The 70,802-nt window shown below is 34.1% G+C and overlaps 1 protein-coding gene and 1 non-coding gene across 2 annotated transcripts; one reads left to right on the forward strand and one right to left on the reverse strand.

The window, feature by feature from the left end:
- The first annotated feature begins 17,034 nt into the window (after nucleotides 1–17,034).
- Nucleotides 17,035–20,172, forward strand: LOC145288271 (protein GVQW3-like). The gene is made up of 2 exons (XM_080136308.1): nucleotides 17,035–17,056; nucleotides 19,820–20,172. The coding sequence occupies exons 1-2, from the start codon at nucleotides 17,035–17,037 to the stop codon at nucleotides 20,170–20,172; spliced, it is 375 nt and encodes a 124-aa protein (XP_079992434.1).
- A 30,840-nt stretch (nucleotides 20,173–51,012) lies between these two features.
- Trnar-acg (transfer RNA arginine (anticodon ACG)) lies at nucleotides 51,013–51,085 on the reverse strand. The gene has a single exon. It is a non-coding gene; the product is annotated as a tRNA-Arg (tRNA).
- Between the last annotated feature and the right edge of the window lie 19,717 nt (nucleotides 51,086–70,802).

A 70,802-nucleotide genomic window follows, 5' to 3' on the forward strand; every position in this document is an offset into this window, starting at 1 on the left:
TTTTTGGGATATCGGAATCTTAAAAAGTTATGCCTATTTTCCGATGCCAACAACGATTCTTTTAATTGCGTTTTTTAAAGAAAAGTATTCCATCGCTGATAGGTCCTGGATATGACCTTAAACTATATCCAGTGGTGAGGCCCCAGCTTATGGGCTTTGGGGGAGTGTGGAGCCACCTTTTAATTACCATTGCTCCCAGGTCCACTCTGACCCGGAGTGGTAGTACCTGTTAGGGTCCCAACTATGGGTTGAATAGAAACCGACGTGAAAGCAACAAATATATTCTATTAAAAAAAATTTTCTTCAAAATCTTTGGATTCGGCATTAAATAACTCGAAAAGGGTTGATATGCCGTAAAACAAAAACAACCAACCAACTCTATCGCTGATAGTAATATTAAAATAAGGAATATTTATTGATTTTAAGCTATTTGTAAAACTAAAATCGATAGATCATCCCTCACACATGTATCCTTACGTTTGAGAAAAGATCTGCACATTTAACATGGGTTTTTACGGTAATCATGAAAAATAAGAACTTTATCGTTAAATGTGTAGAGGTTTAGAAAGAATCAGAATCTGAATCGGTAATTGTATCGGAATCGATAATTTGATACGGAATCGGTAACTGTATCGGAATCGGTAAAAATACTGGACTAGTCCCATACACACTCATACATATGCATATATATGTATATAGAGAGTATGCTTATTAATGCACGAATTATTGGTTACACATATGCATACATGCTTCTGAGGCAATTTCTCGTATCACCTTTGTTGCCCTCGACGTAAATATCCGCGACTAACACAAGGAGCAGCAAAATCCCACCTCTTCACTGTAGACGTCCTTAAATGCTGGAAATCCTCCTCTGTTAGCTTTTTTTTTCTCTCTGCGAGTTGTAAGACTTTGGAATTTACTCCTGGTCTACCGCTTCCTGGACACTATTGACGTGCAGAAGGTTAAATGTAATGTGAACTAACATATTGCTGCTAAACCTCCTTACACATGTTGGATAATCCAGATGTCCGGGAATGATATCAACGGAAAAAGCCTGAGTGCGATTGCTCCCGGAAATGACGTCAAAGCAGTGAAAATGAGGGACGGAGAATACCCGAGGATGAGATCAGCAAGATTGAGGGACATCTTCAAGGCAATGCATAGTGGAATGTTGACGTCACCTGTGCCAAGAAAATAGATTTGCAGACAACGGGAGAGAGAGAGAGAGAGAGAGAGAGAGAGAGAGAGAGAGAGAGAGAGAGAGAGAGAGCGAACACGATGGGCGAATTAAGCTACACACACCAACCTCGCCACGTGCGCGGTCGCTAATTTCAAAGCTGTCATTCTGAAACCAAAAAGGTTATTTTGAATAACAAAATATTTTATAATCATTAATAAATGATTAAATTTTAGCTGCCAATTGTATATATCGAGACAATGACAAAGGTTAAATTTTCTTGAATTTACATGGTGTCCCTGTAGATATTTTCATGAATAGTAGCCAGTGACATCTACGTGGCACTGTGCTTTGTTCGATAAAAACAAAATCGGAAGTAGAGTGAAAAAAGTGGAAGAAAAAAGAGGTAAAAACTTGATCGGCAAACTTCTTTGGATAAAATTTTCTATTTTTATTTTAGTTTTTACTAGCATTTCAGCCCGGCGTTGCCCGGGTGTTTGGAGGCGTACGTTGAGCAAAAAAAAAAAAAAAAGAAAAAAAGCGGTCAATTTTTTTAGCTTTGAACCCTATTATGACACCTTACCATTTATTCGTTTGGGCTCAAATCAAGTTATTAAGTTAGATCCATGCACAAGGAACCTATATTTAAAATTCCAAGTGTTTAGACCCAAAATTGTCGGAGGAGTTTGATAGAGTTCTCAAAGGTAAAATCGTTGAACTTTGACCCCTTCACAGCCAAATTTCTGGCCAGAATCCAATCACATCGATTTTCTCAATCTCAGTACCCTGTATATCAAATTTCAAGTCTGTAGACTAAATATTGACAGAGTTATTGCGTAGGGAAATGTACAAAGACAGACACACAGACAGACACACAGACACGTTCACTTTCATAGATATAAAGATAGATTACTTAACCACAGGACGCTTATCTATGTCAGGAGTGTGAATGTTGTAATTAATCAGAATTAAGCCCCAGTGATTTTACTTAAATACAATTTTGACCAATAACCTCTACGCCTTGCCCTTGATTTTCTTGCAGTAAGACAACCCGACATATAATACATACGGCAGTATCCCTTACGTTCAATCTTTCTTTTCTTACAATGTTCATATATATAAATAGATTAGGTTCAGACCTCGGACAATACGGCGACACACACACACACACACATATATATATATATATATATATATATATATATATATATATATATATATATATATATATATACTAGCATGGGTGCCCGGCGTTACCCGGGTGTTTGGATGTGTATGCTGAGAATAAAAATACAAAAACAAAAAAAAAACGGTCAATTTTTTTAAAATTTGACCTCTATTATGACCCCTTAACATTTATTGCTTTGGGATCAAATCAAGTTATTAAGTTTGATCCATGTCCAAGGAAGCTTTTCTGTCGGAGGAGTTTGGTAGAGTTATCAAAGGTCAAATCGTTGAAATTTGACCCCTTAATCGCCAAATTTCTGGCCGACACCGATCACAACGATTTCCCAAATCTCAGTACCATGTATATCAAATTTCGAGTCTGTAGACTAAAAATTGACAGAGTTATTGCGTAGGAAATGCACGCACACACACACACACACACACACACACGTTCACTTTTATAGATATATAGATAGACTAGCATTTCCGCTTGGCGTTGCCCTGTTGTTTGGATGTGTGTGTTGAGCAAAAAAAAAAAAATGTCGTAGTAGGAAGCAAGGCTTGGATCCTTACCCCCGAAGGGGGAATAAACGGGGGAAAAACCTGATGTCTTAGCTGTTACGACCACCGCAAAACCGGAAGTGACGTAGGTTTTAATTAATGCTGGACAATCGAAAGGAGAGGATGACTTTCAAAAATATCGGCCAAAAAATCGACCCCACCCTGAAGAAAAGTGCCCAGTTTACTGTGAAGATATTAATTTTTTTAGCCAATTTTTCGATATTTGTTGTCTGAAAGGTCGAACTTCAAAACGATATGGATCTTGTAAAAATCCGTCGCCTCTGTCGAAAGTTTTAGGCAGACATGCAAAGATACACACATACATACATTTATATATTGGTAACTAAAAATTTATATATTGGTAACTAAAAATGTTCGATCCAAACCTATTAAAACACTTGTCCTCTCTCTGAATACCCTTTATGTAAAATTTCTAATGTTTAGACCAGAAATTGTCTGAGTAATTTGGTAGAGACCTCAGAGGTTAAATTGTTTTAACTTTGAACCCTATCATGACCCCTTAAGATTTATTGTTTTAGGCTAAAATCAAGTAATAATATAGCCAATTTTTTGATATTTGTCGTCTGAAATGTCCAACTTTCAAACGATACTCATATTGCAAAAATCCGTCGTCTCTCTCGAAAGCTTAAGGCAGACATGCAAACATACATACATACATACATACATTTATATATTTGTAACTAAAAATTTTCGACCCAAACCGATTAAAAAGCTTGCCCTATCTCTGAATACCCTTTATGTAAAATTTCAATTTGGTAGAAACCGCAGAGGTCAATTGTTTTTAAGTTTGATCCCTATTATGACCCCTAAACATTTATTGTTTTGGGATCAAAGCAAGTTATTAAGTTAGATCCATGTCCAAGGGACCTATATCTAAAATTTCAAGTGTTTTGACCAGCGAAGGAGCTTGGTAGAGTCTTCAAAGGTCCAATAATTGAAGTTTGACCCCTTAACAGCCAAATTTCTGAAAATTGACAGAGATATTGCGTAGCAAAATGTACACACACAGACACACAGACACGTTAACTTTTATAGATTAAACAAAATATATACGTACTAGCATTTCAGCCCGGCGTTACTCGGGTGTTTGGATGTGTATGTTGAGCAAAACAGCAACAAAATAGGGATAGTAGGAAGGAAGCCTCGAACTCGTATCACAAAGCAGGAAAAGAAATGGAAAAAACCTGACGTCTATGCTGTTACGACCACCGCACAACGGGAAGTGACATTTTAAAAAATTTAGGCTAGACAATCGAAAGGGGAGCATGACTTTAGAAAATATCGGTGAAAAAAGCGACCCCCCTCCCTTTAGAAAAGTGCCCAGTTCATGTTTTTAGCCAATTTTTCGATATCTGTGGTCTGAAAAGTCGAACTTCAAAACGATACTCATCTTGCTAAAATCCGTCCCTTCTATCGAAAGTTTTAGAACATGCAAACAAACATACATACATACATTTATATATTTGTAACTAAAAGTTTTCGACCCAAACCGATTAAAAAGCTTGCCCTATCTCTGAATACCCTTTATGTAAAATTTCAAATGTTTAGAGCAGAAATTGTCTGAGTAATTTGGTATAAACCGCAGAGGTCAATTTTTTAAAAGTTTGACACCTATTATGACCCACATTCATTTAATGTTTTGGGCTCAAACAGGTTAAGTTAGATCTGTGTCCAAGGAACATTAATCTAAAATTTCAATTGTTTATACCCAAATTGTCAGAGGAGTTAGGTAGCGTTCTCAAAGGTCAAACAGTTGAAATTTGACCCCTTATAAAAACTTTCACAATTCTCAGTACTCTGTATATCAAATTTCGAGTCTGTAGATTAAAAATTGACAGAGTTATTGCGTAGGGAAATGTACACACATACACAGACACTTTAACTTTTATAGATATACTAGCATTTCAGCCCGGCATTGGCCGGGTGTTGGGAGGTGTATGTTGAGCAAAAACAAAAAAGGGTGAATTTTTTAAACTTTGACCCCTATTTTGACACCTTAAAAATAATTTATTTTGGATCAAATACTGTTAAGTTAGATCCATGTCCAAGGCACCTATACCTAAAATTTCAAGTGTTTAGACCCAAAATTGTCGGAGGAGTTTGGTAGAGTTCTCAGAGGTCAAATCGTTGAACTTTGACCCTTTAACAGCGAAATTTCTGGCCGAAAACCGATCACATAGATGTTCCCAAATCTAAGTATCCTATATATCAAATTTTGAGTCTGTAGACTTAAAATTGACAGAGTTATTGCGTAGGGAAATGTACACAGACAGACACACAGACACGTTCACTTTTATAGATATATAGATATAGATAGATAGAGATACATAGATAGATTAATAGATTAAACAAAAATATATTCGTATACATAAATATATATGGAAACCATTTTTGTTTACTGTAAAGATTGTACGCAGATATCATGCAAGTATAAATCATGTAGAATATCTGCATGAATATAATTACACGTAATAGTTTACTCTAGATGATCATCCCATAGAAAATCGAAAAAAAACTTATAGAGAATTAATTAAAATGAATGTTTAAAAGAATATGCAAATTAGCTAGATCTTTTCCACAAGCCATATATAAGAAAATTGCATTTTCTTTTTTAAATAAATAGAAAAAGGGGTTTTAATATGAATATCATTACGCACGAAAGAAAAACGAATGTATATATATATATATATATATATATATATATGTATATACATGTATTGATATATATATATATATATATATATATATTCAAGATTAGCAATATTTTTTCATAAGTAGGAACACAATTTTTGTTATATTTATGGTGAAATAAATAAAACTGTTTCTAGATCAATAAAATAGCTTAACAAAGATTAGCAATATAAATTTAACAAAAAACATTATTAGTAATTAAAGAATGGGATTAATTTATACTGTTTTTAGATTAGTAAAACATGAACATTCCTAGCTTATTAAATAATATTCTTGTTCTGACCGACGAAATCCAAAAGAAAACACCAAGGTGGAGCTCCACTTTCATTGGAGTAAAACATACATGGAACTAAATATTATATTAATTAGAATACTTATTTATAGGATATGTATTATTATTATTAGATAAATATTTTAAAACTAAATTTCTTAATTGATATTATTTAAATTAAAGACATATATAACCCCAGAAAATTATGGCTGGATGGCAAACGTAGATAAAATCTTTGGTAATAAAATTAAGATAATCATTATAAACTTATAATTTGAATAGGTTAGCCTAGATTAAATTGGTTTTTGTGTAATTAATAAATAAATCATAGATGCATATTAGGAATTTGCTAAACTTAGAACTCTGCAAAAGATCTACAAAAACATTAAAATATCGAACGTATTGAGTTATCTCCCTTTCAACGTTATGAATACATATTAGAATTTTAGTAACTTATAATTCAACAAAACTTTTACAATTTCGAACGTACAGAGTTAACTCCCTTTCAACGTCTAAAACATCCTGTGATCGTAAATCTTTAGAGGTAGGAACGAAAGTAAATAAAAAAATAACAAATAAATTTAGATCATTAATCTTCTTCTCTTCTCTTCTTCTATCTATCTATATAAATAAAATGAACTCATTTTTTCCCGTCTGATTTTGACATTAATAGGATTAAAAATCAAGATATTTCATGCAAATATAATATGCACAAACGGCAGAACAATATCTGAGGTGTGTTATAGGCTTATTATTTCTCAAATTCCTCGATAATCTTAGATTTCTATACTTTTTCTGCTGAGAAGTCACGGCCAAAATCGGTTAAGATCAATGGAAGTGGTAAAATATTTTCTCTCTAATAAATTCCTCCTCCCCCTGCCACCACTTAACACCGTTTGGGGATCGTTCACAAGGAACAGTTGAGAAGAGAACACCGGTTTGGCTTCGTAGTTCTTTCATGTGAAGTTATTTAAAATCACTAAACTAAGCTGCAGTGCTCTGTGGCGTAGTGGTTAGCGTGCTGGACAATTCACATTATATTTTCACGTTCGCGCCGACCTACCGTAGTCATTTTTTTTTTTTTTCCTAAACAACTGGAATGGACTTTTCTTGGTGGCCGAACTGTTAACGCTGCAGATGTTTTTTTTTTTCACACTTTATTTTCCTACTTTTACTCATGACTCCGGGTTTGATCCTTCCTACTTACCTACCATAACATTTTTAAAACTCCCCCCCGTCCCGGAAACAAACACTCGGGCAACGCCGGGTACCCCCGCTAGTATTAAATAAAGAATGAGACTGAACTGAATATAGAGTAATGTTACATTTTTTTTTCTTATGGAATACGTTCTAAACAAAAACCTTTTTTTGAAATTACACAAATAGGTTAGCCGATATTTTTGTAAATAAGCAAAGCAGATTCCAGGTACGAAATTAACATAGAATCGAAAAAATATAGCTGAAGACTTATTGATCAATCCGGATTAAAAAAATAATTTAAATAAATAAATTTAATTTAATAAATCAATGAATAGTATTAGTAAAACATATTAAGTGAACATAGGTAATTAGTGATAACGTTATATGATAATTCGATTGAAATGTTTTTAAATAGAGATACGAAAATGGGTAAATATATAAATCTTTAAAAAACTTTGGAAGGACGAGATATAGGTAAAATATTTTCTCATGTTTTTCCTTATAAGGGAAATGGATTCCATACTGTTCATTGTTAAATTTATTTTATTAAATACGTCTGACCAAAGGCTGTTCTTGTGAAAATTTTCAAACGACATAATGTTTGGATTTGTCCGAATAGTCTTGAAGCAATTGTAACTAACGATTAATTACACTGTTTGTTGCGATCAATTTATTCCTTGATGTCTTGATTTTGTTAAAACACTATATATAATGTCAAAAATCATTCGTGAACATATCAAGGCTTGGTCTGGGGCGCGTTAAATTCCCTGTGGCAGATGTACCCCCGAATATACTCGTCTGGCGAGTAGGCGACAAGGCGGTACTCGACGGAATCGTGTATCGGTAGTTTGCTGCAAGATGCCTTCCTGAACCTGCATATCAAGCACGACATTTTAAGTGTGTGCGACACGAAGTTGAGGCTCGTGGATCACCTAGAGCAGTTTGTAGCTGGGGCTGACTCAATCATAATAAGCAAATGTATAATCGTATCTAGTGAGTTTTGCCAACGACAACACACACACACACACACACTGATATATATATATATATATATATATATATATATATATATATATATATATGAACAAATGATTAATAAAACATGTTAAAAACATCTTGAAAAAGAGTTAAAAACATATTTAATTTTAAAAAGGAAGCACAAGATAAGTGGATAGTCCTTAATCCGCGGAGTTTCGAAGAAATACTCTCCTTCTCATCAGAGGGCAGGAATTAGCAAAATGCGGGATCGGATTTTGCATGTAAAAGTATTTAGTGAAGCTACAAGTGAGTCACAGATCTTACTTGGTTAAAAAAAGAGTGAGGTAAGGGGAGTAGGAGGTAAAAGAAAAATAATAAAAAGATTTCACATGAATGGATAGTCTTGTGAAGGGTAAAAAAAATCCAAGAATGGTAAAATCCAAACACGGTCGAATTAAAAACTTCCAATCCAACAGGTAAGTTCCAAATGGTCTAAAAAAATCACAAATGGAATGAATTCCAAATCATTAAAAGAAAAGTTCAAATGTGCACAGAAAAAAGCACTGGAGAGAATATTTAAAACACGTCTGCCAAGGCCGGAGGAATCAGTCAATATATACTTTATTTTCTTATAATATATATTAATCCTAACTTAAGAAGCTTTTTTTTTTACATGCAGGTCACCACTTATCAAGGCCCGGAAGCCACTCGTGGATAAGGGTTATTGTGTGTATAGTAATCAATGGGATAGTATCGTAGTAATCGTTAGTATTGGAAATTTGATAAAATGTCTTACTTAAGGGGGCGGTTTATCAGAAATTTGTTTATGTTGGAGTTGAAGACATCCAAGTTGTAGTCAGGTGGAAAACAGAGAGACGGAAGAAAGTTCCACAGGCGTGCGCTTCTAACAAAGAAGCTTTGTTCATGGAATCTACGTTTTGGTTTTGGCACAGGTAAAGAGTGCGGAAAATTTTTGACAGTTGTTTCAGGTAGACGAGTTTTTATAGCGAACACTTGGCGAGGAGTGACCAGAGATACAAGCTCAGACGAGCACTGCTCATGGAAGTAACGATAAAACAAAGACAGGCTCGCAACGGCTCTTCTGTGGGAGAGAGGTTGCAGAGAAGCGAAAAGGGCATCCCCTCAATGTGATTACAGAGAAATATAATTAATAAATGGCAAATATATTCCAATGTTCATGGTGTTGACCATCTTACAATTTATTCTTTTAATTCAGTTGGTATTCACAATTCTTTACGGTGTCTGTTTCGTAGCACAAAATCAAACACTTAATGTTTATATCTATCAATGAATATATTTTGCCTATAACTCATCAGAAGAAATAGCAAAAAGCAATAGCAAATGCCAACTGAATAAAAGGAATAAATTGTAAACATCATGAACTTTGGAATATAGAATTGTGTCATACATTTATTATATGTATGTATATATATATATATGTGTGTGTGTGTGTGTGTGTGTGTGTGTGTGTGTGTGTGTGTGTTTATGCTTTATTACCGTTTTATCTGTTTGGTTACATATGTTTCGGATGTTGGACCGTGTTTACGATCTAAATGCCTCGTCACACCTTACAGAAAACATTTTTCTGTAAGGTCTGACGAGGCTGTTAGATCGTAAACACGGTGCAACATCCGAAACATATGTGACCAAACATATAAAACGGTAATAAAAAAATAAAACACATATTTTCTCTGCAATAGTATCGAGCACTCTCTTCAGGTTTTTATTAATTACCAGTTTTACCATATATATATATATATATATATATATATATATATAGTAATTTATAAAATATATATGGCGATTAAGCTACACTGAATATTCGGCGTTTCATCCACTATAGGATTCGTCAGGCTCTACCTACGTATTGAACACTTTTTAAGTAAATACTTAAAGTTTACGCATAAATCTATACTTTCGTATATTAATTTTTTGTGAGTAAATGAAGTAGTTATATATATATATATATATATATATATATATATATATATATATATATATATATAACTACTTCATTTACTCACATAAATTTAATATACAAAAGTATAGATTTATGCGTATTTACTTCAGAAGTGCTCAATACGTAGGTAGAGCTAGTTAGTAATTTATAAAATATATATGGCGATTAAAAAAAAGAAAAAAAAGGAGAACGTCTACCTTAAACCACTAACCTAGTTCTAAAACAGATCCCTTGTTCGATAAAATTGGCTGATAGGAAGGGGCGCGGTGGATACTAGAAAGCTGATTGGCTAACTAAAAATCCTAAACATATATAAAAACAAGAAGCAACTACAGAATTCGCGCATAAGCCTGACGAATCCTATAGTGGATGAAACGCAGAATATTCAGTGTAGCTTAATCGCCATATATATTTTATAAATTACTATATATATATATATATATATATATATATATATATATATATATACTAGAGAAGATTCAAGCAAGGGCGTAAATCTCACAGTGTTATATATATATATATATATATATATATATATATATATATATATATATGCACGTTGTTTATTTGACAGATTAAACGTGCGGCAGATATATGATGAATTACGCGAATGATTCATACGTAATCGAAAGAAAGTGAAAACTAACGATATATGTTAATATGTCTCTTATATATACCTTAAAGAAAATTATGAAAATAATATATGATTTATTGATGTAGAGAATAATTTGATGACATGGGCGCCACTTCGACGGATAATTCCAAATCATCTATTAATCATTGAATGTATAAAATTTGCCCATTAATGGTTTCAACAGCCTATTCTGCAGTTTCGAAGGTGCTAATTTATGGCGGTATTCGCCTAGCGGCTCTGAAATTAGGATTTGTTTCTATGAAAATAATCACCCGGTAATGGTTTATATTCGATGATTAGTGAGGACTGAGGATTGCAGATAATGGTTGGGGCTAGAATGAAATCGATTATTTTATTTGTTTATATTGGTCTTGAAAATTACCATGGTTTTCTGTCATGAAATCCGAATACTATCAAGTCCATCATATTAAAGTATTTGGTACTAGTGCAGAGAGTGATCCGGACGTAAATAATAACGTCATTATTTAAAAAGCCATTCTTAACATGTGGAGGGGAGGGTGTTTTGTACTTATTCTATACTTCAACCTTACAACTGAATAAAAAACATATCATAAAACTTTAATTAAACTTGGAAATACGATTAAAATAATAGCGCGGATCACTCTCTGCACTAGCACCGATAATTTTTTACTTTTCGCCTTAACAATCACCATTAAAATGACAGCCTTTTAAAAAAACAAAAAAAAAGGTTTTCGGGTATGCTGAAAACGAATATCGCATTTAAAATAACGCGGATCACTCTCTGCACTAGCACCAAGTATTTATATAGATTGTGACTTTATATAAGTTGATACAAGTCTTTTATAAAAGGCTTCCTATTATAATTCAGTAAATTGATATAAATTATATAAAGAAACTAAATGTAAATATTAAATCATGAAAGCATATTTTTAGATATAATACATATATATGGTTTCTTTTAGGCGAACATGTTGACAAAGAATGGAATAAGATATTTAAAGATGCATAGACAATAAAATTGGGTAAAAATTTTAAAAATATAATCAAAGAACTAGATCAATAGATATCATTTTTTTCTCAAATGAATACAGAGTGTCCCAATAAAATTTATACACTCTTTAAATTATCTCAACTTGCTACATGAATACGCTATACCATGTTCCCAAGAGATGTTTAGGAATAAATAATGGCACTTCCAGCAGGATGTAGCACTTGCCCACTATCATCATGACATAAGAGCATATCTTGATAGTCACCTGCGAAACAGATAATTAGGACGAAGAGGAAGTATCGAGTACTGTCATCGCTCACCGGATTTTACCCTTCCCCTGGATTTTTCTCTTTTCTGAGGCGTGGCGGGGACATGTTAAACAGGGTTCACACCACAGAATGAGCTACAATGAATGAGTTAAAAGCAACCATTGAAAGATGTGTCAACATACAAATTGAACTGATTAGGAACATTTTCGATTCAATCAGTGAGCGTTGTCAGCTGTTCATGGACGACAATGGCCAATAATTTGAACACTTTCGATAATTAGCTGGTTTCTATATTTGTTCACAGTACTTTGATTTACCTATTTACTATGCCTCCCCACGGGACAGAGTTAGACACCAGGGTCGTTTTTTTAACGTGGAGAAAAGGTACAAAAATAAAAAAAATTGTATCAGTCGTGAAGGACTTCGCCTCCACCGAAAGAGAACCAGAAATGGAAGTGAAGCATCTGAAGAACAGATGGTATTTATTTGCTCCCCCACTGAGCAAATTAGGCACAAGGCCGTTTTCAATGTGAGGTAAAAACCAGCTCCCCCAAAAGTAGGCAAAAAGGGGGCACTCTGGTTACCAAAAATAATAATTGTCCCAGTATAGAGGGCTTCCCCTCCATTGACTGGTACAAATCATCTTAAGTGCAGCATCTGCCGGAACAGATGGTATTTATTTGCTCCCCCACTGAGCAAATTAGGCACAAGGCCGTTTTTAATGTGAGGTAAAAACCAGCTCCCCTAAAAGGGGTCACTCTGGTTACCAAAAATAATAATTGTCCCAGTATAGAGGGTTTCCCCTCCATTGACTGGTACAAACCATCTTAAGTGCAGCATCTGCCGGAACAGATACTACACTTTGATCTTGGCCAATGTAGGAATCTTTTCTTTCTTATAATAATTGTTGGTTTTATAGTCATTTAAAGAATACATACATTTAATTTAGGGTTTACACACTTGAAATTTTGGATATACATTTCTTGCGCATGGATCTAACTTAATAACTCGATTTGAATCCAAAACAATAAATGTTAAGGGGTCATAATAGGGGTAAAAGTTTAAAAAATTGACCGCTTTTTTTTTTTTACTCAACATACACCTCCAAACACCCGGGCAACGCCTGGCTGAAATGCTAGTATATCTATAAAACTGAATGTGTCTGTGTGTCTGTGTGTCTGTGTACATTTTCCTACGCATTAACTCTGTCAATTTTAAGTCTACAGACTCGAAATTTGATATATAGGGTACTTAGATTTGGGAAAATTTTTGCAATCCGTTTTCGGCCAGAAATTTGGCTGTTAAGAGGTCAAAGTCCAACGATTTGGCCTTTAAGAACTCTACCAAACTCCTCCGACAATTTTGGGTCTAAACACTTGAAATTTTAGATATAGGTTCCTTGGACATGGATCTAACTTAATAACTTCATTTGAGTCCAAAACAATAACTGTTTAGGCGTCATAATTGAGGTCAAAGTTTTAAAAAAATTGGCCGCTTTTTTTTTTTGTTTTTGGTCAGCATACACCTCCAAACACCCGAGCAACGCCTGGCTGAAATGCTATATATATATATATATATATATATATATATATATATATATATAGTATTGTATTGTATTGTGTGTGTGTGTGTGTTTGTGTGTGTGTGATAGAAAGAATGGAGTAGATTTCCAGGAGAAAAAAAAAGGTATAAAGACAGTTGTAGTTGCAGAGAAAAGATGTGAAGAGAATAAATTCTCTGATTTCATATGCAAGTCCACGCAAATATCCCTTTTGGCGTAACGATCAGGGATTTATATATGTAAATAATATACAACGATCAATTCGAAAGATGTACAGCGGGAATAAAAGTGTTGTCTGTTGTGAAATTAAAATAGACACCAGTACATACACGGGAAAACACACACACACACACACACATATTAAATAAAAGATGAGGAATATACGTTTTATAAAACCTGGTTATAGGAAAAGTTATTATAAAAATTAAGAAAAAAAGTATTGAGGTCATTTTCATTTTTAGGTTTTTCCTTGATGGAGTAAGCATCTTTTCGATCCGCCATCTTTATCTTGTAGAAAACGTAAAAATAATTCAAATAATGTGCTCACCTTATTTACCCTGTTGCCTACAATACAGACTCCATAATGCATAAAGATAAAATCAATAGTTTCAGATTTTACCAAGTATATGCATATTACTGACGTTCATTTGCGCACCAATCATTTAATGCTCTAGTTGCCTAATATAATTCAAAATTTCAATGACAAACTATCATTACAATGCAATTTTCAATCCACTATGATTTACTCGGGCGGAAAAATAGGATTTTATTTTTGAAACCCTCTTTCGAATATATCAGGAATATATATAATAGCAATTATAGATAGATAAGACAAAGCCGTATATTGGTATACATAGATTTATTTGTCGACGTAATAAGGAAGACCATAATCAGGGGAGGTGTTCTATGCTCTTTATACCAAGTTATTTCAAAGACTAATGTTTCTCATCAGAAAAGAAGCTAAGATTTAGGTGTCAACCATTTCAATGCGATATCTATCTAGTGGGATAATTAGGGGGATAAAAAGGTATTTGGTTATAGCGGAATGATGGACAAGGGGTGTACGGGGTATGTGCAGATGTTAAACTAATGAGGTGAATTTAAGCTTAAGAGCCACCAGAAATAAGGGGTATAAGAAATAGAGGGATACTATGATATAGGGGAGGATAGTAACGATATAGAGGTAAATCGTAAAGGGAGAGGTTTGTATAACGGGATAAATGGCATATTTAATGAGCAATGGGATTAGATGAATATGGATAGTCTGTCTGTCTGTCTGTCTGTCTGTCTCTCTCTCTTTCTCTCTCTCTCACACATACACTCTCGCTGTTGCAGAATTTCCAACCACACCTCTCCATAGTCGACATTTTTAAACAACAGTGGCAAATGAAGAGTAATATATATATATATATATGGATAATACCACTTCCCCAATAATATATATATATATATATATATATATATATATATATATATATATATATATATATATATATATATGCGGGTTTTTTTTATATTCAAAAGTAATGGACTAATGAATTCAACGAGGTTGTTAGATAGTGCTCAATAAAAAGAGCTGATAATACTTGTTTATTGTTATATAAACATGCTCACATCCCGCTGCTACAAATAGCCACTTGTTTCAATCAAACAACAGATATCATCAGGCAGCGACTTGACTATTCAAAAGGGCTATTTGTAGCAGCGGGATGTGAGCATGTTTATATAACAATAAACAAGTATATATATATATATATATATATATATATATATATATATGTATATTATTGTTTTTAAAATATTATATATATATATATACATATGCATATATATAATTATTATTTTATATATCAGCATAAAATTTGATGTATCTACTTTTAATGTTAAATTCGACAGTGCTCAGTACGTTTGTAGAGCTAGGTAGAGTTCTCTTTCTCTAGATGTATACATATACAGTTCGGTGAATCTATACATTTTTTCTTTACCGTTTTACGCACTTTTATCAACCAGTACTGAGGCATATTTTCTTTGGTTTTATTTGCAACCGTTTAGAGACTGTGAACTATTAATATAACAATAACACACAGTATTTTAAACCAAAAGTGAAAGAGCGAATGCTGATAAATTAAGCTCATAATAACGACGAGTCAAAAGTACGAAAAAATCATTTTAAAAGATGATAATCAGAAAAAATGTTTCCTTCTCCAAAATACAATCTGACACCCCGTTGAATAATTATTAGGCCCTCGTCACTAATCACGTCGAAATATGTAAAGCATTATTATATTACAGCAATTACACTCAGCTTTTATTTGGTTAGGCCTCTTGATTCTTTGGGGAACATAGAGCCACAACGACGCTCCTCCAACGGACCCGGTTCTAGCTGGTCCTCTTAAGTTTAGCCCATGTCATTCCGGCAGTCCTGATCTCAGCCTCAATACTTCTTTTCCATGTCTGCCTTGGGCGACCAATTTTACGCTTACCTTGCGGGTTCCATTAAAGGGCCTGCCTGGTGATGTTGAATGCAGGCTTCCGCAAGGTGTGACCAATCCAGTTCCATTTTCTTTTCTTTTATTTTTTTATCTTTATCTCCATTGGGGTTTGATTGCTTTTGCTTGGAGATAGTCTCGGGCCATCTGATGTTTAATTGTATTTTTTTATGCTTGCTTTATATTAAACTAGCGGGGTACCCGGCATTGCCCGGGTGCGGAGAGGTGGTGTAGTAAGGATAATGAGTGAGGTGAGGCATAAAAAGCATGGGAAAACAAAAGAAGCGATAAAACTGGAAAATAAAGAAGTAAACGAAAAAACATCACACAGATATCCCTGTTTAAATGTTAAAAGTTTAAAAAAAGAAGAAAAATCCGTGATGTGAAACGCAGAGCTAACGACGCGGCCCCGATATCCATTGCTCCACGACGACGTCATCGGAATAATTTTTCCCCTATTTAAACCAATTCAAGAGAGAACACTAGATGCGCATGCGTGGTTGCTGAAATCACTTTACAAGGAACGAATTTTTCGACCTTCTCTTGTTTAAAACGATCATATCTATATGAAATAATTGACCGTTTTTTTTTCTAATTTTTTACATATTAATAGACCAAGGCATCGTTCTTTCAGATGGTATCAGATGTCGCTGTGAAAATGTTTAGAAGACATACAAACATACATACACATAAACAGACGTTTGAGATATATATTCTAGAAGATTTAAATGAATGAAACACTAATTATCGTGATAGTGATAAACATCATCGTGTGATAGTTGGTTAAACTTCTGAGAAGCACAAAACACGTTATTACTTGTTTTACTCTTTTTCTTTTATTCTAAAATAAGCATAATGCAATTTGGAATTTAAAGAGCTACTACCGGGTAATGTGGGTGGGTAGGGGTGGTGTTGGTGAGTTTGTATATAAACTTCTGCGAGATAGTACAACCACGAAAAGGGAGCGTTATCGTTAAAATATATTAACTCAATCGAGACAAAAGACAGTGTTTTGAGTTGGAGGAGAGCTATCATATTATATTAATATATTGCAAAAAATTATGCCCGAAGAGCACAAAAATGGTAAAAAGTATTAAAAGAAATGAGGATACTCACAGTTTACTCGACGTAGATATTTTATTTACAAAAGGGGCACCACATGGAATTGTATAAATTACATCTCTCAGTCCTTTTTTTTCACAGTAATCACCACTTATCAAGGCCTGGAAGCCACTCAGGGATAAGGGTTATTGCAAGTACATTACGTTAGTGTGGAGATTTGATGAAGTGTTTACTTAAGGGGGCGGTTCATTAGGAATTCGTTAACATTGGACTTGAAGACATCCAAGTTGTAGTCCGGTGGGAAGCAGGCAGACGGAACAGAGTTCCACAGGCGTGCAGTTCTAAGAAAGAAGCTCTGTTCATGGAATCCGCGTTTTGATCTAGGCACAGATATAGAGTTTTCCAACATTACTTGAGGATGTGGGTGTCATAATTAGAGTGTTGACAAGAGAATATTCTTATCATTATTTTTACTCTCGAGTATATATATGACACAGTTAAACACAATTAACCAATAGAAAACCACATCACTCTATCACAAAATATATAAGATACTAGACTACCCGTGACACGTTGGGTCAGTATGTTATATTAGCTATGGAATTAATGTATGAGTGTGACACTTGTAACGCAAAGAAAATAGTTTTTGTGACATAACAGAAACATTTCCATGAAAGTATATTAAAATGAAAAAAGAATATAGATAGATTTCTATGAGTCGTTCTGTTTATAATTATATGTGTTTGGGGGAAAAAACTTACAGACATTGAATTAGAAGTGGTTTGCCATACTTATAGATAATTGTGCATTGAACAAATACCATAATACTTGAAGTTAAATTCAAATTTTGATATATCTTTTTATTTAACGCGAAAAAGAACAATTGGGACGCTGAAAACGTAAGCTAAAACAATACGTTTTATTGTCGCGTTGATTATTTCTTTGTAACGCAAATAAAAAAACATATTTTTGATGTTATTTATTTATGTTGGTAGTGTAGAAGAAAATGTATGAATGTTTTTAAGAAATGTGTATTCAAAAATGGAGAATAAATTAAAAAAATGAAGGCAGTGGGTAAATCGCCGTTGTAAAATGCTCTTATGGTTTGAACGGATTATTTGTAAGAAAATTGCGTTAAAATAACTTAAACGCATTGCGGAAATGAACGATGTAAAAAAAGCAGAAAGTATTAACAATTGTTTTTTGGATAATTTAAACGCGAAAACAAAAACAATTGGAACGCTGAAAACGTACACAGTAGAACAATATGTTTTATTATCGCGTTGATTATTATTTATGTACGCATGCGCAACCGGAAGTCGTAAACCGGAGTTTGGGTTACAACACCCGTTACAAGGTTATTTGAGTTTTATAATTATATAGATAAACTAATATATACTCGAGAGTCAAAACAATCAAAAGGTACCTTGTCATTGCCCTAGTTATAACTATCACGGACAAAAGTAATATATCTCCATCTTCATTTATCCTGAACCAAAGCCGCCCCCCTTTTTTTTTTGGCGTCCGTCAGCATCCATCTACTTCTTTCCTCTGTCATAATAGGGGATGATACTAAAAGGGGGGGGGTGATACTCCGCCTGATATAGGAAAGTAGTTAGTTCTCCGTGATTTTATTTCTATCGGCCAAACAGACGAAAAAGACGAAATATCGTATTTGAACAGATACTACACATTGCTCATGAAGAAAAGGCGAACGAACAAATCCATGAAAAATGCATGAATAAAGTACAAGCAATGGCAAAATATTTTATGTGATCCAAAATTGATTCAGCTTGATTCGTGTTATTGCACCCGGACAACGCCATGTTGTTTCCGCTATTTTCCAATAAATGTGAGATCAGATATATGCGGCTGCCAATTTAGACTGTTTTATAAATATAACTCCTTTTTATAGCCATTAGTTTTCATGGAGTTATATTTGACGTATTTCTTGCTGGTTGTTTAGTTTTGTTATTGCGGTATTTTTATTGCGGTATTTGCGACATTACAGCCTTTTAATTTTTTGATAGCTGTCTAATAGCTATTAAAGGAAGATTCGAACTGTTAATACATTTAGAAAGAAAAACAAGGAGAAGAAGAATAAGGAAGGAAAATAGAGAAGCAGAAGAGGAAGAGGAAGATAGAGAAGGACAGATAAAGAAAAAGAGAGATGAATGATAATAATAATAATAATAATAATAATAATAATAATAAGAAGAAGAAGAAAGAGGATGATGATGGTGAAGAAGAAGGAGAAGAAATGAAGAAGATTAAGATAACGAAGTACAAGATGGAGAAAAAAGAAGAGAAAGAATGAAAAATGTGGGTGAGATAGAAAGGAATAAAAAGAAAAGAAGAAAAAGAAACGGAAGAGAGAGGAGGAAGAAGCAGAAGAAAATGATGAAAGAACAAAAAGATATTAAAAAAAAAAGAAAATTGCGAGAGAAAAAGATGGAGAAACATAAAGACAATGAGAAAAACAATGAAAAGAAAAGAAAAAAAGAAGAAAAGAAACAATGAGAAAGACGGTGAAAATATAGAGAAAAAGGAAGACCAAGAAAATAAAGAAAGAAGGCCAACGAAAAGAACAAGGAAAAATGGCGAAAATAAAGATAAACTACAGGGTGGTCAAAAAGTCAGGTAACATGTTAAAGGTAGAAAAAACAATATGATCCATTATAATCTCTATTCGTTTAATATTATTTGTTTAAATATTTGAGTGTAATATATAAACTTTAATTTTAAATCTATGTGTTGTGTCATTTATATTCTTCTTTCTTTCAGGTATAATGGCCACCCAAAAGTTAACAACGCCGCAAAAGGTTGCTATTGTAAGATTGTACACTCAGTACAATAAAAATGATGCTGAAACTGCTCGCCAGTTCTCTACATTGTTTCCTGGCTTTACTGTAACACGAAAGCATGTAATTAAATTAAATAGGAAATTTGATGAAACCGGTTCTGTTGTTGACTTACCTCGGTCAGGAAGACCAAGAACCGGTCGGTCTGATGAGAATATTGCTACTGTCCAGGCAATTGTGGATGAAACCCCCAAAACATCATCACGAAATATGGCACGCCAATCAGGAATAAAAAGGGGAACAATTCTAAACATTTTGAAGAAAGATTTAAGTTAACAAAATAAACATATTTCATGTTTGTTTCATTTTATATTTCAATGTATGGTACTTAAATATACGTGTATTGCTAATATCGTTTTTCTTTAAAATGTTACCTGACTTTTTGACCACCCTGTAGATAGATAAGGAAAAAAGAAGAAAAATAAGGAGAAGAAGAAGATAAAGAAAGGAGAGAAAAACCCAAAGAAGATAAAAAGAGATGAAGAAAAAGAAAAAAAAGATGATAATAAGATAGAAAATGAAATAGAATAACAATAAGAAAGCGAAAGATGAGAATAAAGAAAGAGAAATTAAAAATAAGTAAGAATTTAACGTGGGTACCGTTGCAGGACCGTTTCTGTATACGCCATAATCATGTTGACACACCGGTCCCCGCTGGATCACCGAAGTTAAGCAACGTTGAACCTGGTCATTACTAAATGGGTTGCTATTTAGGACTTCTGGGTACTGTATGTCCTCTCTCGGCATTGTCTCCATTCGCCCTGAATTTCTCCTTGCCACTGGATTCAAACAGTGCCGATTCAGGAGAGGTGTGGTTGCGGATTGCGCAACTTTACCTCACAGTTACACACACAGCTACTCCTACAGGAGGTATCCTTTGTCTATCGAGACTAAACGGAAGCATTTACCATCACAGAACCCAACAAATAAAACAGAAAAGAAATAAAAAATTGCAAATGAAATGCATTCATCCATGGTTCAACGCATTTCATTATATTTCTAAAGTCTTTTCGAAAACACATGTGCTTTTTAAAAGTCTCTATCTCTGCCACCTCTTTCCCGCTCTCGACTTTAAACGTTCACCTTCACCGACGCGCATTTTGATCTTCTCTTCCTGCTCGACCACGTGGTGTTCCTTTTTTTGTTGTTTTTTCTCGTGACGCAACCTCACGCATACTTGTTAATTTTACTCCGCTGCTAATATTTTCGCTAGCCAGCTATCCTTCAACTGCTGCTCATAACTTTCTCACGCGTGTCTATACGCGCTCCATTACAAGAAGAAATTGAATAAGAAATAAAGAGGGTGAATACTAAAGAAAGTCGTGGAGTAAAGAATAAAGAAAGAGGAATAAGAAAATAAAATAACATGAAGAATACAAACAAGAAAGATGAAGATGGGTCCAAAGGAAGAAAATAAAAGAAGAAGAAGAAGAAGAAGAAGAAGAAGTAAACGGCAAAACTGAAAAAGAGAATGGAGGGAGAAAGATGAGAATTAGTTTGGTTTCGTGGGTTAACGGCATATCAACCCTTTTCAGGATGTTTAATGCCGAATCCAAAAATTTTAGAAACAGTTTTTATGGTTCAAGTTTTTATATCTTTACATATTTATTTATATAGAGTTTGGTTCGGTTGTTTTATGGCATATCAACCCTTTTCGGCTTATTTAATGCCGAATCCAGTTATTTTGGAAATAGTATTCATGTTGCATCCAGTTATTTTTCAGAATGTTTTTTATTCTTTAAACTCTTTGTATCTTCAATCGTTAGTTTGTAGTGTTTGGTTTGGTTGTTTTATAGTGGATTTTATCGTTTTTGTTTCCTGTCCTGCAGAACCTGAATGAGTTTTGCAATGGGAGACGGAAAATGGTTACAGAATTAATGTTTGGTACATTTTAAGTTTGGAAACCAGTCAGGAAGTGGGGGGGGGGATAGAAAGAGAAAGGGGAAATGGGGGAAAAAGAAAAAGAGGGAAAGGTGGGGTTTTGTTTTTGTTTCACAGAACATAATTAAGTTTTGCGAAAGAAAAGAGAAAAATAAAAATAAAATAACATCAATGCTAGGTGCGTTTCATCTTAGGAAGCCAATATCTTCAGACAACCTGATCTGGTAGCACCAGATGAGAATTTGAAAATAATCGTAGGAAACAATATGAGGAAAATGGAGAAATAAACTGAGAGAAAGATGAAGACGGAGAAGGTCAAGGAAAACCAACTTTAAATATTAAGATGTAAAAAAAAAAATTAAATATGAAAAGGTAAAAAAACTTTAAATATGAAAAGGTAAAAAAAAAAAAATTAAATATGAAGAGGTAAAACAAACTTTAAATATGAAGAGGTAAAAAAAACTTTAAATATGAAGAGGTAAAAAAAACTTTAAATATGAAGAGGTAAAAAGACTTTAAATATGAAGAGGTAAAAACAAATTTAAATATGAAGAGATAAAAAAATTTTAAATATGAAGAGGTGAAAAAAAAACTTTAAATATGAAGAGGTAAAAAAAACTTTAAATATGAAGAGGTAAAAAAAACTTTAAATATGAAGAGGTAAAAAAAAAAACATTAAATATGAAGAGGTAAAAAAAAACGTTAAATATGAATAGGTGTAAAAAAAAACTTTAAATATGAATAGGTGTAAAAAAAAGTTTAAATATGAATAGGTTAAAAAAATGTTAAATATGAAGTAAAAAAAAGACTTTAAATATGAAGAGGTAAAAAAAACTTTAAATATGAAGAGGTAAAAAAAACTTTAAATATGAAGAGGTAAAAAAAACTTTAAATATGAAGAGGTAAAAAAAACTTTAAATATGAAGAGGTAAAAAAAATGAAAATAAGAAAACAAAGAAATAAGCAAGAACAAAAAAAAAAAAAGAAAAACATACGGGAGAGAAAAAAGCCTTTGTAAAGAACATAACAATTGCTGAATTATATACAGAGCGGAGAAGAAGCCTATACTATTATAATACTTATTGTGTATTGGTATTCGTATTAAAAACACTTTTTTCTATTTATTTTAAAAGAAAATGCAACTTTCTTATATATGAATCGTGGAATTACATTCATCTGCAAAAGATCTAGCTAATTTTCATATTCTTTAGAACATTTATTTTAATTAATTAATTACTGTTTTTTTTCAGTTTTCTTATTTGATGATCATCTTTAGTTAACTATTACATGTAATTATATTCATGCAGATATTCTACATGATTTATACTTGCGTAATATTTGCGTAAAACGGTTACAGAAAACACAAACCTCTTGGCATATATATTTATGTATGTGCATATATATATATTTGTTTTAAAAAATTTTGACCACTGAACTCTTCTGTCAGTTTTTAGTCTACAGACATGAAACTTAATATATAGGGTATTTGAACTCATGCGAAACTTTATATTTGAGGTTTAGCCCGGGGAAATCGGTGCAAAAGTGTGAAAATTAAAGAAAATGGAATTTGCCAGGTGAAAGTCGAAGTTATACGAATATGCATGCGTAACGTAGTAGCTATTGGTTTGTATTTTAATTTTTAGCCTTCGGCAAACATGTTTTCATAACTCAGGCATTAACTTCCAAGAAAAAAGTAAATCCTAAGCTTAACGTTTTGCCTTTGATCCTCGGTGGTAGCGCACGTGTCATTTTTTGTTTTTGTTTTGTATACCGTTTAAATCATTACTAAATGTTGAGTCAAAAATAATAATAAATATGAAGTCTGCATTAATCAAAATATCATATTTAAGCGTATTTAACGACCAGGCGGTCTGCCAGTAGATCCATTCGGTTCTAGGTTCGATCCTCGGCTTGGGATAAGTGTTAGTCTAGCGGCACTGATGAGTTGTGAAACAACGAAACAGGACTGTATGTCGATGACTAAAATATATTTTATAAAAGCCCCCCTCTTGGGTTGAGCACTATCGTAAATAATCTTACTCGCTACTTAATTTAGCTGAAAAAATGCGAAGCTCGCGGTTTGTTTACAAACAAACGTTGGAGCACTTTACGAGTGGCGGACGGATGTTTATTTAAATAGACATTCGGACAGATTAATTGCGGTCACCGCTTCCGTAGTAAAGGAGTAGAACTGCCGACTGTCATCACGACGGTTCTAGGTTCGATCCTCGGCTTGGGATAGGTGTTAGTCTAGCGGCACTGATGAGTTGTGAAACAACGAAACAGGACTGTATGTCGATGACTAAAATATATTTTATATATATATATATATATATATATATATATATATATATATATATATACACAAATCCAGGCTTCAGATGTTCAAAAGTAAGGACTAATGAATAAAACGAGGTTGTTAGATAGTGCTCTATAATAAGAGCAAAATATACTTTTTTATTATTTATTCGAAGGTAAACAGTTACATTTGGTCGCTACAAACAGCGATCTGTTTCAGTCAATGAGACTTTGTCAGGCGACCCTGAGCCATTCAACGCTATAGAAAAAAAGAAAGAACAGACCTATTCAAAGAAAAAAAAGACTTTCTAGAAAAGCATAAAAATGGAGATATATATATATATATATATATATATATATATATATATATATATATATATATATATATATATATATATATATATAGGTAAAAAAGAAGCAAAGGCAGACGAACGTGACTACAGAAATGTTATAAATAAAAGAGAAAGAGAAAGCGAATGAAAAAGAATATGAAAAATAAACAAATAAAAAAAAGAAAAAAGAAAAGGTATAGAATATAAATAAGTAAAGTAAAAAAGAAAGAATTAATAAAAATGTATATAATAAAAAGAAAGACAGCGAAAGAAAGAAACCATAAAATGTAGATACATTAAAAGATATAAAGAAAACGCGAAATAAAAGTAAAAAAGAAAAAAGAAACAAAACAAGATGAAACAAAATAAATATTATAGAAACAAAAAAGAAAAAAGAAAGAGGAAACACTTAAAGCATAAAAGGCAGATAAAAAATAAATTAAATTAAAGCGAATGACAAAAAAAAAGTATAAAAGTGTATGAATAAAAATGGACGACCATCAAAAGCGAAAATACAAAAATATATAAAGTAAAAAAAAAAATGAAATAAAGAAAAGTCGGAAGAAAAAAAATGGAAGAAAGTCAAATTGCTTACGCAGGAATGTCTATATATATAAAAAAATATATAAAAAGCGAGAAAGATTATTGTTTCCCCTTGCTTGTCTCGTACGTCAATCGATACAAAACCTATTAAACTGATTGAATTATCAACAGTGTAAAATAATAGTATCGCATCGATTTGACAATACGAACGTCACAATGGCCAAGAAATATCGAGTCGCTGACTGAGGAACGTTTTAATAATGGCGTCCGTCCAATTAGCAAAGCCGAAACAATACAAAAACAATCATAGCGACATATCCTGAAAGGCTTAGATCTCCCATTTTAATAACATCATCAAAAAAAATAAATTGCTCCTTTATCGGTAAATTAGCTTTTTATGTAATTCCTTTTATCGCCTCGGGGACTTATGAAAAAATATATACGACAACGCATTTGCATAATTAAATGAATTGCGTGCAGTAATTGCGATGGTTACAGCGAAATATGGTTGAAACCGCGGTTCTTGGATTAGAGAAGTTAAACAATTTTATTGACTATTTAGGTATGAATGTTATTAGGAGGGTGTGCCAAACTAATGATTAGGGCTATGGCAACAGCATATTCTTTTCATTGTTTTAACTCTCGAGTGTATATCCGTTGATATCTTATGTGCTTTTATATAGAGTGATGTGGTTCTCGGTTGATTAACTGTGTCTAACTGTGTCGGATATATACTCGAGAGTCAAAACAATGAAAAGAATATTCTGTTGTCATAGCCCTAGTAATGACTCCTTTATATTTCGCCCGAATGGACCAGAGATAGGATTGCAAATAGCATTGTTATGATGACTAAACTTATGCATTCATGGTCTAAAAGTTTCATCTCTCTGTTCCATATATTGACGGTGTGAGACTAAGGAACCAACGTCTGCCATGGACATGCGTAAGAAGCAGAGATGCGTCGTTAAATTACTGACAAAAGTGCATTGAGAATAGTAGTGACTATATCTATAAAATTGAAAGTGTCTGTCTGTGTGGCTGTGTGGCTGTGTACATTTTCCTACCAAATAACTCTATCAATTTTCGGTCTACAGACACGAAATTTGGCATAAGGGGTATTGATATTTGGGAAAATCTTTTTAATCGGTTTTAATCGGCCAGAAATTTAGCTGTTAAGGGGTTAAATTTCAATGATTTGACCTTTGAGAACTCTACCAAACTCCTCCGCCAATGTTGGGTCTAAACACTTGAAATGTTAGATATAGGTTACTTGGACAGAGTTCTAACTTTATAATTCTATTTGAGCCCAAAACAATAAATGCTAAGGGGTCAAAATTTATATAAAAAAATGACGTCTGCGGTCTCTACCAACTTTTCTCTATAGTAGTTAAGGAAGATTATTATATAGAAAGGCATTACTGTACATATTCACACTTTTTAATATATACATAGGCACGTAAAGGTATGAACCGTACATAGGGGCCGAGCAAAGCCGGGCGGAACTGTTAGTGTATATATAAAAATACATTACAGAGCATAAAAAGTTGCTCGTTTTAATGATACAACTCCTGCTTTCATAGTTCTTTTTAAAAATAAGAAGGCAATATGTTTTGAAAGACCCTCATATCGCAAAGCGCGCTCCTGGCGCCTATGCAAAAGCATCATCGATCGCTGGTAAAAGTTTATTAATAATGTTGGTGACTATGTAGAAAAAATAGATTATAATTATGTTGGTGACTATGTAGAAAAAATAGATTATAATTATGTTGGTAACTATGTAGAAAAAATAGATTATAATTATGTGGGTGACTATGTAGAAAAAATAGATTATAATTATGTTGGTGACTATGTAGAAAAAATAGATTATAATTATGTTGGTGACTATGTAGAAAATATAGATTATAATTATGCTGGTGACTATGTAGAAAAAATAGATTATAATTATGTGGGTGACTATGTAGAAAAAATAGATTATAATTATGTTGGTGACTATGTAGAAAAAATAGATTATAATTATGTTGGTGACTATGTAGAAAAAATAGATTATAATTATGTTGGTGACTATGTAGAAAAAATAGATTATAATTATGTGGGTGACTATGTAGAAAAAATAGATTATAATTATGTTGGTGACTATGTAGAAAAAATAGATTATAATTATGTTGGTGACTATGTAGAAAAAATAGATTATAATTATGTTGGTGACTATGTAGAAAAAATAGATTATAATTATGTTGGTGACTATGTAGAAAAATAGATTATAATTATGTTGGTGACTATGTAGAAAAAATAGATTATAATTATGTTGGTGACTATGTAGAAAAAATAGATTATAATTATGTTGGTGACTATGTAGAAAAAATAGATTATAATTATGTTGGTGACTATGTAGAAAAAATAGATTATAATTATGTTGGTGACTATGTAGAAAAATAGATTATAATTATGTTGGTGACTATGTAGAAAAAATAGATTATAATTATGTTGGTGACTATGTAGAAAAAATAGATTATAATTATGTTGGTGACTATGTAGAAAAAATAGATTATAATTATGTTGGTGACTATGTAGAAAAAATAGATTATAATTATGTTGGTGACTATGTAGAAAAAATAGATTATAATTATGTTGGTGACTATGTAGAAAAAATAGATTATAATTATGTTGGTGACTATGTAGAAAAAATAAATTATAATTATGTTGGTTACTATGTAGAAAAAATGGATTATAATTATGTTGGTTACTATGTAGAAAAAATAGATTATAATTATGTTGGTGACTGTGTAGAAAAAATAGATTATAATTATGTTGGTGACTATGTAGAAAAAATAGATTATAATTATGTTGGTGACTATGTAGAAAAAATAGATTATAATTATGTTGGTGACTATGTAGAAAAATAGATTATAATTATGTTGGTGACTATGTAGAAAAAATAGATTATAATTATGTTGGTGACTATGTAGAAAAAATAGATTATAATAATATTGGTGACTATGTAGAAAAAATAGATTATAATTATGTTGGTGACTATGTAGAAAAAATAGATTATAATTATGTTGGTGACTATGTAGAAAAAATAGATTATAATTATGTTGGTGACTATGTAGAAAAAATAGATTATAATTATGTTGGTGACTATGTAGAAAAATAGATTATAATAATGTTGGTGACTATGTAGAAAAAATAGATTATAATTATGTTGGTGACTATGTAGAAAAAATAGATTATAATTATTTTGGTGACTATGTAGAAAAAATAGATTATAATTATGTTGGTGACTATGTAGAAAAAATAGATTATAATTATGTTGGTGACTATGTAGAAAAAATAGATTATAATTATGTTGGTGACTACGTAGAAAAAATAGATTATAATTATGTTGGTGACTATGTAGAAAAAATAGATTATAATTATGTTGGTGACTATGTAGAAAAAATAGATTATAATTATGTTGGTGACTATGTAGAAAAATAGATTATAATTATGTTGGTGACTATGTAGAAAAAATAGATTATAATTATGTTGGTGACTATGTAGAAAAAATAGATTATAATTATGTTGGTGACTATGTAGAAAAAATAGATTATAATTATGTTGGTGACTATGTAGAAAAAATAGATTATAATAATATTGGTGACTATGTAGAAAAAATAGATTATAATTATGTTGGTGACTATGTAGAAAAAATAGATTATAATTATGTTGGTGACTATGTAGAAAAAATAGATTATAATTATGTTGGTGACTATGTAGAAAAAATAGATTATAATTATGTTGGTGACTATGTAGAAAAAATAGATTATAATTATGTTGGTGACTATGTAGAAAAATAGATTATAATTATGTTGGTGACTATGTAGAAAAATAGATTATAATTATGTTGGTGACTATGTAGAAAAATAGATTATAATTATGTTGGTGACTATGTAGAAAAAATAGATTATAATTATGTTGGTGACTATGTAGAAAAATAGATTATAATTATGTTGGTGACTATGTAGAAAACATAGATTATAATTATGTTGGTGACTATGTAGAAAAAATAGATTATAATTATGTTGGTGACTATGTAGAAAAAATAGATTATAATTATGTTGGTGACTATGTAGAAAAAATAGATTATAATTATGTTGGTGACTATGTAGAAAAAATAGATTATAATTATGTTGGTGACTATGTAGAAAAAATAGATTATAATTATGTTGGTGACTATGTAGAAAAAATAGATTATAATAATGTTGGTTACTATGTAGAAAAAATAGATTATAATAATGTTGGTGACTATGTAGAAAAAATAGATTATAATTACGTTGGTGACTATGTAGAAAAAATAGATTATAATTACGTTGGTGACTATGTAGAAAAATAAAATCTAGTGCACAAAAGATCGCTCGTTTTAATGATACCATTCCCGTCTTCATAGTGCTTCAACATTTTGTAGTTAAAAAATAGGCCGTGTTACTTTTGGAACGACCCTTCAAAATTTTGAAGAACTACGAAGACGGGAATGGTATCATAAAAGCGTGCTCCTGACATCAATGCGCAGACATTAATTGAATTTTTTTTTTTATTGCTTTTTAACAGCAAACAAGGCACAATACGACTTTAAGTAGGGGGCTACTATTTAGGACATAACTGCAGGATACTATATAGGCAGTTTTGCTGTAAGATGTCTGTTTACATTACATTTGAACTTCCGCATGTCAGTACAGTTGGGAAGGCAGGAACCCGGATTAAATTTCAAAGTCTAGCAGTTCTGGGGAAGAAAATATTAGAGTAGAAAGCTTTCTGGCATCTGGAGATCTCTATATAGGAGTGGGATGTTCCAACTTGTAGGGGGTATTTACGTCGAGGGTGGTACAAGGGCTTGTAGTTCGTCGGTGCATCTACCATTAAAATACTTGTAAAACAGGCAGAGGGATGCAACGTTTCGTCGATGGAAGAGAGACTGAAGCCTGGCCGACAGTTCGGGGCCTGTTAGGTTGGCGTCTCTTTTTTTTTTTTTAACCCTTTGAGATGCATTTTTATTACTGCTTGACTTTAGCTTTAAGCACAAAGACCTAAAAGGAATCCACTCAGTATGAAAAAATAAAGATTCAACATTTTTCTTTACTTTTTTATAAAGTGATATATTTAAAAAAACAGTTTCATCTCTGCTAATCGTTAACAAATGTCAAGGGGACAAGTATAAAAATAAACGTTACGTTTTATTAATGTTTTATCCCTGCCATTGAGAATAGTAGTAACTATGTGTAAAAAATAAATTCAGGGGCACAAAAAATCGTTCGTTTTAATGGAACTAATCCCATCTTCGCAGCTCTTCAAATTTTTTGTAAAAATAAGAGGATTTACTTTTTGAACGGTTCTAATTCATAGGCTATTTATTAGAGTCTAAAGATGTCCTGCATCTGGAAACATCTAAAGTCAGGAGATGGGATTGTGTTGTTAATCTGGTTGATCAAAGATACTTACGTTGAAGAAACAAATTGCAATAAGTTACTGGGAAACATTTCGTAACACTATCAACACAAACGCAGGTATGCATTATTACAGCAATGGTGACAAGGTCTAGAGCTTGATAGACAGTGCGAATCGTATTATAAGTAACTCGTATGGCACCGTTTTATACCGTGTGTCTCTAACCTCGTCGAACTGCACTCCATATGACAGGTGCTCTTTCGATCGGACGTGTCCCGTCACAATTTGGCCTATAGATCATCTTTACACGTTGTGTTTCCATGGTGGGCACTTCACCTTTCGATCAAATCGTCTCCTATCCCGTATAGTCTCCGGGTTCATTAATCCCTCCGTTGGTCTCTGCAGTTTGCTGAAAAATGAAGAATCCTCACCACAAACAAACAGAACTCCGGTTTATAACAACTATTTATTAAGTGCATTACTTCACAACGGCCGCTGTAAATTGAGGTGACTGACTATAGCAGTGAACGATGTATGACCAGGCAAGTAAAGTCACAAATTTCCCAATAGCACAGACTAGTAACTTTATAACATCAGGGACTGAAGGCCCCCAGGTCAGGAGCGCTTGGCCAGCTCAGCCATTCAGCTTGCTGGCTACGACTCTAATCGTTTTAGAATTCCTTTTTCGGAATGCTACCCTTTTCCCTCGCCTCTCCCTCGGAGAGTAGTTAAAAACATCCTTTCTCCCTTCATCTCAGAGCCTTCCCTTGTTTCATCCACTCAACACCCCTCTCTCCCTTTCCTGGGAGGGGGTGGTTGCTCACATTGATATCTATTGGCAGTTCCCTGGATTTCTTCGCCCAGCACTGTGTGCGACCCTTATCAGCAAATACTCCCCTGACATCTCGGAAATAATTCCAATTCTATCCCCATTTTTTGAAGACAATATACAATCTGGTTTGCCTGCAACAAGCCCATAATGACAGCTCAGCAGTTGATCCTATTTTACTAGCTAATTCTTTGCATTTCTTTCCACTTCCCCACTCTATCTTGTCTGGTCCAACACCCGTCTCACTGCAATATGCACCTCGCTGCTTGCATTATGACACCATAGTGTCACAGTATTAGATTAAACATTTTTTTAGCTTGCGAAAACATAGTATTTGGTGCACCAGCCTGGATAGAGCAGCCACAATCCATGCGAGAATAAATGCAGGTTTTGTAGAGGTATCGAATACCGGCAATGTGTGAAAGCTTTTCTAGTACGATAAAGGGAGCCCACCTTATTTGCAGAAAACTTGCCAATATATTTTATTGTATCATCATCTCATTCGAGGTGTTTTAATGTCGAGCACTCTGTAACAGTGCCCAGGTGCGGATATGCAAATACCGAGCCGTGTGCGAAGGAAACGAACACAAAAAGGCGGACTGGCAAACACGTTCAGCATGTTCGAGACGACAGGCGTCAGAGAAGACGAGCACGCTCGAAAGCACGTTCTAAATGACGCTCGAGAGACAGAATTCAGAGAGGAGCAGAACGATCACGTGAGAGACGTAGATGAATTCACGGGTGTTACGAAAAGTCACGCGGGAGAATGAGGAAATAAATATCGTCGTTCCAAAAAAGGAGTTGAGTTATCACTTGTTCTATGTTCCTTGCGACGTACTTTACTACAACGTGTTGGGTTTACCCGTGTAAACGTGCACAACTGTACAAACTCGAGAACGGTGCCATCAGCCATGGCAAGCAGTAGTTAGTCAGATTCCTCATTACTTTTTAAAGGAAAGACGTTTTGGCTTAGTAGTATTAAGAGTAACTATCAATTCAATTGTAATAATAAAAGAAAAACACTAAAACATTCATTTAATGTCATCGGACATCAATTTTTCAAGAGGAATATGGAGTGTACTGGAATCGTGCGGAGCGTTATTTTCACTCAAATTTCAGAAAAAAACTAACGACGGTTGCCAACGAGATCTTGATAATGGACGACGTATGTTTTAATATATGAAGTATTGTTTAAATAAAGTAACCATCGCGACGATGCAAAAAAAAAAATTGAACAATATAAAGTATTCATTTTAACCCCCCCTTTTATGTATATTAAAAAATGTAAATGACTGAAGAAAAACGAATGTGTCAGCATCCAATGTTAAAAAGAAAAAATTAAAAATGAAATTGGTTGATTAAAACCGAAAATGCCAGGACTACAATTTTCTTATTAAAACTGAGAATTGTCCTGATCCCCCCCACACACACCACCACCACAAAACAAGGCCAAAAATGTTTAGGAAGAAACATTTTAAAATGCTGAAAGCTTTGGGTCTGGAGTCTTTCTTTTTAGGAATAAATTCTTTTAGACTGAGATATTTTTGTTCTGTTTTGTGAAGTGGTCGGTAAGCTAATAAAAGAATCCTCTTAGCAAGTTATTTTTTTTTTACATCTTATAGTATCAAGTACTACTATGTCCAATTTTTCTAGAAATAAAAACAAAAAAAAACTAGCAAATACAATGAAGGTCAAAACGTGTACAGTTTAGAGACATCGACGTAAAACTATTCCTATGTTTTTGTCAAATTACTAATACAGTTCCTACTTACATGGGACAGAGTTAGACACTAGGGTCGTTTTTTTTAATGTAGAGAAAAGGAACAAAAATAAAAATTGTCTCAGTCGTGAAGGATTTCTCCTCCACTAACAGAGAACAAGAAATTGAAGTGCAGCATCTGAAGAACGAGTTGGAGAATAAAAGATTGTGTATGTATACGAAAAAAAAATAATATGTTTATGGAAGGGAATTTTAAATCATTGTTCCTATTTACAATGCCTACCCACGGGACAGAATTAGACACCAAGGTAGTGTTTTAACGTGGAGAAAAGGTAGAAAAAAAATTGTCTCAATCGTTAAGGATTTCTCCTCCACTGAAAGAGAACGAGAAATGGAAGTGCCGCATCTGAAAAACAGAGACTACACTTTGATCTTGGCCAAAATCATTGTAATTTATTTTATGCATATTTTTATTAAACATATTAACATGATTAATTCATAACTTTTTTCAGATTATCAAAGCATCATTTATATTACATAGAAAAATGCGAGCATGAAAAGTAATATGGTTAAGATTTAAAAATAGAAAAGTAAAAAGGACTAGTTGTAAAAACTGCAAAAGAAAAAGACAAGATATTCTAGTAAAACATATAAATTTATAACTTAAAATAGCTAGTAGGAAGTAAACCTACAGAAGCTATTTTAGGTATGAGATATAACTAAAAACTTTTACTGATTTCTTATCAACGTCTTTGCGCTTCGTGTCGATATAGTTATTTAACCAATATAGTTTCATTGAAGCATTGTTTGTAATGCATAGAGAGGAGAATTAAAAAAGCTATCGGAATGCAAAAAAAAAAAAAATACGTCAGTGTTGGATTTAAAAAATCTCTAATAATCAGTCCATACGCCTTTTAGAAGATTTGAAAGACGCTGCATTTGATACAGAAATCTTACCTAGACAATGAGAAATGATGGAAGTAAAGTGGTTAACGACTCGGATTGACAACTTATGTATTTCAAGTTCAAATCGAGTTCGTTCCACAAAAACTACTGTCAGGTGACTGCCCCCCCCCCTGCAGAGGGTAAAAGTCCCTCAATGGGGGTCCTTGATATGACCTTAAACTATATCCAGTGGTGAGGCCCCAGCTTGTGGGCTTTGGGGAGTGTGGAGCCACCTTTTAATTACCATTGCTCCCAGGTCCACTCTGACCTGGAGTGGTAGTACCGGTTAGGGTCCCAACTATGGGTTAAATAGAAACCGACGTGAAAACAACAAATATGTTCTATTAAAAAAAAATTCGTCAAAATCTTGGGATTCGGCATTAAATAACCCGAAAAGGGTTGATATGCCGTAAAACAAAAACAACCAACCTACTTACTTGTTTCGTGAAAACTTTTACACAAGGACCATACGCATTAGTGTATGGTCGCCTTCCTATTGTGGTGAACTACTTGTGTTACCTACGAATGAACTGACCTGTACACATAAAGTACCGGAAGAAAAAGCCGTAAGTTGGAAGTCGATATCCAGTGGACAAACTAAACTTGTTCGACGGCCGAACGAACAACAACGAATACAGGATGTCCAAATAGTCACTGAAGTTTTTTGAACTTAAACATGTTATTTCATATTTTTATGTAATGTTAACACAATTTGACTAAGATATTGGGAATTATAGTAAAAATGCTAAATTTAAACCATCTTTAATTATGAAAAATAATGTCATTTAAATGTTGCCCATTTTCAACTTCGCATATTTGTGCTCTTTCTAAAACATTATTCCTGACAGATTGCAGAATCTCTGGATTGCGATTTGACTCCCTTATTTCGTTTTACATGTTGGCAAGCCTGGAAACGTCAAGCCTCAAACTCTGCAAGTATTAGTCAGATTGTGTTAAAATTACAGAAAAATATAATCAAGAATAAAGAATTTAGTTAAATTCACTTCAGTGACTTTTTGGACACCATTTATATGTATATTCCGAGTACATTTGTTACATGATAAGGGCTGTCCCCTTTTCATGTAAGTATAAAAATAGAGAGATTAGTTAAAATGAAAATGTAATAGCAATAGACGAAATTCGAACCTCGTAATTTAGGTTTAGAAATAGATTACTGTGAGAATTAAAAAGAAGGTATGTAAAACAAACAATTGTTTAGAATAGAGATAAAATATTTCAAGAAAAGAATGTGCACTGTCAAGTTTGTTATGAAATTTTAATTGAAAGAATGCAGCTATAAGATAATGTTTTTAACATATCGGAAAAATAGGTTACTGAGTATAGGTTAAAATTCCTTTTGTAGAAAAAGGAAAAGTTTTGGACACGCATGTCCAGAACACGTGAAAGAAGGCACATGTTTTAACATGTGTATGACGTCACGGAAAATAGAAAGTTCTAGGGACAGAAAAAAACTTTAGAGTAAAAGAAAACAGAAACTGGGAGAAACTCAGAGAGTCGGAACGTCTAGAAGCGAGACGATCACTTTTAAACTTAAAATGTGAAGCTTTGAATTCTTGATGATGGAAATCACGGCCGGTCGTGTGAAGAATAAACTCATCTGTATTTTTGTAGAACGTCGTTTTGTGTTTGTGATTCCTACAAAAAGGTAAATTGAATTGTTATTATATGTCTGTGTTATAAAATTTCGTGACATACACATCTCATGTCTACACAATGTCTGAACAGTGAACGCTATCTCATCATTCAAAGAGCTTCCTCTCCTTCTCTTCCATTCTACACATAAAAAGTATGAACATTTAATATATAGGAATCGTTATAAACGAACAATCTCTCTAAGTCTCTTACAACAACATCTCTCTCTCTCTCTCTGAGTCTTTCAACATTCCTCTTAATAAAACTCTCTTTCTAAGCATCTCTCTCAAAGACTCTCTTTTCCTATAACCCCAATAGTCAACACATTTTGTTACTCTATTCTCGTGCTCTGTTTTCAGAACAAGGTAATAACAGTTCCATAATATATTTTAAAGTGATGAACACCATTTACCATCCAATGATAATAGATACCCTATACAAGAGTGTTTAGACCTGTAATAGTGAGGTCACGGTTGCGCAATAACTAACCATTTTTCTCCTGAATCGGCACTGCTTGATTTCGATGACAAGGACGACTAGAAACAATTCCGAAATAATCAGATTACATAGGCAACAACTGGTATTTCCAAATGTTCAACCATTGTAGTACTAACCAGGTCGCCATTATCATATTGTATGAATCCGAAGACATGGGGTACTTACGTATTCTAATGCCCCACCGACAGGGCCGGAAACAAGTAAGATTTTGTATCCCATAAAAACGTAACAATGTCTTAGTAAAATTATGGTAAAATTACAGAAAGATATGACAAATATGTAAAGAATCTATTTAAGTTCTAAACTGTTCAGTGACTTTTTGGACACCCTGTATGAGGGTTGTTCGCCCGGCCGTTGAACAAGTTTGATTGGTCCACCAGATATTGACTCCCAGCTTACAGATTTGTCTTCTAGCACTTTATGTGTATAGATCAGTTCATTGGTAGGTAACACATGTAATCAGCCGCAATAGAAAGGCGACCATACACGTTAGATGCTTGTGTAGAAATTTTGACCAAACAAGATTTACTGTAATAAAATTTAAACGAAAAAAAAACAACACTTTTTAACATTGATATATCTCCATTTTCTTGCATTTTGATAGCCTCCCAATACTACTCGTAAACATATTTATTTAAACTTTACCCAAGATAGAATCTGAACATTGTCCATAATAAGCGATAGATAAAACCTAGGGTCGATCTAAATAAATCTAGAATACGTTTATCTTCCTTGATTAGAACTTAAAAGATTTCCTTTTAGACACGTTCGACCAATCATCGTGTTAACCCTTGACACGACAACATCAGCTTGCTTTTCATCTTGCTATGGAGATCAATCGATTACAGATATCGTCTGGCTATCGATCTACTTCTTGGCGACATCCGCACGCACGGGCAAATATTTGTCGTACTTTATTCCTTCCATTGTTTGTCCATCCCACCCGAAGGCAACACGGCGGTACGTCTCGTCTATCATGTGATTATTTTTGGCGAGGTTGTTATTTCGGCTCGAGTCGTTGTAAATCATGTGGTATTTTTAGAAAGACCAGACTTCACCGGCAACGGACTTGGAAATATATCATTCCAGAAATGACAGGGAAACCAGACGAACTTGACAACACGGCTTCTTTCTTTGCGTTGCTTTAAACCTATATTCTCACGACATTTCCTCTTCTCCGTTCTTTTCTTTTTCTTTTCATTGTCTACTTCTCTTTTTTTTTGATTTCGTCTACTAATACTACTACTACTACTACTACTACTACTACTACTACTGCTGCTGCTGCTGCTGCTATTGATGCTGCTGTTTGTTTGTTTGTCTGTTTGCTTGTTTGTTAGACATTATTCATGACGATGGAGATTTTTGTTGTCATTCGTTTCCCTAATATAAATCTATTAGTATTTATTTGCTTTCCCGCCAAAGCAAAATGTGACACGAGGTCGTTTTTAATGTGGGATTAAACCAGCTCCCCGAAAAAATGGCAAAAAAATGGGACCAAAAATAATAATTGCCCAGTACAGAGGATTTCCCCTCCATTGACCCGGGCAAATTACCTTAAGTGCATCATCTGTAGAACAGATACAACACTTTGATCCCGGCCGGAAAGGAATTCTTTTTAGAACAATACCGGAATTATAAGAAGGTTCACCATCATCATCATCATCATCATCATCATCATCATCATCTGGTGAACCTGAAGAGTCTAATGTTGACTTTCTTTTCTCCGATACGCGGAAAATTCTGTGGAACTTATTGGTTATATATATACATATATATATATATATATATATATATATATATATATATGTGTGTGTGTGTGTGCGTGCGCGCGTGTGTGTGTGTGTGTGTGTGTGTGTGTGTGTGTGTGTGATTGTGTGTGTTTGGTGCGTTTGTGCATTCACAGACATATTGTTTCCGTGTGTCACAGCTTTTCAGTGTGCCTAATGCAGTGCCTATCTAGAGCCTGTTATAAAAAATATTCAGCAGCTCTAACCAACACACACACACACACGCACACGCACACACACACACACACACACACATATATATATATATATATATATATATATATATATATATATATATATATATATATATATAAGACTGTCTATTTCTTTAATTCTTTATAAGCGATACTGTGGTGAGGTTTGCTTTTCACTCCGTTTCAAGGGAGAAGTTATCTGATCATTGTCTATATTCTAGTCGCCCCCACGTTTTTGGGGCGTACCATTAGTAATTAATTTATTATTTAAATATTTCAATATTTATTTATTTAATTCGGAGAAAAATATTTAAATAAATAAATATTTAAATATTTAAATTATAAATTACAATATATATATATATATATATATATATATTTCTAATCAGCGCACACAAATACACACACATATATATCGAGAGAGAGAGAGAGAGAGAGAGAGAGAGAGAGAGAGAGAGAGAGAGAGAGAGAGAAAGAGAAAGAGAAAGAGAGAGGGAGAGAGATACATAACACAATGATTAGAATATCGAACAAATTAGGCCTAATCAGTTTTAAGGAGGGCTTAAAAATGTTTCCGGCAGCTCAACTAATTTCACTTCAGGGTCCGTTTTACGATATTTTCTTTTTTTTTGTGTGATTGATTTGGGAAGATAAATCCGAAAACAAAAACATCCTACAAAACATTCGTTGCTTTTTCTGTTTTTTTATTCATACGCCACATCATTTTAATACTGGATTTACTTTATTCGTAAAACCTACATAATTATTTACCAGAAATGTTTCAATCAAACTACCTTTCTATTTTTCATCGTTGTAAATGTAAGCCTTGTTGTCTTTTTAGCAACATACTGTATACGCAGTGTTTGGATTCGTTGCTTTTTTGAGCGGATGACATTTTCGCTTCCCAAGTCGTGAAGTAGAGACGTATTTTTATTTATTCTATTATTTTTATTTATTTAATATTTAAATATCATATTCAGATGTTAAAACGATTAATGTTTATATATATATATATATATATATATATATATATATATATATATATATATATATATATATATATATATATGCATATATTTGCACGCCAGGACGGAGATGTATGTGTACATGTGAACGTTTCTTTAAGTGTATATCTGTGTACGTGCGCATGTGTGTGCTCGCGTGCGCGGCCGCTAGCTAACCCTCTCCAAACAATTAACAACAAATAAAAACCAAAATAAATAAACCGAATCATAGCTCCCCACCCCCCGCCTCCGAACCTAAGCGAACACCCAACAGGTTAAGACATACTTATCAAGAAATCATCTCACCAACGAGACGCCAAAAACTTTAACATTAAGACTCGAATTTTAAAGTAACCCCCTCCTCCTACCCCCACATGTCCCCCTTCCCCCTCCAAGTATCCCTATGCCCTCAGTCACACCAGAAATGAACTTCCCAGACTCCCACAAGGTCCTTAAACTCCAAAACTAAATCATTACCGATATACCAAGCCCCACCTCCCACATTTCCGCCTTGTTCCCTTCCTCTTTTTTCCGCTCTTCTCGCACCCCTCCCCTGACATCATTCACTCTTTCACCCCATCACATAACTAACATTTCTGTAAAAGTCTGAGGAAGCTAGAGACGGCAAAAAAAAAAACGGTCGTGTAGCTGAAACAATAATGTAACTTAACAGAAAGATACGGTAATAAAAATAAAACGTATATATATATATATATATATATATATATATATATATATATATGATGTTAGCCCTTTAAGAAACTCGTTGAATTAAGTCGGTCAATTTAGTTTTTATGCATAGATAATCATATAATGATTTGATCACTCTGACTGGTGTAAAAAAAACATTTAAAATACAAAATGTTTAATTTCAACACTATTTTACGGGGTTTATATTAGCCGAATGGATACGGTCTTTACTAATCACGTCAGAGATAGCTTGTGTTGCCGGGTTCGAATCTATCGACTGGTGTTGATCCTGGCACCCTGCACTGAAGATGCCCGAAAGGATAAACTCTAATGTGTGTAGGTATTTAATTATTATAGTAAATAATTATATATATATATTATCATATTAAATAATTACACACACACAAACATATATATATATATATATAGTATACGTATTTATAGAAACATTGTTGGCTACATATGTACATACTAGTGTTGGGGCGATTATTCGGAATCGGGAAAATCAGAACGTTTGTGGCTATCGGAATCGGAAAATTAGTGCCTATTTTCCGATGCCAAATCGATTCTTTTGATTGTCTTTTTTTATTTGATTTTGTTTACAGCAAAATCTTCCATTGCTGGTAATAATGATAAAATAATAAATATTTATTGATTTTAAAATACCGGTGAACTTAAAATTTATAGATCACCCTTTACAAGTGTATTTTTACGTTTAGGAAAATATCTGCATGTTTAACATGTTTTTTTTTTTTTTTTTTTTTTTTTACAGAAATCGGGGAAAATAACAATCTTATAGTTAAATATTTAGAGATTTATAAAGAATCGGAATCGACAATTGTATCGGAATCAGGAGTTTAGCACGGAATTGGTAATTGCATCGGAATCAGGAAAATATTAAAAGAAACCGTGCCATCAGGCATATATATATATATATATATATATATATATATATATATATATATATATATATATATGTGTGTGTGTGTGTATGTGTGTGTGTATGCTCACATACACACACATATATACATATACATATATACATATACATGCACATATATATATTTGTGTGTGTATGTGTGTATGTATGTTCATACACACATATATATATATATATGCATATACACACATACATACATACATACATATGCATATGCATATATACGTATATACCTTGTTTTAATTATTTAAAATGTAGCATATCCTGTTCATTCTATTGTGTACTTCTCGATAATTTGTTTATGTTTGGATTTTCTTTGCATCTCCGGCCTTTCATTAATATATTTTGATAACAATTTCATTAACTGTTTATCGACACAAAGAAACCAATTTCCACGTCTCACCCGTCCTGATTGATCAAGTCATCCCTTGCAATCTTGTATCTCGTTTTTATTATTTGTTTCATCTGCACGCTTGCGCCCTCTAGCGGTTTGAATTGTAACAAGCATTTCACATGTATATTTCACCTACTACTACTGCTACTACTACTACTACTACTACTACTACCGATAATAATAACATTAATAATAATAATAATAATAATAATAATAATAATAATAATAATAATAATAATAATACCAGCAGACCTCCGCAAGACAAGCGCGAAGAGAACTGGGACCTGTGGGAGGCTTAGTGCCACTCAAATGGCAGTACAGACCAATGGCCGCTGCCAGCGAGAAATCAATGGTGAGAAACTGTTGCGATAACGCAATTTTTTTTTTTTGCAAATGCTATCGAAGGAGGCGGAAAGTGCTGGACGTCTTCGGAGACTTGTTGTCACTCAGCTTCCAGGGGACACCACTGGTTTTCAATCAGATCTTTGATGACCTGTGTGGAAGCCTCATGTGAGCCAATAATAATAACTAGCATAATCCGTAGAAATTCCACGTTAGTTGAATATATATATATATATATATATATATATATATATATATATATATATATATATATGAATAAAATAGATAAAAATAAAATAAAACGAGTAACGATGAATTCAAGACAATTGTTTTAGCAACTTCCTCTTAACCTTTTCCAGCTAAAAAGAACTGATTAAAAAAAAAAAGTTTTTCTCTGAAAATTCAACACAAAATCCGCTGCTTTGTCTTTCTTTTCTGAATAATTATTTATATAAATTATAAAGGAACAGATGTCAATTCAGTCACAGATATATTTTTTTTAATTTTATAATAAAAAAGCTTACAGTCTCCTCTCAAAAATGTTTTTTTTTTAAATTATAAAATGAAATAGTAAATTTGAAACCGTAAACAGACAGCCATGTTTTTTTGTTATAATTTTTTGAAAAGAGAATGGGTTTAATGAAATTTAACTGATAAATGGAGACTATAAAGGGAGGCAATTCGTTTATCATTAATTAATGCTTGCGATGACGATTTTTTTGTGACACAGAACGTAAGGAAAGTAAATAAATATTTATACTATAATAAGAATAGATTTTTGTGTTCAAATGTAGAAATGATTTGTTACATACATTAGATTATGTAAGTTAAAACGCGGCGGGTGTATCATTTCCTTAGTCAGAAAAGCTGAAATACAAAGGTAGCGATTGGCTAGGTGCGTCAGAAATTTCGTGAAAAATATTGAATAATTCTACCCCGTCTTTCCAAGCTTATAACTCCTCGAAAAATGTAATTCAAGCCCTAATTTTTTTTCAATTAAAGGAGTAAGGACTAAAGTTTCATACCCCCCCAAACGGTTAAAAAGTTTAAACTTCGAATTTACAGGTAAATTTCTAAAAAAACACTATTATTTTTTTTGTTTTAAGTTTGAATATATTATTTATTGATCATTTATCTTCAATTTGTGATATATAAAACTTTGGTGAGTAAATTAATTATTTACTTTTTAATAGACATTTCAAAATGGGAGGCGTGAATTATTCGACCCCCTGTCTTTCCAAGCTTATAACTAATCGAAAAATGTAATTCAAGCCCTAATTTGTTTTTTCAATTAAAGGAGCAAGGACCAATGTTTCATTAAAAAAAAACAAAAGAAAAAACAAACAACGTGGTTAAAAAAAAGGTTTTAAACTTCGAACTTTACAGGTAAATTTCTAAAAAACACTACTTTTTTGTTTAAAATTTGAATATATTATTTATTGACCTTTTCTCTTCAATTTGTGATATATAAGACTTCGGTGAGTAAATTAATTATTTACTTTTTAATAGACACTTGAAAATTGGAGGGCGTGAATTAAAAAAAAACGTTTGTCTAAAATATTATATTCTATTTATTGGAAAGAGCATAAAATTTCACATTGGCCCTGAAAATATCGTAAAAATAGAATCAATAGAAAAATTTTGATAGATTTTTAAAGTTTCAAAATTGAAAAATATTGAGTTCGTAAAATTCAATTAATTTCACTACTGTTTTTAAAAAATAAAAACAAATATTTCTATTACTTTTAAAACAACTTTTATAGTTTATTTTGGAAGTATAATCCATAAAGAAAATAAACACCCACTTTTAACAGAGAAATTACGAGGTTTTATTTTTTATTCGCAGTTTCGTGTTAGGGGTGTCAAAAATTCCTACAAAAATTCTGATACACCTAGCGATTCGCGCCACTTATCTTTTCACTCGCTTTGATCGCAGTTACATACCCTTCGAGATTCCGCTCTTGCCAATCAATCTGGCAGAAACTAGGTCATTTCGCTGGCCTTTTATCTGGCGGGCTGATGCATTCGTTCTTGGAAGTGCAATGAGGTCTACCCTTCAAGACATTACCTCCTGTCTTTCGAATGGAATATCTTATTACATACTAACAGAGACGTCCTTGGCGGAGGATGCCGATAAGACTGCCCAAACAGTTTTTAAAAGACCAGAATACTCAAGGGCGCTAGTGTCACTTTTCTCACATTCTGACCTTGTGTCACATCTTTATTGCGGTAGAAAGGAATGAAATAACAGCTGGAAGACAAGAAGTTGCTCGGCATAAAATGAGAAACACTTTTTTTTTTCATTATTTATTATGCTTATGACGTCATATTACATATATACTGCCGCTCTCGGTCCGCATCCTAATATTATCTGACGAGTCAAAAGTTTTGGAAAACTCTCTTTGTGCGTATGATTTAACTTTCATTAAAATCGGATAAAGTCATTCAAAGTTTTATCAGTCTTTGTTTCCATAGCTGACTACGAGAAGGCACGTAGATATCCGACGCATTAAGCAACACGTAGTATTCTAGTATCTTTTCCGAGGGAGTTTACAAACATAATAAAATTCCTTTAAAATATGATAGATTTAAAGTTTGAAATGAGGTTCCACATTAGTTTAGAAGGCTGGTTATTGATTATGAATAACTTTCATCTAAATTCCTTACATTTAGAGACCCTTTTAGTTTTTTGTAGAGTTTTTGAGCTTTCTTGTTATACAAAAAAGAACACACACAGATCTGTACATTAATATATATATATATATATATATATATATATATATATATATATACATATATATATATATATATATATATTAATGTACAAATGTGTGTATGTCCTTCTTGTGAGAACTGCCGACTGTCAACACGACGGTTCTAGGTTCAATCCTTGGCTTGGGAGAGATGCTAGTCTAGCAGCACTGATGATTTGTGATACAACAGAAACAGGACTGTATGTCGATGACTACAAATATATATATATATATATATATATATATATATATATATATATATATATATATATATATATATATTAGCAACCGCCAGGCGTTGCGCGCCGATGTCTAATACGCATGAATATTATATTTTAATTAATACAGAAACTGAGAAGTGTGCATTATCATATTATGTTTTTTTTTTCTACAAAGTTTTTGTAAGTAAAAAACAGAAAAAATACTCGAGCTGAGATAGAAACCAAAACCTAAAGATAGTGAGTCATGTACGATTCCCATTAGACAAGCGAGACATGTTCTGTAAAAGATGTTTTCAAACTACTTGTTCTTAACATAAGTAATAAGTATGCGCACTCGTGAAACAGCAAACAAATAAATCCTATGATTCCCACGTACCAATTTTTTTCAATTTTAACCAGTCAGAAAACCTTATTTTTCAGATAAAAACATATTTAAAATGTTTCAACGTATCTAAATACCTGAATATAGTACATACGAAATCTGAAGTCTGTAGATCAAAAATTCGTTGAATATATTCGTTGAGAAATGCCTTCATACACCCTAATTTTCATATATATATATATATATATGTATAATTATTTTTTACTATGATGATTATTAAATACCTACAGACACTAGTGTTTCATCCTTTCGGAAATCTTCAGTGCAGGGTGTAACGATTAATACCAGTCGAACTATTCGAACCCCGCATCACGAGACATCTCTGGCTCGATTTAGCGAAGACCTAATCCATTCGGCTACCATTTACCGCGTGGAATAACGTCGAATTTTAAACATTTTAATTTTAAATGTTCATTTACGTCAGTCAGAGAGTGATCAAATCGTTATACGATGATCTATGCATATATATATATATATATATTCATATATATATATATATTTTGTGTTGCCGGGTGCGAATCTATCGACTGGTGTTAATCGTGACACCCTGCACTGCAGATTCCCGAAAATATGAAACACTAGTGTCTGTATGTATTTAATTTTCATAGTCAATAATCATATATATATATATTAGTGTTGGGACGATTGATCGGAATCGGAATCGGGAATCGATAAAATCGAAACATTTTAGGGTATCGGAATCGGTACTTAAATTAGAAAAAAATTGTGCCTATTTTCTCGATGCGAACAGCGATTTTTTAATTGGCTTTTTTTTAATTTGATTTTCTTTAAAGAAAAATGTTCTACCACTGATAGTGAATATTTACAGATTAAGAAAGAATCGGAATCGGAATTGGTAATTGTATCGGAATCGAGAGTTTAATATGGAACGGAAGCATCGCTATTTATTGACAAACTCTATGTTAAACATTTCAGAGACAGACCATGGTTTCATTGCAGTGGGCGTGCCGATTAAATCTTTAAAAATCAAAACAAATCTCATAATAAAAAAAACAAGAAAAACATAGTAGTATGGAGTTTAAGAGGTTAAGCGGCGTTGAGCCTGGTCAGTACTAAAATGAGTGTGAATTTGCGAACTTTTAGTGTTATGTGTGCTCTCTGCTTATCTCGGCAATGTTTCCATCAGTCTTGGGTTCACTTTATCCCACTTGACACTAGCAGTGCGAATTCAGAGGAAATGGTGTTGGGCATTTCAACATTTAGGAGATATATCATGCTTCCATTGCAGTGGATGTAACGATTGAATGCGTTTAAAAATTCAAACAAATATTAATCGAAATGAAAAAAAATAAATAAGAAAGAATCATCATAGAATGGAGTTCGAACTGTTTTGAGCTCTATTCTTCGATTTGTTCTTTATCTCGTGAGTCATTGATGACCGCTTGTGAATTTCATATTCTCTTCGCTCAGGTCTAACCCTAACACTGTGTCTTATCAGTTCTCTGAAAAGAAATGTAAACTGTGCGGTAGAATTATACTTTTCTATGAAAGAGACCGAAACTAACAAGAATACGTGTGTGAAAGAGATGGCGGAACCAGCTCTCACATTCCCGAAAATTTGCGCGTTTCTTGCGACTAGAACAAAATGGCGGATTTATTTGTCGAAGTCGATTTGTGTTCTACTTTATCCTGAAATGGAAAATGAAAAGAAAACAAGAATTGAATAGATTTTATATTATTTCCCATCGGAAGAAGCGGTAGACCAATAGGCGAGGATTGGATTTTGTACATCGAGTGGAAAACGAGAGGTTTGGTCGAATGCAGAGGGACGGGGTTGAATAAGATAGATGAAAAAAAAGAAAAAAGAAAAGGTGATTAAAAGAATGAGAGACAGAAATAGACTAATGACAAGATGGACGCGAGGACACAGTCGTCACCAGTACGCATGCGCTTAGGCTAAACAAATTGAAAAGACTCAAGACAATAGCAAACACGCACAATGGTAAGATAAACAAGTTTTAAATGAAGAAATAACCGTTCGTGCCGAACAAGAAATAATTGTCTCTTATACAAACGAGAACATCTATATGTATGAAACATCCTTTGTTTTCTTTTCTCGACGGCACATCAACCCGTTGGGCTTATATAAGAGGATCCACTTAAAATAACCCTAATAATCTTCAACCAGAAGGATGTATTGAAGAATGAAGTACTAATAATATATCTTTAATGATGTATTTTTAGCGTCGTTTTGCATACACTTTCGACTAAAGTAAACAATAAACACACAGATAGAGTTCAAAATAGACTTCGTAGCCTCGTGGGAAATGTCCTTTTCTCTTCCTTGCAACCTCTATCTCACAGAAGAGATGTTGCGAGTTTGTCTCTGATGTATCGTTATTTTCATGGAAAGTGTTCGACTGAGCTTCAATCTATGGTCCCCCCTCGCCAAACTTTCACAAGAAACACTCGTCTAGCTGTAAACACTGTCAATAATTCCCCCCCACTATTTATCTGTTCCTAAACCTAACCGTAGATTCCATGAACAAAGTTTCTTTCTTAGAACTGCACGCATGTGGAATTGTCTTCCGTTTTCCTGCTTTCCGGCTGACTACAATATGGTTGTCTTCAAGTCTAACGTAAATAAGTTCTTGATGAGCCGTTCCATATAAGTTATCAAATTTACCAAATTTTCATTACTAATGATTACTATATTGTCCAATTTCTACTGTACACTCTTTAACCCTTATCCTTGAGTGGCCTCTTGGCCTTGATAATGTTGTGATGCCTATGTAAAAAAAAAGCGTAGATGGAAGCAAACATATTAAGTATTATTAGGATTATTCGGACCAATTTTTATTCATTCATCCCCCGACAAAATGAGAGTGGACCTGTAAATTCACCCTTGTCCGTTCGTCCGTTCGTCTGTCTGCACTTTTCTCAATAACTTCGACTTGGAATTTTTTGAGATTTTGCACAAACATTAAACATGATCTGAGTAAAAAGTAATAGAACAAATATTCCGGAAAAAAAAAACTTCGGTTGCCCCCCCCCCCCCTCTTGGGGTGCCTTTGGGGTTAAAATGACTAAAATTAACACTTTTGTGCTTATTAAAAAAAAAAAATTGATGCCTTGGATTTTTATAAAACTTTTTTGAAAAGTTGTAAATAGTTGATTTTTATATAATTTTGTTTGTCTATACTTCGCGATAACTCTTGGGTGTGCCCCAGGGGCTCTTTTAGGGCTAATAAAAACACTCCAATTTTTGTTGAAAATTTTCTCTGTATATCTATTTTAGCAGTTTTGCATGGTGCTGAACTCACATTTAAATATGTTAAGACCTTGGGGACTTTTGGGGCTAAATAGTGAGGGGGGGTGATGGACTTAGTCATTTCTTTTACATGATGCAGAACTAAAATTTACATATAATAAGGCATAAAACTGCACCGTTTGTTCATTTTCACCAGAATTTTACGTTCTTTGGGGACATTTAGGGCTAAATGTAGGGGGGAGCAAATGCTGAACAATCATTTTTTATGCTTCGTTCACTGTGCACTAACGGGGGATCATGCATGCTTCACTTGTTTTGATTAATATTCGTACAAAAGTTTCGGCCAGGTGTATCTTGTCGAACAAGGGCATGTTTCTGACAAACTCGGGAATCTGCACAGGTATTCTATCGAAACCCTTTATGTAGTTTTACATACATATTGGATGAAAAAAAACCAAACAAACAATAATCACGCAGCTTGAATGGAAACAAATATTCTAGTGGTGTCCTGTCTGGTACAGGCATTGACGGCTATCGTTCTTCAGCTGTCCCCCCCCCCAGGAATTCATGAATAGAGTGTTGCTGTTTTTTTTTTTGTTTTTTTTTTTGTTATTTTTTTGCTGGTTGTTGAAGAGTAGTTTGATGACGATTAGGTGACACCTGTCAATCACAGTAATCCCTGCCGAGCGTGGTGGTCTGATCCAGACCCCTATTCACGTTGTTTTTCGAATAAAGTAGTTTGATGTATTGCCATAGCTTTCTTTGCAGTCATGGATACAATAGGTTGAAATTTGGTTCTGTCCTCCGAGCAATGCCCATACTGGGCGATTGTCTTAACCATTATACCCAAATTTATCTTCTGCCCAACACAACGAAATACGAAACCATCGCCTGTATTACATCAGCCACCTGCTTTCCATGGCCGTACATTACCCTTACTGGAGGGAAGGTGCTAAGTGACTTCCATCTTGATTCATATTCGCACATACGTTTCGGTCAGGTGTATTTGGTCGAATTATGGCATGTTTCTGTCGAACTCGGGAATCTGAGCGGAATTTCGATCATAACCCTTTTATTTTATCCACAGAGGTAGAATGCTAGAATATTTTAGACAGCTATGTAATTTTCAGTTGTATTATTTCACAAATCTGGGTGCCCGGCGTGCCCGGGCGTTTTGAGGTGTGTGTTGAGCAAAACAAAAAAAGTGGTAGTAGGCAGGCAGGCTCGAACCCGTACCGCGAAGGAGGAACAGAAAGTGAAAAAAATGACGTCGTTGCTGTTGCGCCCATCGTCAAACCAGAAATGGCGAAGGCTTAAATTAAGGCTAGCCAATCGAAAATAAGTCGATTTTTCGATATTTCTCGTCCGAAGGGTCCAGCTTGAAAACGATACCAATCTGGTGAAAATCCGCCGCCTCTGTCGACAGTTTTAGGCAGATATACATACATTCAAACAGACAGTGATAAGTAGGCATCGGAAATGCAAGCCAATACGGTCAGCGCAGTTGCAGGAATTACTGGAAAAGTGTTGCAGTGTTTCACCATCCGTCTGTTGGGATTCTAAATCTCAGTAAATATTCAAATATATTCTGTGTTTCAAGGATTCAAATCATATGTATAAAATCTTTTGAGACAGTGCCTGAAATTAGTTTCAAATCTCCACGTCTTCCTCTAAATGCCGAATATTTGCATGTTCCCGACTCTAAGTCGCCTTTGGGAAATTGAAAATCTGCACAAAATTTGAATTGACCTGATATATGCAGAGCAATAGTCGTAGAACACCTCAATAAACAATTTTTATATTTTAGAAAATCCTCTTGAATACGCTAACCTTAAATATCGTAATTCACTTCGACTTTACAATTTTTCAACAAACATATTTTGTATTACCGTTTTATCTTGATTGATATTCGTACACACGTTTCGGTCAAGTGTAACTTGTCGAACTAGTGCATGTTTCTGTTAAACTCTGGAATCTCCATCGAATTTCGATCATAACCCTTTTATTTTAATCAAGGAGATGGAATACTATCTTTCAGACAGCTATGACTAAGGGGATGTCTTATATAATTTTTAAATGTATTATTAAAGCTGGTGTTCTCTTCCCAAAAGCAAGCCTGAACGGGTTCATAAGAAGATCCAGGTTTGCCCAGTGACCAGGGTGTCACTTTCGAAAGCTTACAGAATGTATATAAACTTATAAATCAAAGCATTATATGAAATTTACCGGGGAAATAATTGATTTTTTCCCGTAAAAATGATGATGATGATGATGATGACGATGATGATGATGATGGTGTGGCTACACAATCGAAGCTGGAGTTAACTCTCCAAAAGCAAACCTGGCCGGGTGATTAGAAGTCCTAGGTTTAGCAATTATCAGACCCCCCCCTCTCGGCATTGCAGACAATGTACGACGAAAATGAAAATCTATACGGTTGGAGCCAGCGCAGTTGCAGGAATTGCTAGGATAGTGTTGTAGTGTTTAACTATCCGTCTGTTGGGACTCCAAACCTCAGTAAATATTCAAATATATTTTGTGTTTCAAGAATTCAAATCATATGTATAAAATATTTTGGGACAGTACATCAAATTAATTTCAAATCTCCACGTTTTCCTCTAAATGCTGAATATTTGCATGCTCCTTACTCTACGTTTCCTTTGGGAAATTGAAAATCTGCACAAAATTTGAATTGACCTTATATATGCAGAGCAATAGTTGTAGAACACTTCAATAAACAATTTTAATATTTTAGAAAATCCCTTTGAGTACACTGACCTTAAATACCGTAATTCACTTTGACTTTACAATTAAAAAAACACATATTTAGTACTAGCGGCTGCGTCGTGTCGGCACACCCAACGCTGACTAAAACACACAATCGAGTACACTCAACATCAAGTACACTCAACATTGTCTTACCACCAACACTTGCCCTGTGAACTCGGAGTATGGTAAATTCCCATATGCAGAAAACAAAATCACTGAAAAAACAAAAATACCCTAACTAAGGGTAAGGATACTGAGTAAACGTTGGATACAATAATAAAATTATTACGAACTTGCCAGGATTCGAACCTGGAATCTTCTGATCCGTAGTCAGACGCGTTATCCATTGCGCCACAAGTCCTGTCCGTATGCCGAAAGATGTTATCGCGACTGTATACAGATTGCGCTAAATTCCGTCGACATGAGCTTGTAACTCTTTTGACATTGCACGAACCGGCCCAAAAACCTTTATTTCGAGTTTTTTGTGTGACACGGCGTTGTTCGTTACGAACCATATATAGATTAGGACACTCTAGGGACTCACACCTTTCAGGGAAAAAAACGAATTGTTCAATTCGGTGCATCCCTTCGAAAGTTTTATTGGTATATATACACACACATAAATAAATAAGCATTTAGAATATAATTAATAGTATTGATTATTTGTATTTTTTAGATTACTGTTTTCATCTTGATTGATATCGAACTAGTGCATGTTTCTTTCGTACTCGGGAATCTACATTGAATTTCGATCATAACACTTTTATTTTATCTAGAGACATTGGATGCTATTTTACAGACAGCTATGACTATGTGAAAGTCTTATATACTTTTTAATTGTATTATTTAATGTTGCGGTACTGTGCATTGAAACTGTAATACGCCACGGGTCGTTGCGAACCTCGAAGACCCGTTCCGTTGTGGATAACGTAAATTGTAAAATTCAGTTTTAAGTATCCCTCTTCTGGAGGTTAAAATCTTAACGCTCACGACTGACAACACTAAAAATACTATCGTCTAACCAAATCTCCTAGCAGGGACATTTATCCGCCAGAGAAAATAAGTCTTCATTCATAACTGCTAAAACTCGTCATGAATAAATTAGTTTTGTTGCACGTTTTCCGGTTGAAATCATCAAACCTTCTCCACTAGAAACATAGGCGTTTCCCAAAAGGAAAAAAAAATGTCTATATGAATGCAATGTCGTGCTATGCACCTGTTGTGAAGGAACATAACTGGCTATACACCGGTTACAAACTGTATATATATATTGGACTGTTTGGCAGACAGCGGCAGACAAGCAGTCGCAGTAAGACGGATAGTCTTACGTGTTGATTATCAGACTTTCTTCCCCATACTTGTTACTATGTACTTCTATTTACCTTAGGCGAGCAGCCTTACGTTTCTGTATTATAAATAAACCCCATTACACATACCACTCGGTGTAACTCACGTTTGTCTTTATTTCCTAAGTATTTAGGAATATAACAATGGCGACGAAAGGATGTTCTTTCTCTTAACAGAGATAAATTACCGTACCAAGGACTGTGTACAATGCAAGGATTTTTTGTTTTACGAAAAAAACAAACTACACAAGGATTTTTGACCACGTGCGTCAATGAATTTAAAAATTTTTCCTACCTAAAGTAGCGAAAAGTACGGATTTTTCTTCGTAAAGAACTCACAAGAAATTATAGAAACATGTTCAAGGTAAAGTGGAATTTATATTTATTTTGACAAGTAAAAAAAAAAAAAAAAAAAAATGGTCGCAAGTTGAATTCGAAACTACACTAAAGGATTACGAGTTTCGAAAGAAAGAATATAAATACAACGACTATTGTACCATTTTATGCCACGTGGGAACGGCAGCCATATATTTTTTTTTTTTTGGAAAATTAATTGTTTGTTATTGCCTTTATATAAATAATTGGAACTATTTGTCGTGGGAAGTAAGAAATATTTTGTGTATGAACTTACGTTGTTGAAAAAAAAAAAAAAAAAAAAAAAAAAGAATTATTTTACAAAGCCTGTTGAATTACTATGGATGAACTTTGTTGAAACGTGTTGTGTCTGCATATTGCTACTAATTTACGATATATGTAAATTTACGATTTTTCTTTGGAATTATTGTGTAGAATTCGAAAAGACATTTTTGTACTAGAAGCTAACATGGAACAATTAGCAGAGTTAACTAAGGCTCTAGCCCTTAGCATCCAGGAACAGATAAAAATGACTCAACAATTTTTAGCGCAACAACAACAACAACAACAACAACAAATTCAACAACACCAGCTACAGCAACAGCTGCAACAACAACAAGAAAGAACACAAAAAACTTTAGAGGCACAACAAGAACAGACAAACATACTACAACGACAAATGTCGACACAGCAAAAGAATTTAGAAAAGCTAATTCTAACGTCGACCGGGAAGAAGACTAATTTTTCTGCCGAGGGTATTTCGAATTCACTAACGGAATTTCGTTACTCCCCGGATACTGGTGTTACTTTCCCTGCATACTACAGAAGATACGAAACAATTTTTACGAAAAGATGTTTAGACTGGACCGATGAGGAAAAAGTTACCCTGCTACTACAAAAACTGGGTACTGATGAAAACACCAAGTATGCAAATCTAATTCTACCAAAATAACCGGAGGAGGTTTCGTTCGAGGAAACAATTAGTACCTTGTCGAAAATATTTGATAAAAGGGATAGCCTATTTCACTCTAGATACAAATGTTTGAACATTCAGAAGGCAGAAGCTGAAGACTATCTAGAATATGCTTGCACTGTGAACTGTTTATGCGAATCATTTAAATTGAATGAAATTTCCGCAGACCAATTTAAATGTTTAATCTTTGTACAAGGTCTCACAGCACCAAGGGACAAAGATATACGTTCACGGATCCTAACAATTATGGAGGCGGATCCTAACATAACATTGCAAAAAGTCACTGAAGAGTGTCAACGTCTGATTAACATAAAGAAAGACAACACTCGCATTGAAGAGAAAAATATTTTTAAGGTGCAGCAAGTAAAAAGGCAAGGGACCACAAGAAAGTCCAGGTTCCAAGAACACAGGATCCTTAAAGGATACAAAGACCCAAAGCTAAAGTGTAAATGTTGTGGTAGTTTAAGACACAACAATAAGACCTGCTGGTTTAGGAACAAAATATGTTATGAATGTGGTCTCAGAGGTCACAAGGGAACATACTGTGCCCAGAAGAAAAGACAAGGGACCGATAATGTAAATACGCTTCGCATGAATAAAGAAAAAAGCTGCGAAAGACGGAAATATGTTGATGTTCGGATAAATGGACATCTGGTTACATTGCTTCTGGATAGCGGTGCAGATATTAGTATTATAAATGAAGATATATGGAAAAGGATAGGTCGACCTGAATTAACGAAAACCAGAAAGACGGCGAGAAGTGTGTGCGGCAAAAGATTAGAGTTCAAGGGAGAATTAAAATGCAAAGTGACATTCGCTAACCAGACTCATAAATCCAAAGTGTACGTCGTACCAGGAAAGAATACATGCCTGTTTGGGGTAGATTGGATTGTCCTGTTTAATTTATGGGAGAAACCCATAAATTCGTTTTGTAACGTTTTAACTGCAGAAAAAGCAAACCAAAGGGAAGACTTCCCGAAGGATTTGAAAACTGAATTTCCCAATGTTTTTGCCGAAGGACTAGGACTCTGTATTAAGACAGAGGCAAAATTTGAATTAAAGAAAAATGCCACTCCAGTATTCAAACCTAAAAGGAATGTGCCTTTTTCAGCGATGGACGCAATCGAAAAAGAGTTGGATAGACTTCAACAACTGGAAGTCATTGAAAAAGTTAACCACACAGATTGGGCAAGTCCAACCGTGTATGTAAAGAAAAAAAATAACAGAATAAGGGTCTGTGGAGATTTTTCAACGGGTTTAAATGACTGTCTATTGGACCATAATTATCCCCTTCCGTCCGCAGAAGATCTGTTCTCTAAGCTTAACGGAGGAAAAATTTTTTCTAAGATAGACCTCTCAGATGCTTACTTGCAAATTAAGATCAGCGATGAATGCTCCAAATACTTAGGCATAAATACTCATAAGGGCATTTTTAAGCTAAAGAGGCTTCCTTTTGGATTAAAGGTTGCTCCTGCTATTTTCCAGCAAATTATGGACACGATGCTGGCAGGGTTGGAATTTTCAATGGCCTACCTTGACGATATCCTAATTAAAAGTGAAAATTTGCAAGATCATAAGAAGCATGTAAAAGAAGTATTCAAAAGAATACAGGAATTTGGTTTTAAATTGAGCCCAGAAAAATGCGATTTTTTTATGAAAAAAATTAAATATCTAGGTCAAATAATCGACAAAGAGGGTCGAAGACCGGATCCACAAAGGACTGAAGCAATTGAAAAGATGCCTGCTCCAGATTCAGTGACAAAATTAAAATCGTTTTTGGGATTAGTTCAATACTATGCAATTTACATCCCTAACATACATAATTTAAGAGCTCCTCTTAACGAGTTACTGAAAAAGGGTGTTAAATGGAACTGGAATAAGGAATGTGAATCTGCTTTCCAAAATATCAAAAGATGTCTACTGTCAGACTTAGCATTGGCACATTTCAATCCAGAAAAGGAACTAATACTAGCAACGGACGCCAGTGATTACGGTGTTGGCGCTGTATTACTTCACAAGTATGAGGATGGTAGGACAAAAGCTATCGCCCATGCTTCAAGAACGTTGGTTGCAGCGGAGAAAAATTACAGCCAAATTGAAAAAGAGGCGCTGTCGATAATATTTGGAATTACAAAGTACAATCGATTTCTCCATGGACGATCTTTTATTTTGCAAACCGACCATAAACCCCTACTTACCATATTTGGATCAAAGAAAGGCATTCCCACACATACTGCGAATCGATTACAGCGATGGGCTGTAACCCTCTTAAACTATCAGTTTAAGATGGAACATGTATCCTCAAAAAAGTTAGGACACGCAGATGCATTATCACGGTTGATCCCTAAAAGAAGCGAAAGTTTCGAAGAAACGGTAATTGCTGCGCTTAAAGACGAAAGTGAATGTACAAGTTCAATGTGTAATATGATACGTGAACTTCCGGTAACTTTAGAAAAAATAAAAAAAGAGGCAGTAAATGACATTTTCATTAAGAAAATGAAAAATCAATTGGGATGGATAAAAAAAAATAAAAAGGTAGATCAAACAACGCCTTTTTCCATCTGTGAAGATGTGCTCATGTATGGTGAGAGGATCGTAATTCCACTAACGTTACAGAGGAAAATTCTGAAGGAATTTCATACAGGTCATCCGGGCATTTCGAGAATGAAATCCCTTATGAGAGGATATGTGTACTGGCCTGGTATGGACAAGGAAGTTGAAAAATGTGTCAAGACATGCAGAGGATGTCAATTAGCAGCTCGAGATCCTCCAGTAAAAACGACGCCATGGCCAAAGACGGACCTACCCTGGTCACGTCTGCATATTGATTATGCGGGACCTATAAATGGTTATTTTTACTTGATTATTGTAGATTCTTTTTCAAAATGGCCAGAAATATTTAAGTTTAGACATCCAACAGCAAAAAACACTGTGAGTGCGCTTAATGAAATTTTTAGCCGTTTTGGAGTGCCAAAAACCTTAGTGAGCGATAATGGAACAGCATTTACTGCTCATGAATTCAAAGAATTCTGTGACTCACTAAATATTCTACATATGACAACACCTGTGTACCATCCACGATCGAATGGGTTGGCCGAAAAATTTGTAGATACGTTTAAAAGGGCACTTAAGAAAAATCTTACTACGGACACAGACGAACAATGTATTCAAACATTTTTAGCAATTTACAGGGTGACACCAAATCCTAATAATAATGTCAATTCTTCCCCGGCTGAGCTAATGTTTGCAAGAAAGATAAGATCTGTCTTCGATAGGCTGCTACCAGAGAAAAAGAAAGTTTTCAAAAAAGAAAACCTTAATACCAAGTGCTTCTCCCCAGGTGAAAATGTATATTTCAAAAATTTTCAAAATGGACGAAATCAGTGGGTTGAAGGTATTATCAAAAAAAGGATTGGGAGCATGGTCTATACCATCCAAGGATTAAGTTTTGTCTGCAAAAGACACAGAAATCAAATACGTCCCAGACTGTCTCCAAATGTGGAAGAGACACCAATGGAAACATTGTGCGATATTTTTGATATACCAAAACCAGCGTGTGTACCGCAAACAATGAATATTTCGCCTGAACCGACCATACGGGCTGGACAGAAACCTTTACCCCGGGTAACGCTGACCAGAAGGAAAAGCGCAAGAAAGAGAAAAGTTACCAGGAGATTAAGCCCTGACCCTAAAAGGAAGAGGTATTTAAGCTAAAATCAGGAAGATTTCAGCTTCAGGGGGAGGTGTTGTGAAGGAACATAACTGGCTATACACCGGTTACAAACTGTATATATATATTGGACTGTTTGGCAGACAGCGGCAGACAGCGGCAGACAAGCAGTCGCAGTAAGACGGATAGTCTTACGTGTTGATTATCAGACTTTCTTCCCCATACTTGTTACTATGTACTTCTATTTACCTTAGGCGAGCAGCCTTACGTTTCTGTATTATAAATAAACCCCATTACACATACCACTCGGTGTAACTCACGTTTGTCTTTATTTCCTAAGTATTTAGGAATATAACAGCACCGTATAAGCATTACAAACTAAATGATCTGACAACATACCGACACTCAGTATCAGCCAATAAAAATCAACTCAGCTCTTCTATTGAATGAAGATATACGACAATTCATATTCGTAATAGATCAAAATTACGTTGTCCCTTCAATAAGTTTCTAAATTTTATTTGTACAGGCATTTAAAATTGTCGTAGACTCTTGAAAATTCAGTATGTTATTGCTACACATCTTATGCGATGACTGACTATTTTTTTTTATTATTTCAGGTTCAAATGAACAGCTACGACAGGAATTGGAACACACCCTCCTAAAGCCCGATTGTCACAGTTAGTGAATTAAGAAAATGCAATCTGGACGGGAAGACACTTTAGAAGAACAGTATACAGTAAAATGCCGTTTTAAACTTGAAAAAAAAAACCCACAGAAGCGTATGGAATGCTTCAAACTGCTTTTGGACCATCTTGCATTAATCAAGTATCAGTTTTTGAGGGGCATGCGCAATTCAAAAAAGCAGAGAGTCTGTGATGGATGATGAAAGGGTGTGGGAGGAGTAGGGAAATCAGAACACCAGAGTTGATTGGTCAAATAAAGAATTTCATGGATAAGGACAGGCGCGCGTCTACAGAGAAAATAAGTGCACAGTTTGATGTCAGTGTGGGAACTGTGAACAATTATTCACGAGGAAGTGAAGATGCGAACGATTTTCACAAATGCACCAGTCCACAATTCCATCGTTGTCACAAACTGCTTGACTAAGATGGACATTCAGACTGTTTTTCACCTCCCTATAGTCCAAATCTTGCTCCCTGTGAGTTTTGGTTATTTCCTAAGATCAGGTTAAACATTAGAGACTGTCGTTATGCAACTGGAAAAGATTACTTCGAAGGGGACTAGAGTTTCATGTGTGTATTATCAATAAAAGTGCAGATAAGAAAAAAGTCTGGAAACTTATTGAAAGTATCACGACATTAATCAGAGAAACACATTCTAGCATGATCATGTGTCAAGTTATTTATGATACATTAAATAATTACACACCTTGAACCCATTGTTTCTAATTTAGCGGTTTTGAGTGAGATCTGGTAATTTAGCTTGAAATCTAGCTATTAAATTTTGGGTTTAGCTTTTTCTTGTAGAAAATTTAAAGATCACCTTTAACATCTACACCATTGAAATTATCATCTATTCGTCTACATTTTTTATTCTCTTGTGACCCTAAGAGTTTATTTCACTTAAAAGGTTGATGCAAAAAGTTTTGCCGGTTTGTAGAAGAGATCTTTTTAAAATCATTCTAAATTATTTTATGTATATTGTTATTAAACATACCATGATGCTTTGTTTTAATGTTTTCGTTCGAGTTATTAAAGAAGCATTCATAGATTTCTGCAATGTTGTCAGCCATGTTGACGCGAAAACGATCTATAGGGAAATAGAGTCATCTTCTATCATGACAATGCTTGTCCTCACAGCACAACTTGCCAAAGATTTCATAGAGGAATATATTTTGGAAATCTTTCTGCATCGTGCATATTTTTCTGAACTAGATAACTCGAACTAAAACTTATTTCAAGGATTACGACTACATTTGAATCACGGAAGAATAGTGAGCGTAAGATTCATCGACACATGAATTTTATAGCTGATTCATTTAAAACCAGGTTGACAGATGGGATGAAGTCATAGAGAGCAAAAGTTTATATTATTATGAAGAAAGATTTCCTAAATCATATTTTTTATTTTAAAGATTAAATTTTAAATCGGCAATATATATATATATATATATATATATATATATATATATATATATATATATATTAAGTGATGTGATTGATAATTTAAAATTTAAAAATCAAATTATAATTAAATTAAAAATCTGTTTCACAAGAAGGAACAACAACAAAATCAATTATCTGTACGATCGTTTCAGAAAACCGTGTTTTTATTGTGGTAGACATCAAGTTACGGACAATAATTATTACATATAGTTTTTTAATAAACAAGGTCTCCTCGTCAGCAAATTTTAAAAGGTTTTTATCAAATCTAAAAGACACCATAAATAAACCTAGCATTAAAAGTAAGGCAGATGAATCTGAAAAAAAAAAATTGAAATAAAAGGCCTGGATTTAAAATTGATAAGAAAATTAATATGGGTTAGAGTTAGAAAAGAAATAGAGTAAAATATAAATTTGAATTTAAATTATAAATTTGCTTTAAGTACAACATTAAAAATATATACATGCATATATATGAAAAAATAGACACATATATATATATATATATAGATATACAGGTATATACATAAAAATATAGGTACAAAAATTTGCCTTTTAGTTTTTCGCCTTTTAAAATCAGGAACTATTGTTAAAATACTCATATGCGATGTTTGCTATAGTTTTCACCTTATTGAATGATGAATTTTAAAAAGGGGGACGTCCGTGCAATAAATTATTTCCGTTAGCGTACTTTTTATTTAAAGACGCCACGGTTTATATTTCGAATGTTGTTTGTGTAATTGCATAATGCAAGGGGGGGATAATTAGTCATATTTTCTTTAGTAAAAGGGTGCAAGGGGGATAATTAGTCTAACTTAATTTATTAAAAAAAAATTGTAATCTATTTTTACTAATAAGTAATTTTTAATGATTTAAGGTGGTTTACATTTATTAAACTTAAACGAACGTTTATGACTACATGTGAATATTAGTTCCTGTCTTGAATTTAATAGGGTGGTTGCATTTTTTATATCTTCATATTTTAAAATTTTTAGGGTCTCTTTTGTACATAGTGCACAGAATTTATCTCCTGGTTTATACGGTTTGCAAGACTCAATTACTCGCCATTTTAAGTTGAAATAAATATTGTTATTTTTTAGTTGACAAATATAGTTGGATAGAGTAGTTTGAGTAAATATAAACCACCTTAAATCATTAAAAATTACTACCGGAAAATAATTACAATAAGCAAGAGGCAATATATTTTGGTTCCACATCGGGCCTAATAAAACATAGAATTTCAACGTACAAACATTCTTTTTAAAAATAACTCTTTGTCAAACCAAACGTTCTTGTAGTTTTACATTGGGATTTTACCGTCACTTGACTTTTTATCTTCCACCAGACTATCCATTCATGTGTAATCACCTTTTTCTTTACCATATTCCCTTTGCTTAACCTTTTTTTATTTTCAAGTAAGATCTTTGACTTACTTGTTGTTCTATCAAATACTTCTGCATGCAAAATCCGATCCTGCATTTTGCTAATTCCTACCCTCTGATGAGAAGGAAAGTATTTCTTCGAAACTCCGGTGATTAAGGACTATCTAGTGTTTCCTTTTCAGATTAAATATGTTTTTAACTCATTTCAAAAAGTTTTTTAACATATTTTCTTTAATATTAATAATATACTTTAATTTTACCATCTTGGATCATTTTGGTACATTTAATTGTAATTTTTATTTTATTTTATATATATATGATGATTGCAACGTCTGGTCAGACGAGTGCAACTCCCTCAGACACTTAAAGTCCATGAGCCCCAAAATGACTTCCATCGCCACAGGACCATTTTAATAGACAAATCCCTGAGGGAGTATCTATACACAGATGATGTTACAGAGTCTTCGCTTTGTACGACAGCTAAGTCTCTCTCTCGGTTCAAAATGTTTAGATCCAGCAACAAGCAAGAACAAGATAGCCAGCAACAAGTTAAACTACAGACTAGCTTAATGCGGGTACTGGTCTCCCGCTTTATGGTTTTTTAAATCAGAGATTTGCTTCTCCTAGAAAGGTTGCCTTCACACACACAAATACATACACACAAACACACACGGTGCTAGTTGGCCGTTGACCCCGAAAAAGGGTTCATTCGCTCTTTGGAAGGTCTTGTTTTTAATCCTTCAGGGGGACTAGCCATCCTCCTCACCAAACAAGTCTGGTGGGGGAACCAGTTTAGTCGCTGGTGACCCGACCATGAGGCAGGTAGTACTGGGTTACATGGTGCCAGTAGCATATGACATGGCCTGACATATAATATATACATACATATATATATATATATATATATATATATATATATATATATATACGCCCCTGAATGTAGGTATTATGAGCGTGAAGTTTATATGTTACTTTTTTACAAGTAAATAACCAATTATTAAGGCCCGGAGGACAATCGAGGACAAGGGTTAATAACTGTACAGTTATCAATGGGAAAATGTCGTAGTAATCGTTAGTAGTGGAAATTTGGAAAATTGGATTACCTCATGGGAGGGCTCATCAAGAACTTGTTCACGCTGAACTTGAAGAGGACCATATTGTAGTTAGTTGGAAAGCAGGTAAACGGAAGAAAGTTCCACATGTGTGCTGTTCTAAGAAAGAAGCTTTGTTCATAGAATCTACGTTTAGGTTTAGGCACAAATAAAAAGTGGGGGGGAATTATTGATAGTGGTTTCAGCTAGACGAGTGTTTTTCGTGAAAATAAGGCAAGGAAGACCATAGATCGGAGCTCAGACAAAAACTTGCCATAAAAATAACGGTAAAGTAGAGACAGGCTCGCAACGTCTCTTCTGTAGGAAAGATGTTGCAGGGAAGAGAAAAGGGTATCTCCCACTTTGCTAAGAAGTGTAATGTGAACTCTATCCAGGGAGTATATGGTGCGCTAAGTAGCTCTTGCCCAAATGTGGCAACAATACTCCATCTTTAGACGTACTTGGCTCTTGTACAGGTAGAGAATTGCATCAGCAGTGAGATATCTACGGAAGCGGTAGAATTATCCCACATTTTTCCAGCAGCCTTGACAGCGGATTTGATGCAGGTGTTCCATTTCAAATCAGGAGTAAAGGTCAAGCCCATAAGCTTATCAATAACATAGAGCCTCTCTAAAACGAGTGACGTTCATTTCAATTGATACCAAACAAATATCAGATCATTGATGTTAAGATAGAAGCTTTCTTTTAAATGCACTAGCGTAACAAGCCACCTCTTTCCCCATTGACCCACCCGATTGATGCCTACGACACTACCATCTATGGAAACACTTCAAAGGACGTAAGCGACCAAATTCTCTCTTATTCTCTGTCGTCTGCATAAATGTCTACGAATGATTTAAATGTGTGAATTGGGAGATCATTGATATAGATCAGGAAGGGAGTTTGGCCCTAGATGGACCATTGAGGGACTCCAGCATAAACACTGTGAGCTTCTGGTTTCTACCTATCAGCCTATTAGAAGGAAATAATTTAATAATTGAAAAGAAATTTCCAGTTATAAAATAGCTGGAACTTTTGTATAGTAGATTTTTATGCCATTATTTATCAAAGGCCTTTGATATGTCAAGAGCAATTGCCCTAGAAAGGAATCTCCCTCAAGAGATTCGCTAATCCTAATGAGATATAACTATTAGCTGTAGGTCTATGAGAGAACAGAAACTATATTGCATATCACTGAGAAAGCTTAGAAAATATTCTAAAAATTATAAAGTATTATGTAAATTTTACCAAGAGAAACAAGTGAATTATTTCCGTAGCAAAGAAGAGCTGTTAGGGTGAGATGCTGCTGCTGCTGATGATGATGATGATGACTATTGAGACGATAGCGTACTGCATCTAGTCTGGTGCAGTGCGGCGTCTGCTGTGGTTATAATGTCGAAGCTGGAGTTACCTCTTTAAAAGCAAGCCTGGGTGGGTGATAAGAAGGCTTAAGTTTGCCCAGTTATCAGAGACCCCTCTAGGAGTTGCTGATAAAGTACGATGAAAATGCAAACCAATACGTTCGAACGTAAGAAGGGCTAGGTTTAACCAGTTATAAGATTCCCCCTCTCGGCATTGCGGACAATGTACGACGAACATGCAAGCACAATTGTAGGAATTGCTGGAAAAATGTTGCAGTGTTTCACCATCTGTCTATCATGACTCCAAACCTCAGTAAATATTCAAATATATTCGTTGTTCCAAGATTTTTAATCCTATACATAAAATCTTTTGGGACAGTACATGAAATTAGTTTCATATCTCCTTGTTTTCCTCCAAATATCGAATATTTACTTGCTCTCGACTCAAAGTCGCCTATGGGAAATTGAAAATTTGCACAAAATTTGAACCGTCCTGATATATGCAGGGCCAGAGTCGTAATACACTTCAATAAATAATTTTAATATTTTAAAATATCCCCTCGAATACACTGACCGTAAAAACCGTAATTCACCTCGACTTTATAATTTTTTGTTAAATTTAACACTTCTTGATTAGTCTAACACGCATGTAATTCATGAATTACGTCCCTTGTTTATTTGTTTTTGGAAAAAAAATAATTAAATACCGATAATACTAAAATGATAAATGACAATTACGAATACATAAAAAATATGAAATAAATTTTAAGAATACATTTTAAAAATCATTATAATACGTGCAGAATGTTAGTACGTGGGGTTCATTCTTCTCTTCATCGTCTAGTGGTTTCATTACAAATAAGTTTCCTTTCATGAATAAAGGGTACATAATGAAGCGTTCACTAACTTTTCTTAAATTGTTTATTGGGACACAATGGAAGGAGAGAGAGAGAGAGAAAGAGAGAGAGAGAGAAAGAAAGGGAGAGAGACTAATATTTCATTTCCTAACTTCCTAACTTAACTGAAATGAGTGACGCACACAAGCAGACATCGAAGTAACATTCCACTTAGATTATTTCTAAGTTATTGTAGTTGTTTCTCTCGCTCGGTTTCCATCGAAATACTCATTGTCAACTCTTTCCTCGTCTTAGTTCAAAAACGTGGCTTGTCATCGTTCGATTCCCGTGTTATCTACCATTTAACTTGCTGCCCCCTATCTCAACTCCACGTCATTAATCCTAGATTCAACCCTGAGAACGATTCTGTTTTGAAGATTAAGGTTTTCATGCACTTAGGGTAACCGATGTCAAAATTCACGTTAGCTTATTTAATTTCCACTAAGATATCACCTGTCTATTTAAATGCATGCTTGTATGTATGTATGTATGTATGTATGTATGTATGTATGTAGGTATGTATATATGTATGTATGTATGGTAGTCAAGGTCTTGTGTAGACGTGTGTTAAAAGCACACAGATGTCTTAGCGTCATACTGTGCTTCTCCCAGACAAATTAACCCCACGTGCACGTCGTGACCACTGCCACGCAGACGGGGCTCTGATGAACGGCGAGTGTCCTGTGCCATATAACTGGACCTCCACTGCCTCGTGGGCCAAGGTTCTTTTAACCAAAGGCTAAGGGTGAGGTAACCTTGACAGAAACCTCCAGAGGAGCTTAGGCCCTGTAAGCTGAGGTATACATGACCCACCAGCATGTGGAATATGCTCTGGTGTCCAGTCATGGATCAAATGGCATGATGGGCAGAGAGGGCTCCGTAAGCCATGGTGAAGGCAATCTCTCCAGGAGAAAGAAAAACCTGCGGCGACTTCTATGCGAATGTTGAATGTAAAATATTATAAATTCTAAAATATAGAAATTAGCCTATACAAAGACACCTATTAATGATCTATTCTAATTTAAAATGTGACTGTAAGAGTTTATTTTTACAACGTAAAAATACCATGCAAGTATGATATTTTTTAGTAATATAATTTCGTGTCTGTGAGGGTAATTAAATGTGTAAGAAGATTGTTTGTCGGGAAATCTATGTTGGTTTGTCCACACACTGGAGACGTTTCTGTTGCAGCCTAGGTTTGGAAACCAATCCGCTGATGTTAAATACTGTTATAATATGATAGACAACCGATTTAAACCAAGAACGTCGGATACGTTTGCTTGAGGGGTTCTTTTTTCGAGTTGTCAGTATCATTAGTTTCATTGTAATCAATTCTCACCTGAGAATTAATTATTTGGACTGGAATCTTTAGGTGGATAGTATACACTGTATAAAATGTCAACGGATACAAGTTCTTATAAAAAAACATTTAAGAAATAGTTTTCTCTTTAAGTTGATGATTGGCTGTGCTAGGGGACCAATTCAAAATTCCGCTGATCATTTTTCCCTCGTACAGAAGGGAAAAGAAGAGAGAAAGAGAGAGAGAGAGAGAGAGAGAGAGAAAGAGAAAGGGGAGGTAAAAAGCGAGAGATAGACATGTAATAGAAAAGAAATTTAAATGTTATTGTTTTACAGTTGCACGTGTCGGCCAAGTTGGTTTGACATTTTGCACCTGTACAGTCCTATCGCTTTTAAATGGCTGAGATTTTATAAACATCTGTCAACTTGAGCTGATGTGCGCTAATATTCCGAAACGAAAGCAACACTGAATTGAGTTTACTTGTGTCCCATTACTCGAGGAAAATTAAATATGCGTAAAGCGAGTTGAAGAGCTCCTCCAAAATGGAGTTATTTCATATTTTGCTACAGCTGTGTGACATTTCATAGCGATAATTTAACAGATTTAAAAAAAAAAAATGACGGTTATCGCGTTTTGCACTTGAACTGTTTATGTGCATTCATATTATTTAATATAACGAAAAGTTGATTTTTTTTTAAATTTTATTCACGTCTAACATTGCCACTGAAAAAAAAAAGACTGATGTAGATTAGGGATAAAACGTAAGTTGAACAGCTAGATGTCAGTTCACATTTCGTTTAAAACTTCTGCATATCACTTGAGTCAGAGAAACGAGAAACGATTGATATGAAGGAAATTTCAAAAAGGTATTATTTTGAAGAGAGAAACTGCTGGAGTAAACAAAAAAAAAAAATAGGACTTCAAGATTGGTCATGGTATTTACTGTGTTTGGGTGATTACAATATTTTTCCGATTCCAATACAATTACAAATTATGATTCTTTGATAATATCTAAATATATTACTTTAGTGATTTTTAAAAAAAACTATTTTTCAGATTATCGTTAAAAACAGGTGATATTTGCATATATTTCCGTAAATATAAAAATGCACTCATGGCGTGATGTATCAATTTTAACCGTATAAATAAAGATTTATCGTTTCTTCATTATTGCCAGCAATGGAAAATTAAACAAAAAATGAAGAAAAATATAAATCAATAAGTCGCTGTATCATTATATTCATGAGAAAGTGCTCGTCTGAGCTTCAATCTATTGGCCCCTTCGTCAAACTTTCATGAAAAACACTCGTCTAGCTAAAACCACTATCAATAATTTCTCACGCTTTTATCTGAGCCTAAACCTTAATGTAGATTCCATGAACAAAGTTTCTTTCTTAGAACTGCACGCCTGTGGAACTCTCTTCCGTTTGCCTGCTTTCCAGCTGACTACTATTTGATTGTCTTCAAGTCCAATGTAAACAAGTTCTTGATGAACACCATCCCCCTAAGTCATCCAATTTACAACATTTCCACTATTTATGTATGCACATTAACCCGGCCCTGTCGGTGGGGCATTAGAATACGCCGACTGCCCCCCCCCTGCAGAGGGTAAAAGTCCCTCAATGGGGGTCCTGGATATGACCTTAAACTATATCCAGTGGGGAGGCTCCAGCTTCTGGGCTTTGGGGAGTGTGGAGCCACCCTTTAATTACCATTGCTCCCAGGTCCACTCTGACCCGGAGTGGTAGTACCTGTTAGGGCCCCAACTATGGGTTAAATAGAAACTGACGTGAAAACAACAAATATACTGTATTAAAAAAAATTTTCTTCAAAATCTTTGGATTCGACATTAAATAACCCTAAAAGGGTTGATATGCCGTAAAACAAAAACAACCAACCAACCTACCAACCAACCACATTAACCCTTATCTTCGAGTGGTCTCCGGCCCTTGATAGGTGGTGACTCCTTCGTAAAAAATGTCATTATATTAGTTTTTGACATCGGTTTTCTGATTCAAATTAATCTTCCCAATGCCAATATTTACAAAGAACATTACTACCGCTTGTTCATCGGAACACATTCAATTACAGTACTTTTAAAACAGTGATTGCATGAATATAACACCGTGAAGCTTATTAGAGTGCAGATCTTTCTTAACCTTGTGCAGTAAGAGAAAGACTAGCTGGTGACGTTCAAGCACAGATGTGGCAACAATATTCCATGCATGGGTAAATCGAAGCTTTCTAGAAATTAAGGATACTGCCAGGCGTGAAAAGTTTTCTAGCACGGTAGAGGGGTGTATATTTTAAAACAGATTTGGCCATCGGGGTTGCGGGAGATTTTTGGTGTCGATGTAACGCATTATGGAAATCTCAGTTGACAGCACTGCTTGATCCCCTCCCCCATCATTAATTTTGCCACTAACCTTTGGAATAATTAAAGCCATAGCACATGCTTCGAATCAACAGCGACACGGTTAGATACGCTAATTAGGTTATCGTCTCTTTCGGGAAAAGCTGTTACGAGCTATCTTATCGCCATTGTCAATTAATCAACAATTCCCATTACGATACATCAGCTATTCCGCTCAATTTACGCCTCGCCCTACCCATAGTTCTTATTCGACCTGCATTTAACAAGGCCAAATTAAATAATGAATCCAGTATTTTATTTTTTATTTTTTAATTTAAATACTAGCAAAAAGACCCGACGGATTTTCGATGGAAATAAGGAACTTCTTTCTACGTACTATATATAATATAAATCTCACCTGTCTGTTTAAATGTATGTATGTATGCATGTATGTATTTTTGCCAGGTCATGTCATATGCTACTGGTACCATGTAACCCAGTACTACCTGCCTCATGGTCGGATCACCAGCGACTAAACTGGTTCCCCCACCAGACTTGTTTGGTGAGGAGGGAGGCTAGTCTCCCTGAAGGATTTAGAACAAGACCTTCTAAAGGGTGAATAAACTATTTTCTGGGTCAACGACCAACTAGCTCAGTGTATATTTGTGTGCGCGCGCGTGTGTGTGTGTATGTGTGTATGTGTATTAGGGTGGAGAGGGCTCCCGTAAGCCGTGGTGAAGGAAACATTTCTAGGAGAAGCAAATCTCTAATTTAAAAAACCATAAAGCGGAAGACCAGTACCCGCATTAAGCTGGTCTGCAGTTTAACTTGTTGCTGGCTATCTTGCTCTTGCTTGTTGCTGGATCTCAGCATTTTGAACCCAGAGAGAGAAATTTAGCTGTCGTACAAAGCTAAGACTCTGTAACATCATATTTGTATAGATACTCCCTCAGACATTTGGAATCATGGATTTTAAATGTCTGAGGGAGTGGCACTCGTCTGACAAGACGTTGCAATCAATCATCATGTATGTATGTATGTACCTTTCAACTGAGGCGACTGATTTTCACGAGATTGGTATTGGTTTCTTCGCTTCCGGGAATCAACTGCATCTGGTACAAGGCAGACTGTTATCTGTTTTCGTCGCTACTCCAAAACTGTGATCTGTTCTTGTTGTTACCTAAGAACATACTGTCTCATCGTGTCACAAATCATACCAACTCTCGTTCTGACGAATGTAATCCAGCATAGGTGTTCGTACCCGTTTATCTCCTTGTCGTGACTCATGAGACCATTTTTTTCTGTGCGTAAACTACATTCCAATATGCTTTACAAGGCTCTTCAATGACTAGCACGTGATACTCTGTCTTTGTCCAGCCACGTTTAGGATAGATCTTTCCCTGTCTCTTTCGACCACCTGTGTAACATGTCTATCTCTCTCTTTTATACTCTTTTTCTTTCCTTCTTCCTCGCTGTAACGTCACCTCACATACGGCTTCGTAATTTGAACACGTTGGCTGTTGATGTTGCTGCTACTGCTGCTGCTCCAATCCATGTGTCACCGCTCTATTATTTATATATATATATATATATATATATATATATATATATATATATATATATATATATATATATATATATAATGCTCCCGATCTTGGGTTGATCATATTGGGAAGTGATATACAAACTGCCGTTAGTGTATGAAGGGATCCTCTTTGTGTAAACAGGTCGAGCTTAGGCGTTTGGACGATGTAAAAAAATCGTTAATTTACTACCCGCACAGCAGCCGAATACCGTAATTATAAGAAGCCTTCACTGTCGTTTGGGCGGTCGGGTTTCGATCCTGGTTCAAAGTATTTGCTTATCTGGCTGCACTGATGAGATGTGATACAGCGAAACAGTAATGTATGTGGTTGACTATATATATATATATATATATATATGTATATATATATATATATATATATATATATAGCGACGCTCTTTGTTTAAACAGCTTAGGTATTTGGACAATGTCAAAATATTGTTAATTAATTCACTGCCCGCATATGAGCAGCCGTATAGCGCAACGGTTAGAAGCTCCGACGGTCGTTTGGGCGATCGGGTTTGGTACATGGCTTGAGGTAGTTGCTTGTCTAGCCGCACTGATGAGCTGTTAAACAGCCAGACGGTAATGTATGTATGTGGATTACTATCTATATATATAAAAATGTAAGTGTTGGTTGGTTCGTTCGGAATTAATTGTCTAAAAAACCACTGGACGGATGGCTTCCACGTTTTGGTATAATATGTTTACTATATCCCTGTGTGTTTTTATGCATTTCTTTTTAATTATAACATTATACTTAATTTTTCTATGATAAATAGGTGGATTTCTTTGTACCGAGAGACCATTTTTTATTTAGGGACAATTATTTATTACCGCTTCCTGTCACGTGACCCGTGTTACAATTTAGCGGTTTTCCTGCTATATCAGGAGATTTCGTTTACAATCTAGCGGGAAATTCTCGAAAATCTGGATGTATTTGGCACCCACACACCCGCATTAGATTATTAAAAAATAAAGAAAAGCGTTCGAAAATACTTTAAAACATAAAATAAACTCATTCATGTAAGTAAAAAAAGTATGATTTATTGCCTTTGGTAACAATTATTTATTGATTGTTTGTTTTGTTTTTCACCTTTTTTTCGACTAACCATTCTTAAATCTCACTATAAAATCGATTTTTCCAAGTACATATAACATGGGGGGGATTCCAACCTCCGAAGTTTAGTTTTGACAACATTGCATCAGTAAAAAAACACTGCAGGCTTAATGTAAACAGAATGTGTTTACAATATCGGTAAGTTTTCAATGGGTTTAATTACATGATTATTGATAATGTAACCATGTGATTGAACTTTAATTCAAATTAACCACAGGTGGTCGCAAAATGAATGCCGACGCTCAAAGTGTATACACATTTTGACTCCTCCCTTTACTTAAAAATTCACCAAAAATCAGGAAATTAACGAATTTTAATGAAAATTGCAGTATTTTTCAAATAATGATCGCAGAATATAATGAACAATTATTTTTACTTAACTCTTAGTAACAATGTTTTATTTTGTTCAAACAAAAAATACCTTTACTAAAGTTATGGTTTTCAGTAGTAAATAAAAAACGCAAGAATTTATTTTTGCTTTTTTTAAAGCATCGTTATTTGTAACAATAAAAAATAATTTT

The sequence above is a fragment of the Euprymna scolopes genome, chromosome 11, assembly GCF_053919585.1.
Source record: "Euprymna scolopes isolate OS-2025 chromosome 11, ASM5391958v1, whole genome shotgun sequence".
In the NCBI taxonomy this organism is placed as follows: domain Eukaryota; kingdom Metazoa; phylum Mollusca; class Cephalopoda; order Sepiida; family Sepiolidae; genus Euprymna; species Euprymna scolopes.

What these genes read in the sequence shown, in the direction of transcription:
- LOC145288271 (XM_080136308.1), top strand. Translation starts at nt 17,035, where the DNA reads ATGCCCGAAGAGCACAAAAATG. An exon ending in GCCCGAAGAGCACAAAAATG is followed by an intron (nt 17,057 to 19,819) that starts GTAAAAAGTATT and finishes TCTTTCTTTCAG; the next exon opens with GTATAATGGCCACCCAAAAG.